The sequence below is a fragment of the Python bivittatus genome, unplaced genomic scaffold (assembly GCF_059951505.1).
Source record: "Python bivittatus isolate LINGU-HERP-01145 unplaced genomic scaffold, Pbiv_v1 ctg000440_np1212, whole genome shotgun sequence".
NCBI lineage: Eukaryota > Metazoa > Chordata > Lepidosauria > Squamata > Pythonidae > Python > Python bivittatus.
In genome coordinates, this window is record NW_028277063.1 from 3,428,550 (window position 1) to 3,500,030 (window position 71,481).

At 41.8% G+C, this 71,481-nt stretch overlaps 4 protein-coding genes across 6 annotated transcripts in view; 2 read left to right on the forward strand and 2 right to left on the reverse strand.

The window, feature by feature from the left end:
* The first annotated feature begins 1,293 nt into the window (after positions 1 to 1,293).
* Positions 1,294 to 5,606, forward strand: RPL28 (ribosomal protein L28). The gene is made up of 5 exons (XM_007426843.4): positions 1,294 to 1,419; positions 2,543 to 2,635; positions 2,855 to 2,978; positions 3,453 to 3,571; positions 5,477 to 5,606. The coding sequence occupies exons 2-5, from the start codon at positions 2,555 to 2,557 to the stop codon at positions 5,564 to 5,566; spliced, it is 414 nt and encodes a 137-aa protein (XP_007426905.1). The 5' UTR covers positions 1,294 to 1,419; positions 2,543 to 2,554; the 3' UTR covers positions 5,567 to 5,606.
* Positions 5,607 to 11,297: 5,691 nt separating this feature from the next.
* On the reverse strand, positions 11,298 to 52,133 carry UBE2S (ubiquitin conjugating enzyme E2 S). 3 transcript variants are annotated; one of them, XM_088142664.1, is made up of 6 exons: positions 51,711 to 52,130; positions 45,813 to 45,960; positions 45,389 to 45,579; positions 39,069 to 39,291; positions 26,323 to 26,404; positions 12,702 to 12,836 (listed from the first exon to the last, which is right to left on the reverse strand). In XM_088142664.1, exons 1-6 carry the CDS (start codon positions 51,711 to 51,713, stop codon positions 12,830 to 12,832), a joined length of 654 nt encoding a protein of 217 aa, XP_087998790.1. In that variant the 5' UTR covers positions 51,714 to 52,130; the 3' UTR covers positions 12,702 to 12,829. The 3 variants fall into 3 exon arrangements, with proteins under 3 accessions (XP_025021599.1, XP_087998790.1, XP_007426904.2); XM_007426842.4 differs by lacking the exons at positions 12,702 to 12,836; positions 26,323 to 26,404 and adding an exon at positions 27,091 to 28,335 and having other exon boundaries at positions 51,711 to 52,131; XM_025165831.2 differs by lacking the exons at positions 26,323 to 26,404; positions 39,069 to 39,291 and having other exon boundaries at positions 11,298 to 12,836; positions 51,711 to 52,133.
* Positions 18,187 to 32,429, forward strand: RCVRN (recoverin). The gene is made up of 3 exons (XM_007426840.3): positions 18,187 to 22,976; positions 30,138 to 30,249; positions 31,460 to 32,429. The coding sequence occupies exons 1-3, from the start codon at positions 22,596 to 22,598 to the stop codon at positions 31,546 to 31,548; spliced, it is 582 nt and encodes a 193-aa protein (XP_007426902.1). The 5' UTR covers positions 18,187 to 22,595; the 3' UTR covers positions 31,549 to 32,429.
* An 18,117-nt stretch (positions 52,134 to 70,250) lies between the features above and the next one.
* SHISA7 (shisa family member 7) overlaps positions 70,251 to 71,481 on the reverse strand; it is a 16,456-nt gene continuing 15,225 nt past the window's right edge. The window contains exon 5 of the mRNA XM_025165829.2: positions 70,251 to 70,870. Within this exon, the coding sequence (XP_025021597.2) occupies positions 70,251 to 70,870 (620 nt within the window). The remainder of the gene's footprint in view (positions 70,871 to 71,481) is intronic.

A 71,481-nucleotide genomic window follows, 5' to 3' on the forward strand; every position in this document is an offset into this window, starting at 1 on the left:
TATACCCTAATCCCATATTGACTCCCAGTAGTCTACATTAGAGGTAAAACCACAAAAACATGTAAGAAAAATACAAAGCAATCAAACAATAAATGACCACAATACAGTAGCAACAACTAATTCTCACAGGCCTTATGTTCTGTGTTCACATCCTCCTGAAATTATGACAGGGGAGGTCCCAAACAAATCTCTGGAAAGCTGCTGTTCCATAAGTGGGGGTGAAATAGAAACAGTCTCCAGCCCCCCCTCCCCTTAAGCATCCACATCAAAGATGAAGTTATTGGACAGGTTGATCCCACTTGGAGTTCTTGAAGATATTTGAGAGCCAAACAGGGCTTTGAAGGTTTAAAACAGCAGTTTGAATTGCACTGGGTTTAGCTGCTTTCTGCAGATTTCAAATTTGGGGAAGTCACGCTCTCTCAGCCCAGCCTACCTTACAGGCTTGTTGTGGAGGTGAGGAAAAACAGGCAGAAGTTCTTGAATGAAAAGCAAAATATAATTTAATATGTAAACCCAGGGAATTGCTGACCATCCTAAAAACTCGACATGGTCAAGGCAACAAAATTAAACGATTATTTTTTTTATAAAGGCCATGTTGTGGCAGGTTGGACTAAATGATCTTTTAGGTACCCCCTTCCTGCGCTAACCTGACTCAGGCACTCCCTATATTAGGAATATAATTCCCAAAATTCCCAGCCAGAATGTATTTATCCCAATGATTACTACACTTTTTAAACTATTTTTTTTTAATTCAGAATATGCTGGTCCAATGCTCAAAACTAAATACGGCCCTCCGCATCTGCACGAGGCAACAATCCCAAACAAAGGAGCGAGGGAGACAATGGGCGCTTCTCGTTATTCGAGGGGCTCGAACGGATTCGAGAACGTTCGGAAGACATTCCCGGCGGCTTCTGATTGGCCCCGACTCTTCGCTCGCGGGTCCGCTTCTCTCAAAATTTCCCAACGTTCTAATGTATGTAATGAATGAAAATAAATCCCGAACTTTTTCCTACCCACGTGACTCTCGGAGAACTCGAGTACTGTAATTATGGAGGGCCGTTTTCGACGGACAATCGAGCTCCTCCGAACCTATCGCCGAGGTAACCCGATTAGTTTCCGAGAGTCTCCGAAGCTCATCCGAAGGAGACAAAGTCAATAGCCGCGGCAATTCTCTGAGCCTTAAGTTGTTGCCACTCTACCCTTGACATCTCTATGATGCAACTGCTTTATGGCTTTACACAGGTGGCTCAGAGGGGAAAAGCCTTTCAATCGTGGGCCGGAAGTGCTGGTGATTGCATAGCGGAAGAGGCTGGGGCTCGAAGGTGGAGGAGCTGGCTTGGAAGGCGGAAGGCATATAAAATCCTCTCGCACCGGCTCAGCCCCTCCTTTTCCGTTTCCGGCCGCGGTAGCGACGAGAGGGTGAGCTCTAGGCCGCGTGCTTGTCTAAGGGGGAGACCTATGGTGGGGGAGGAAGAAATGGGTACAAATGGGGGATTAAGGACTGAGACTTCTGGGGGATTGATAGAGAGGAGGCGCCACATGGTCGAAAATATTAATCCGCCCTCCCTGTGTGCTGTGAATTCAGATGCCCAGGAACAAAAATGTATGCGTCCCCCTTAATCGCATTTATTCAAGCTCGGAATATCAGGCTGCCATGGGACATGCTGGGCGTTTACGGCAAGATCTAAACTTACTAAAAACGCATTCACTGAGTCCCAATGGATTTATGTTTAAAGAATTGTGCCTTGCGTTGAATCTTGTTTCTCTTAGGCAGGAGGACGGGGAGTGTTCGCTCGCCTCCTGATTAAAAAGATGCTCTCACGAATTTCATAACGCAGGTGGCTTTCACGTGTAGATGAGACGAAATATCTTACTGTTGGCCAGTAATCAGTACATATTAGGCGAGCTGATACCTGGTGGTCTGCCTCATTCTTTGTAAAGAAGCTTTTCTTCCGTTTTTTAAAATAAACATTGCTTTAATTTCATGACTCCTTTGGTAGAAGGGAGATGATGGGGGAAAGAGTTGCTCTTAAGTATTTACTTTCATTTACACCTCTAGTTAGCTTTGTTGCTATCTGCAGGGGAATAAAAGCTAAAGGAATAACATTCCCCTACTAGTGCTTGTTGGCAGAGACTGTACTTTAGACAAATAACTTGTCAGTCACTAAATTTTGGTTGGATTCTTCATTTTTAAAAATAACCTTCCCCAGATGTTCCAATTCTGTAGTTCTCAACTAGCAGGGACAATATATGAGAATTAGGAATCTAGCACATCTGGAGATTGGGGAAAGGTGTTTTACTACATTGTTTTACATTCCTTTGAAAGATCTAGAATAAATTTAAAATATATTGGAATAATATCAAGTAGCAAGCGTAAAATTAGAATGAAAGCAGCAATGACATTAAACTTATGTAATTGGCATTGAAATGAATAAGGCTACAGTAGAACTTTAAATAGAAATCATTCAGCACTGGGGTTTTGAAATCAAATGAACTGTATAGGACAGATATGTGAATATTTGCTCGGTCTTCCCATGCCCAGGAATTCTCCACAATGTCTGCTCATCTGCAGTGGATGATTGTACGCAACTGCTCAAGTTTCCTTATCAAAAGGAACAAGCAAACTTACAGCACAGTGAGTCACATCTCCTTCTACTTACCTCCAAACCAGCAGCCTTCCCATCAGTGCTCCTTGCTAATAATTCTAGGGTGTTATTAAGCTGTCCTGGACTTTGAAACTTCCCCCCCCACACACACATTCCTTTTTCAAATAAAAGTCTTGCCTTTACTTTCCCAAAACTTTCTGAAACCAATTTGCAAGGAATTCTAATAAAAGTTTTCTTATTCTTGAAAGGAGCCCAACAACCTTAAGGCCCGTAACTCCTTCCGTTACAATGGTCTGATACATCGCAAGACTGTAGGGGTGGAACCAGCTGCTGATGGAAAGGGTATTGTTGTAGTCCTCAAGAAACGTGCAGGTAAGTGTACTCAGGTTAAAGCAAAATCCTACTGAACAGAGAAGGTAACTCAGAAAAGGATAGAAATAATTTGGTGATTTTTGAGCCATAGATAATGCAAAGTGATGGAGGCAGTAGGCCCAAGAACAGAAGTGGCAAATATATTGCCTGTGGCTGCTTATAAAGCACTGATGAATTTATGTTTAGATCAGTCTTTTGGAACCAGAAGGAACTCTTTTACAGCTCACAATGATTCTGAGCCATTCAGAAATGCAACTAAAATGTCAAAATGCTACTAAAACAGTGCATTTAAAGTAGTTAAAAGGCCTCGATAAACAATTATATTTTGAAACTCTTCCTGTCCTGTAATAAGATATTTTAGTCTACAACATGACTATGCCATCTAAAAACCAGCATTAACTGTAAATATCAAGTGTATCTGGCAGGACCTGCAAATGGTGGTCCATTGATGATCTACCCTCCTTTTTTTCTCAGGCCAGCGAAAGCCAGCCACTTCCTATGAAAAGATCACCATCAACAAGAATGCACGGGCCACTCTCAGCAGCCTCCGCCATATTATTCGCAAGAATAATTACCGCAAGGATCTGCGCATGGTAAGACAGCCTTCTAATTTCTTACTCTTCAAGGTGGCACTTGACGGATGTTGCAGCCTCCATTAATCCAATTAGTACATAGTGGTCATTTATGATAAATCAAACTGCTCTGTCCAGCTAGAAAGGAATGCAAAATGCTACTCTTCGCACCCTAAATCCTGAACACTAGCATTTTGGAGCGAAGAACAGGTTGGTTAAGAAAGTTGCAATATTACATGTTCGAATTGTGGAGCAAACTCAAAAAACACTTCTGTAAGTTGGACCAGGGTTCAGCAATCTGAGCAGGTTAGGCACCATTGCTCAATAGTCTGGATGCCTTAAAAAATTGCTCCAAATCTTGTGTGACCTTTTTGGGGACTGTCATGGGTTCTTTTTTTTTTCCCCAATCAACCACCAATTTTGATTTACACAGACTCAAAATCACCAAAAAGCACTGGACCCTAGACACTTGGGTTTTTATGTCTCCCTATAAGGATTCGGAAAGTTTTTTATTTACAACACTATCCAAGATATAAAAGTGATATATACAAACGTGTGTGTGTGTGTGTGAGTTTTTTCTATAACTACAGTGGAACCTCGGGTTACGAATTTAATTCGTACTGTGACTCTGGTCACACCCCGAATTGGTCGCAACCCGAAGGAATTTTCTCATAAGGTTCAATGTAATTACCGTTAATCCGTTCTGGCGTGGAGGACAGGGAGGCGGCTATTGCTTGGAGGGAGAGTCCCCCTCCCTATGACCACGTGTCAGGGGCGGAAAAATGGCCGCGGACCACGTGTCAGGGGTGGAAAAATGGCCGCGGACCACGTGTCAAGGGGCGGAAAAATGGCCGCGGACCACGTGTCAAGGGGCGGAAAAATGGCCGCGGACCACGTGTCAAGGGGCGGAAAAATGGCCGCGGACCATGTGTCGGGTGGAAAAATGGCCACAGACCACGTGTCGGGTGGAAAATGGCCGCGGACCATGTGTCACGGGAGGGAAAATGGCCGCGTATCCTGCTCGTACCCCGAGGCGGAGTTCGCAAATTGAGGTAAATTTTTGCGGCCGGAGCTGGTCGTAACCCGAAAAGTTGGTTAACAGAGGCGTTCGTAACCCGAGGTTCCACTGTATTATCTTAATCTACACTCTGTTTACTAAACAATTATCTCTGTAGTATATTCTACTACTATTGCTATTACTATACACTATACTATTACTTCTACTACTGAGCTATATTTGACCACTACTGTTACTAGTATACTATTTCTGTTGCTCTTTTACTCTGACTATTACTAGTATGCAACAGTGTTGTGCTCTCACAGACCCAAGTCTCTGTATTTCTCTTCCTCTAGGATTTTTTCTTCTTTTTCTTTTAATGGCCAGCTTGTAGACCTCTTGCACCTTTTTTACATCGTGCTTTGTCTTGCTTAACTGTTACACGTCCTTTCCTCTCGTTTGGACCTTCAACACCTGTTTTCGTTTGGCTGCGGCTACTGCTTCAAAGACACACATGTCTCCTCTCTGACCTGTTCCAAGATTACAGCTTTACTGGCACCTCTGCCTGCTGACACGTTTGAGAAGGCTCAAATAGGAGGGGAGGGAGGCAGCACAGGGGCCTGCAATTCTTTCTCCACAGCCTGTTCTTCCCCAGTGACCCAGCAAGGTTTTTGCCCTTTTTAAAATGCTGAGAATGCGTGGGCATCCTGGCAGTTGTGGGCATTTTATTGCCCATATCTCAGTTAAGAGGGTGTAATCAGAATTGCTAAAGATACTGGAAAAAGGGTTAAAAGCTTGATTCAGGGCTGCTATTGAGGAATGAGAATCAGGGCATGCATCTAAACATTAGGAAATCTGGATTTGGGGAGAGAAGGGATGTATCTGGGGTTTGTTTCATTCATTTCCCTCTTTTTCTCCCTCTCGCCCAGGCTGCCTTGCGTCGGGCCAGTGCAATTCTGCGCAGCCAGAAGCCGGTGGTGGTGAAGAAGAAGAGGACTCGGGCTCCCAAGACGGCATAAAAACAGTTGTCAGATTATCCAATAAAGGAATAAAACCAGAGAGCAGATTATCTGAATGTCATCCATAAATCTCTAATAATAGGATTACTTCTCCAAGAAAATGAACTTTGCTGTTTCCATTTACTCTGAGAACAGAATAAATGTCCTCAAAAATTGCTATTTCTGTAATGGGATGGGATTTGTAAAATAGCATGGATTTGCAACTTGAGTTTTGAGTCATGTTTGATTTTAATTAATTGGGGTTGCTTTTTTAAAAAAAAATCGTTCATTTTCTTGTTCCTTGGTGAAGTGGCTCTGGAGTGTGGGAGAGGGGTGCCACACCTCCCCAGGATGCAGGACTGGGTTGTAACCTAGTTTAACAATAAATCTCTTGAGGAAGCAGTTTGGCTGTGTCTTGGCAGCTGCTCTTGGTGATGTCATGATTCTGGTATTTCTGCATCAAGAACATTCCTGCGCTCGCCATCTAACCCTATCCATGTAAGCCTTTTTGGTAAGCATCAAGCAGGATGCAATAGGAAACCAGTGTAGTTTTTTTTTCTTTATGAGGCCTTGAGCAAAATCATCAGGAAGGAGCCTTAAATGTGCCATGGAAAGGGAGGCCAACCTGTTGCCTCCTCAGTTGTTCAGATGCAGTTGAACCAGGAAAGTTGTGTAAATTTATCCTGATCGCATTGTTCGTGGCTAAATGCATGTGTGTGCTACCTTTTTTGCTAGTTGTAAACTCTTGACTTCATTGTTTGCAGTGTGGGGTTACTGTAAATAATCCCTGGTAAAGCTAACTCCCTGTGCTGCTGAAATATCTTCCTTGCTACAGAAATAGCTGTTCCTCTGGAACGGAGCAGTAAAAAAAAATAGTCTGCGTTAGGGAAAAGGCAAAAAATGAAATAGATCAAGATCTTTGTGTCATCTCTAATAGAGAAAGTGGCATTTGAGGTTTTTAATTGCTTTTGCGACCATAAGGTGGCAGTTAAGAGCTGAAGCAAATCTCCAAGGCAAGGGTTTATGTTCAGTTTTATCCTTTTGTCCTAGATTTCAAGAGGTTGGTTTTACATACCATGGTCCACTGTTGCTTCCACCAAGTAATTAATTTTGGTTGATGAGAAACAAGTTCAGGGGACACAATGAAATCTGAAGGAAACACTTCGCAGTTGATACAGCAAAACTAATTGAAGAACAGAAACCTGATGGTTTTACTCTGTATCCATAGGTGGTCTATGCATTTGGCTGTCTCATGCCATGGTGGGTCTGGATACCTGTTGGGAAATTCAACGAGAAAGATGGGCCTTCCAAGGGGTAAACCCTTCGCTTCTCTTCTGTAGCACAGGTTATGCTCTTAACAGTTGCCAAGAAGTGATGGATCAGCAATTGGAATGACTGGCCTCCAAAATTGAGCTGGCTGTAGCAGATTACCCTTGCAAGGCCAACGGAGCCAAGACTGTGATTGTATAGTCCTAGCAGAACCTAGACAGGTCTTTTCTTGAACTTAAGGGGCGTATATACTCCATCTGTTTCATGGTCTTGTTCTCTTTCCTTGATGCCACAACTGAGGGGGCAGCTAAGTTGAAAGCAAATGGTTCTGCTCTATGGTGCAGAGTCCTTCCCAGAATGCCTTCCTAGTACTTTGAGTTAAAAATGAAAAGTGTGTATATGTGTAACTATCTGAGAATGATGTCCGTGGTTCCCTTCCATTTTTTTCTTCAACCCTCTCTACCTTGGTAAGTTAGGTTAAGTTAGTTGTAGTTAACCTAACCTTAACCTGGAGGAACAAACAATGTGGCTGTTTAGCACAGGGTGTTTTTTCGGACATTGCAGGATTAAGACGCTTGACTCTGGTGCCTAAACTGGCTGGAAGGGAACCAGGCTAAAGAAATAAATCCCTTTCTGGATTTCAACCCCTTCGTCTGCTTTGGCCATGGTGATGGTCCAGTGTTCTGTCCTGAACACACTTTCTGTGCCCCCAACCCCTGGGTTTCATAGTTCCCTACTTCTTTACCCTTCCCATCCACACTGGGAAAGTAAATACCAATCACTTGATTTTCCCTGGGAGGGAAAATCTTTGAGGAATGTGGTTTCCATTATCAAATCTTCTATGAGGTCTCCCCTCCATTGACGACTCCTTGTACTTAACACCTGCCCACCTGGTATGTCCAGAGGGGACTGATAAAAAAAACAGTTTTACCATTCTTCCAGTCACTTAGGCTGGAAGGAGAAACACAGAATTCCAATTTCTGGTTTAAAAAAAAAATCTGTCAGGTCCTTCAACAGAGAAAAGCCCAGTCTTATCATTCCACTTGTTTAAAAACAAAATATTTAGCTTTTTCACCATTCCGTTGATTTTTTTTTTTTAATGTCTGGTGTTTCACCAATGAAGCAAAAGAGAAGAAAAGGTTCAGCAGAGGAGAGGGGAAGTTCTTGCCACAATGTACAGTAGCCAGTTAGACTGGAGGCGTTTGCTTACAATGGAATTAAACCCAGCAGATGAACTGGACAGCACCATTTGTACCAGCACAAGTCAGAAATCACTACTTTGGGTTCATAGCAGGAAAAGATGACCAGAAGTTTCCTTCTTGGTGACCTGGGGCAGGTAGAGGATGACTTCATGGTTCCCAGCCCTCAAGAAACCGTGGCTCATATTGACCTTGGTGCAACCTGGTGGTGCAAATGTACCTTGTGTCACCAGCATCAGCTGAATGTGTGTGCAATGAAGAATAATCTGCAAATTAGGCCCTCTGCTGTGTACTATTTAGAGTGCTGTGTTTAAGAGCAGGGAGCGAGCCAAACCCCAATAAGAAGATGCTTGAATGATACTCCGCTTGCCCTAACTTTAAAAAGAAAAGGAACCTGTAATTTTGCAAAGAATAACGGGATAAATAATGGAAATAGAATAGAGCACCTTCAGTAGCAGAAGATTCACTTAAGCCCTTAATTTCTTTTTGAAAATGGCACAATCCCAGTTTTTATTTTACAGCATCCTTCTGCCATTTTCCCCAGAAGCTCAGAATGATTTGTTTTTCTCACATCATCATAGGAAGCTTATTCATTGAGACTGCAGCTGGGGATAAGACAAGCACACTGATGCTTTGAAGAGAAGGTGGACCTCACCACTTTCCACTCACAAGACTCCCTAGTCACTTGCAGACTTTCCTTCCTCACCCCAGGCAGGAGAGGAGATGAAAATGGCAATTCTCAAAGAGTCTTGATTAGATTTGGAGGATCAAGTGATAGAAAATATTAACATATTGGTAAGCTAATTGTATCAAAATGGAAACCTATCTTGGTGATAAAAATTCACAATTTTTCAAGCCCTGCTGCACTTTTTTTTCCTTGAGGGTTGTTCTTTTTGAGAAAGGCTTTCTCTGCCTTAATAATTTATTAAGCTGCAAATGCCAAAAGATGCAGCTGCTGTTTTAAATAAGGGAGGTGAAGATTATAGAAATTGCAATGCACTTTTTTAAAGCCACACTGCTTAAAAAAAAATCCACGGTAGTCCTTAGTGGTCTGGGGTGACCAGCTTTCATATGAGATGTTTAATGAAATAATAGGAAATAATTATAAGCTGAGCTCAAGGGGACTTTTGTCCAGCTCAGGTTCTAGTATCTGATGACCTTGAGCAATGTCAGTAAAACTAAAAAGTGTTAGGCCTGGCTCTCACTTGGATGAGAAACCCTAGGGAAGACCAGGACGTGGGAAAAAATTCTAGAAGGCCACCGCCAACCTATTGTTGCCAAACAAACTACACAGATGTGTCCATCCACCAGGAATTGGGCCTGACATGAGGGAGACTTTCATCTTAATACAGCATTTTCAAGTATTTCACACTGCATTATCCCGCTGCGGTCTTCACAACAATTCTGTAAAGTAAGTTAGTTTGATTACTTCCTGTTCTGCGAGCTGAGAATGGGTTACCCGAGATCACCGCATTTCTGTAATCTTTAATTGCGCAATAATTGATTTCACAGAACATCTTTTTTTTCTCCTAGAATCCTTTCTTAAAAATAAAATATCCCTTTGAAAACATTTTTAACCATCTCCTGATTATGCAAAGAAAAACCCAAACCCAGTAATGTAAATATGTAAAAATAATGCTGCTTGGAGAAGAGATGTACAAGCCAGTCTAACTAAAGAACAGCAGACTAGGAAGTCAGGTGATGACCCCTTGGGCCATTCTAGGAAATTACTATTGCCCAGGCAAACCCCCAGTTAAGTAGCGCACACAGCAGAATCCTTCATGAGTTTACTCAGAAGTAAGAGCCTCTGAATTAAACTTTCTTCCTGGCCCTGCTCTGGAGGGTTTAATTCAGCATCCATAAACACGGGTGCACCTGCAGAAAGCCGCACATGGTCTGGGAACGCAGCTGCACCATTAATACAATGCCATGACCGAATGAACTCTGGGACTGCCTGTCAGGCTGGAGGGGCTGTCAGGAAAAAATGTGGGTGGATGTTTGTGTTTCTGATTTTCCTTCTGCCCTTCAGAGCAGGGCAACTCCTAGGCAGAGCCCCTGCCATGCCTGGAGAGCAGCGTGTCATTCATCGCCAGGAAACGGGGCCGTGCTCTCGGAACAATGCGCTGACCTGGGAGAGACTCCGTGAATGGGAGCGATAAGCTCTGACTGTTTATAAAAGGGCACCAAGATGGCAGAGATTGCGCCAACCCCAAAGGGGATTGTGTAAGGCTGTGTGCGTAGCCCAGGATTGGGAGGGGGGGGATCTTCCTGTCCCCTTGGGATCTTGTCTTCGCTGCAAGGGTCGGGCCAAATTCCTAGCACAAAGTTGAGAAGGCTCTTTTCAAAAGCACCAGCCACCGGGGTCAGCCGAGGCCTGGACGGTGCTACTTTGGATGGATGAAAGAGATTCATGGGAACAAATGCACGAACCGGTGCTTGAGTGTGTGCAAACTATCCCCTTTGGGGATAAGCAACATTGCGTCAAGGGTAGGAAGGAGGAAAGAAAGAGTAGAACAATGAAATTAAAAGGAGGAGAGGAGAGGAGAGGAGAGGAAGGACAGTTAAGGCGAGTTTACACCAACCCCTTTCACTATACAGTATTTGTCCCTACCTTTTTATCCCTGCCAATCATGTCCATACACCTCTTCACAGATTGCCTTTTGTTTTTAAACTTGTCATCTTTCTCTTTTTGAGGATGTGATCAACTCCAGCCAACCACAATGTTCTCATCTTTCCCTTCCTCTCAACCTACTCACCCTTCTTTTATATACTCTGGTGTTTCTCAACCTTGGCAACTTCAGGATGTGTGGACTTCAACTCCCAGAATTCCCCAGCCAGCCATGCTTCAATTCTGGGAGTTGAAGTCCACACATCCTGAAGTTGCCAAGGTTGAGAAACACTGATATATTCAGTCATTCTCTCTCTATGACCAAACCACTTCAGTGAACTCCTTTTGTGCAGGTCATATAAAATTTTCTATTTAATCCACATTCATTCCTGACCCTGTTTTTTCTTGTTTTTCCACACTTGCTTCTTAAGTGCCCCATTCCCTCTGAAGCCAACTTACTTTTACATTTCTCCTGACTTGCTAAACTTACAGCAGACCACATACAATCCGTTACCTTTCTACCAGCATTTTAAGGCATTTGGATATCTTGAATTTTCTCCATTTTCCCATCTTTAGTAAGCATTCTACCAAGGTATGCAAATACAGCTATTTGCTCTAGTTTTTCACCATTTCTGTATAACTTGCAATCACTCATTCCATTTTCCCTGTCAAATACAATACCTTGGTCTTTAATTCATTAATTGCCAGAGCCCCACTCTTTGTTGCATCATACAGCCTACTTAACATTTGCTGCAAATAATTTGAGTTCTTGGCCAACAACGTGGCATCATCAGCATACAAAAGTAGAGGTGCATTCACGTCCCCAACGGCACATCTTTAATAATCACAAACAGTCCTTATATCGTTATCCATAAACATCCATGAGTCTGAAGTTTATCCATTCATCTGCCTTTTCTGAGAAATAAGATCTCCATACTGTAATCTTCTAGGAACTGCAGTGGAAAATAGGGAAGATGCTCAGAAACAAGGGACAGCTTACAGAGAATGGCATGTGTACATGTGCGAGCATACGGACACATATTTGCAGTGCCTTGGAATAGAAGCTACACCAAAGGGGCCTCAACAAAATATGCACTAATATATATATATATATACACACACACATACATACATACATACATACATACATACACACACACACACACACAATGTTAAAAGAAAGACTGAGTACATTTTGCCTCATATTTACAGGTAGTCCTCATTAAGCAACCACAATTGGGACCGGCAACTTGGGCATTAAGTGAAGTGGTCTTTAAGTGAAACTGTGACTGTGCTTACAGTCTTAGTTCAACTTTCCTTTGCTTTACAGACCTGGGGAGGTCATAAATGAGAGGGTGGCATAGTTACTTTTTTGTCACCATCATAACTGCAAATGGTCGCTAAACAAGGCAGTTGCTAAACGAGGACTACTGGTATTTCATTCTGTGCTAAAAAGTTGGTTTTATAAAGTATGTTCCAGGGTGGAAGGTCCTCCTGCCCATTCGGTCTTTGGGGACTTGAAACTTGGTGGTCTCTTTAAGAGAAAAAGAAGCTGACGTTCCAGAATGCCTTTATGTTTATTTTACAGTTATTCATTTGAATGCATTTATACTCCCATTTTTTTCTTATATGCCTTTTGATTCCGTCTTCATTTCCCCCCCTGATTTTGTTGTTGCTTTTGTTTAATTTTTAAAAAAATATAGAAAAGGAAAGGTGGGAACAAATTGAGATTAGTCAATTTCTTTGAAATGAGCTGTGCCCAAGGGTTAGCTTTTATCCTGGGTTAATCTGTCCTGGGCCTGAGTCTGGATCTGGTTCTGGATCTTCAGATAACTGGTTTCTTTGCTTCCGTTTCAGCCGTCAGGAGGGTCCAGCTGCTGCACCGCTTTCTCCTCCTGTATTGCTGCCACATGCAGCTGGTGGCCGCTCCGAGAAGCCCCGTAGCCAGCAGGACGCCGCCTAAGACAGTCAGGACAGAGTCCGGGGGACCGTTGGCACAAGCTACGCTCGTGGTTGCCAGCCCAATGATGCTGGCCAGCAGCCCAAAAGGAAGTAGGCAGCTGTGGCAGGAGGCCTCTACGCCGCCGGTGGTAGTGCTCACGAGGCGGGGATCCAGCTGGGATTTGGTGCGCTCCAGACAAACCTCTTCCCGTTCCATGTTCACCGTTACGCGGTCGTAAGGCAACGTGGACGGCAGGGCCATGATGGTTACAAGCTGGGGAGGAAAACAGAAAGGAGGACTTATGCGGGTCTATGAACATAATAAAGATGCGATTGATCGACGATGAGAAAGGAGGACAGATCTTTACCAGGAGAAGGCAACAAGGAGGACGGAGGGGGGAAAGGTTGGAGCTTGGAAAACGGGCTTGGAATTAGGCTGAAGGTAGAAGAGAAGAGAAGTTTGTGTTTGCCCCTGGCCACTCCAGTAGAATTGGGAAGCGTTGCCCTCTAAAAACATGGCAGGGGTTGAAAATGACAGGTTCTGAATAAGACGGAATAATGGTTTGATTGGGTTCAGTGTAGCACCCCATGTTTTGTCTCTTAACCATTATCAGTCACGAGAGCGGAATCCAATTCCTAGGGTCCGAAAGAGTAAATCAGTTTCTGCATTATTTATTTATTTATTCATCATATTTATGTTTATATTCATCATATTTATACGGCCGCCCATCTCAAACGTGGCTAAGGACAAACATCACAGGAGGTTGTTTTTAACCTCCTGAATAAGGCAGGTGCAATAAACAAAACTCAGGGCCGTCAAGAACAGTTATTTGTAAGAAAGGACTGTGAACCCAGCTTATATGCTCAGAGGCACTCTTTTGAATCAATTCTGTTGCTGGTGGGCGGCTCTGGTTGGTGGGTTTTGGAAGCTGAATGAGAAAAAAGAGAAGCCTGAAGTTTGCCATCTTTGACCCCAAGGGATGACTTATTCCCTGAGAGCATTCGGGGGCATCTGCCAGAGGGGTCAAAAAAGTCAAGAGGGCAGCCATGGCTGCCATCTTGATTTTTTTGACACGAGCACACCTCCCATACATACATTCTTGGGAGCATTTGGATCCCTTATCATTGCCAACTGCTTGAAGACAGATCAATCATAGGGCTTTTACGACTGTCTTTATATTTTTACTGCCAAAAGAGTTCCACACTAGCGATTTATAGCACCATTTTAGCCATCATTAGAGTGATATAACACTAATGCAGGCTGGCTCTATGTCGCCATAGTGATAGCTTGGTTGACTCCATAAATCATGAGGCCCAAAGTCCTTCTAAATCAGTGTTTTACAGCCTTGGCAGCTTTAAGATGTGTGGATTTCAACTCCAAGAATTCCCCAGCCAGCATGCTGGCTGGGGAATTCTGGGAGTTGAAGTCCACGCATCCTAAAGTTGCCAAGGTGGGAAACCCTGATCTAAATAGAGTGCGATGTTCTGATGGATTTTGTGCTTTTCACTTTAGACCGGGAAAAGAAAGATAGGAAACTCATAAACAAACAAAGAAAGCTATTTACTGGGGGGACCGAAGGTTTAAGCTTTCGAGAAGCAAGCTTGAAGCTATCGACTCAGAGAGGTTTTCCTCAAACTGATTCCTGGACTACAACTCCAAGCATCCCCAGCCCAAACAGGACCACAGTGATCGTTCCACCTCTCGTTTGGGGCACAGCTAGTCCAGGCAGACCGAGATGTTTTTCTCTTCAGCCTGAAAAGAGGCAAGCGCAGCCTTGTAAAGGAGGCTGGAAGCGTCTTCAACCCACCCACTTATTGTATTTCCAGATTTTGTTTGTGTGTGTCGCGTTTGTTCTTCCAGGCTGGAGACGGTGTATTGAAAATGTTTCCGCCACACGCAGGATATATGTCCGCCTTCAGTCTGTCTAGTTAACCATCCAATGTTTGGACAAGCTGAGTGGATATGCAGAGCCTGCGTGTAGCAAGTTTGCTTGGCAAAGGGTGAGAGATAAATTATCATCAGAGGGAATTTGGGAGTGGGGAGAAGGAGGCAGGACAGAAAATTGCTTTCTTCTGCCCAGAGGGGAGCTCGAGAGGACATCACACAATAATTTTTCCAGCTGAGAGTCCAGTCCAGCCTGGGATCCATTCCCAAGGGAAAGTGTCGAGTCTTTGTTTTAAAAGAAAAGCCAGGAAGATATATTGGATGAAGTTAGGGAAGAAGGTTGACAACAGGCCAGGAGGGGGGAAAAAAAAAAAACTGGCCAGGCCCTGTGAACAGAGCTTCCTAGGTTGAAAACTGCATGCCATGTTTTTAAAAGGCAAAAGAATGAATTCGTAGCTGCCCCAGCCAAAAGGATGCTGGGAAAAAAGAGGAATACTCAGAATTCTAAGAAGTTCTGGGTTTGGAACAACCACAGTGACCACTATTAGCAGATGTTAAATTTAGATTTTGCAAATCCTCCTCAGAGGATTCCGCTTAATTCAGCACATCCCACGGTTGTGCGAGGTGAACGTTCAAGACTGCCTGCTCATTTTTACTTCTGGTCAGTTGGCAACCTAATTGTATAGGGTGGCCATCTTAAAAATAAAGGAGCCAAAAATCATTGATAGTTGTACTGCAGGCTGAGTCAGTAAGGGAAGCTTTTTGAGGCAAGTAGATGCGGTGATGCACCCTTGATTCTTCACAGAGTAGTAACTCAGTTTAAGTTTTTTTTAAAAAAAAGTATTCTCAGAGTCACTTTGGGGAAAAAAAAAAGAATCACTGTGTATTTGCATTTTTACTGTACAATCGTTATGTTGGAAACAATTGTGTGCAGTGCCTAAATACTTTCTGCATAAGTAGCTGACATATAAATCTATTTTTATTCTATTTTTACTGCATTTTATGTTGTTTTTATTGTATTTTAATTAATATTTATCATTGTTTTATTGTGAACCACCCAGAGTCACTTTTTCGTGAGATGGGTGGTATCTAAATTTGAAAAATAAAATAAAATAAATAAATAAATGAAGCAACTATCAAAACCGCACACCACCGCTGCAGAAAATCTTTAAAAATGGTCTCCTGGGTGGATCTATTTAAAAATAAGCTGAACTCGTTCAGCAAGATTTGCTTGCAGGTATGCAGCCTAGAGTATCCACTGAAACCCAAGGGAAAAAGGAAACTCAGCTGACTTCTCCAAAAAGAAAATTCTCATTTCCAGTGCCACCACCAAAGAAGCCAGTTTCTAGCACAGAAAGTAAACACAGTCTTTCCATGCTGGCATCAGAACTATAAGCCCAGTTCAACAATTGATCACATGAACCCCCACTGGATTATAACAGAAACAAACAAACAAAAATCCAAGAGGATCTAGTGGGATCATCTACTTGGTAGTAGAGGATCTGTCTGTTTCAGTGTTTCACAGTGTTACAGATACATCAGGTGTCTCTATTATTTATGTATCTTTTGGGGGGGATGCCTTCAAGTCAGTTTTAGATGCCTGGTGACTGCCTGGACTAGTCCCTGGAGTTTTCTTGGCAAGGTTTTTCAGAAGTGGTTTGCCCTTGCCTCCTTCCTAGGGCTGAGAGGGGGTGACTGGCCCAAGGTCACCCAGCTGGCTTTGTGCCTAAGGCAGGACTAGAACTCACAGTCTCCTGGTTTCTAGCCTGGTACCGTAACCGCTACACCAGACTGGCTCTATTTATGTATCTATTGCAGTATTTTTCAACCTTAGCAACTCTAAGATGTGCGGACTTCAACTCCCAGAATTCCCCAGCCAGCTTATTGGCTGGGGAATTCTGGGAGTTGAAGTCCACATATCTTAGAATTGCCAAGGTTCATAAACACTGATCTATTGTATTCATATTCTGCCTTTCCTATGAGAACTCAAGGTGTCATATATAAGGATCCCCTCTCCCCCTCATTTGTCACCACAACAATCATCCTATGATATAGGTTGCTCTGAAAGACAGTAACTGGCTCAAAGCTTCATAGTTAAGTGGCAATTTTGATCTGAAACATCCCCGTCTAGTCCAACATCTGAACAACTGCACTTCACTGGTAATTTTGCACTGGTATTTTTTGCAAAATGTTTCCCTAATTTATTGCAATTGTATATATTATTTTCCTGGTGCTATGCATTTTGTACAGGCTTTTCCTGAATACGTGTGTGTGTGTGTGTTTTAATTGTTGGCAAATTGCATCACAAAATTTGGAGACCTGGACATTTCAAACGAAGGCCATGTTTCGGTTTGAAAACGCTCAACTGGCTAAGTTTTGCTCTGAAAAACAACCTAAACAACTTTCTCTCCCATCCCTTTCACCTGCAGAGAAGTACCAAAAGCGTGATCACACCAGCACCCCACAAAGCCCTCCAACTTGGATAAGATCAAACATTTCACCCAACCCTCACACCTTTTGTAGAGTTGGCAGAAAGAGTTAAAGGGCAAAATGGGTACCATAAGCTTCATTTTACCCCTCAACAACTCTCCCCCTTGGACGCTACACCAGCCCAGTTTGGAGAGTGGTCTTTGCCGTGCTGTGCAAATCCTGGTGTGGCTCTTGAGTATATCCCTGTCCACCTGTTCCTTACTTACCTCCGCTGAGAGTTGGTATTCCTTGCAGAGAAATTATTTCCCCCCCATTCTTTCCAGAGCTTTAGCGCCTGGCCACGATCCTGCTTTCTGTCTTCTTTGGATTCTGCTCAGGTCAGTGCCCAGACAAAACTCAGTTGGTCTCGCCTCCTCTCCTGCCAGCCTGACTGCTGCTGCAGATCTTAAATTTGGTTCCTGGCTCCCCCACCCTGATTTCTCTGTCAATCACACTGGGATACGGATGATGGAATGATAAGGTGGCAATTAAGGAGTTCCTGTAACGTAGTGGCCATTGGAGAAACTTGGACACAATACATGGAGTGAGGAATGAAGCACATTGTGCACTGCAGGTACACACCCAACCAGCCAGAGAGTGCTTGTAAATAAATTGGCAGAACCCATTCAATAACCTGTAATATATAAATATAAATTGACATTCTTCTGAGGGAGCCCCTGATAAGCTTCCATGAATTCTTCAGAGCACAGGATGAAAACCAACGGCTTTAGGATACAGAGACTTGATCCAGATTTAAACCTCTCGGTGAAGAGGAGGAACAAGCGAAAAGAGTAGAAATGTGAAATAGAAAAAGAATAATAGTTAGCAGTATTATTTGAATTTCATTTTAAACTTAAAAATGGTATCGTTTTTCATTTTGGTTTGGCCTGGCCTGATCTAGGTGGGACGGGTGCTAGAAAGACAGAAACTAGAAACAGAAATCATGGGTAGAAGTCACAGCTGCCTATATTTTGTTTCAGTACAAGGAAAGCACTTTCTGATGGTAATATCTGAACAGCAAAGAAAGAGTTTTGAACTATGAAAATTGTGGTCTCTCTCTCTCTGGAGCTGTGTAATCTCCTAAGAGAAACAGAGAAGTTTTCAAGCTCACTTTGGGGACTCTGGAATAATGCTTTAGACCAGTGTTTCTGAACCTTGTCCACTTTAAGACGTGTGGACTTCAATTCCCAGAATTCCCCAGCCAGCCATGCTGGCTGGGGAATTCTGGGAGTTGAAGTCCACACGTCTTAAAGTGGACAAGGTTCAGAAACACTTCTCTGGAGGGTTATTAAAAGAGTCTGGACAGTCACTTCACAAGGTGGTTTAAAAATGTTGGATTTGGACTAGATTATCTTTGTCCCTCCCAACTCCATAATTCTATGATTGTCTACATACTTTCAAGGATTTCACTTAAAGATCAGTTGAAGTGCTTACCTGGACAAACAAGAGCAACTCTACTTGATCCAATAAAAATCAATAATTTGAACTATGACTAGTACCACTGATATTTAAAGGATGATTAAACTTGAATCCAATCTACAATTTGCCCATAATCTTGAATGGCCCAGCTAAATGTCTGTGGCACAGTAGATCTGTGATAGTAAAATAACCTGGGAGCAGTAGGGGAATTTCCATCTTCCATTCCTGGCATTTCCAATTAAAAGGGGCAGGAAACAATTTATGTGGAAGACCTCCCTCAACATGGCTTGAGAGCCAACCGTGATCTGATTCAGACATCTTTGCTAATCCAAGGTTTACAGATTAAACCACAATTTTCTGAGTTTGCACAACATGCAATCACGACTAAACTAAGTTCTGTGCAATGTGTAAACCCAGTCAATACTGGCTAGATGACTGATCAGGCATAAACCAGATTTTTACATTCCATATCAGATCTGAAATTCAATCTGATCTGAATTCTGGGACTTCATCTGCTTGATTTTGTTGCCTGTTCCCACAACCAGCAGGATAAATTACATCCTAATTTTTGTAGGATGAGGAAATGAAGTTGAATTATCTAAGATGTTTTCAAATCTAGCTTTGGATCTATGACCACGTTGGAAGAGTGTTTTGTAGAGCGTTAGACAAGGAGGTGGTTGAGCCAGCCACTAGTCAAGGACACAAAAATGCCAAAAACTGTCAACAAATGTAGAAATTCCTTAGCACATGCATTATCTGTATACAATATGGAAAGTTTCCATAAATTGGAGACTCCAATTCTAAAGTCTGGATCTTGGGTTGTCTCTGTGCTGATCAGTCAGGAGAAGATCAAGGAGCTTCAGATGGGTCCCCCAATGTTTCTCCTGCATTGTGGGAGAATTCCTGCTCACCTGTTGTAATGCAAAGGAGAGATTTACTAGGACACTGCCTACTTCCTTTCTGTACTCATAACCAACTTAGTTCCTTGAATATGTGCTAAACTACAGCGCTCAGTAGCCATCAATTCACTGGCCATCTAGCTGAATGGGTCCATCACCACTAGAGTGCAAAAAGAAAAAAAAATGGGGGAAGGAGACAGGGACTGGAAACCTTTTCTGCCCGTCTTTTCCTCTCCTTCCACAATACAAAGGAAGTTTGTCTCTACTGCATATACATGCGCGCGCACGCACGCACACAAACACAATTGAATCCTGATGGATTTCATTTGACATTAATACTGCTTTACTGACAGATCTGGAAGGGTAAAGAGGATTGAACATATGGCCAAAGGTAGCAAGGGACAGCCAAATTAGCAATGGACCAGAGCAATTAACCCCTTGGGTATGTCAAGTTTTAGCTATTTGTGAAATGTATATCCTGCTTTTCTTCCAGAAAGTTTGAAGGTAGCATACATCTAGCACTCCCTCCAGGGAGTTTTCTCACAACAACAATCCTGTGGGGCAAGTTTGCTAAAGGAGAGTGACTGGCCCAAAGTCATCCAAATGAGCATCTGTGGCTGAGAGTGACTTGAACCCAGGTCTCCCAGAGCCTCTCCCAACTCCTTACCCACTACACCAAACTACCTTACCATCAGAGTCTGTGCATCAGCATGAAAAGGAATGTCTTAACTGAGAAACTGAGGTGGGGAGTTTGGCAGTGAATCCCAGATGGAAGAGCCAGCGAAATGTGGGTTGTGATTTCACTACAAGAGGAACAGTGAGGCAAGAGCTCCTGCTGGCAGTTTTTCAGAAGAGGCATACTAGAAAGGAGTGTAAGGAATGAGAGGAACATCCTGGATCCCAGCATGAGAGTCCGTAAGCCTCTCGGATTTATTGCCTGCATTCTAATGAGATTCAATCCTAAAGGGGTTTTATTCCATTTATACCTCCCCTTCCTCCCTATGCAAACTAACATATGCAGTTCTTCTCCCTACATCATTTTATCTTCACATCAAATCTGCAAGGCTGTGTGACGATGGCTAGTTCACAGTCAGCTAAAGAGGTCTGTCATGGAGCGGGAATCGGAACCCAAGTCTCTTCGATCCTAGCCTGAAACTCAACCCAATCTATCAGCCATCCTTTTGGCTACACTTTGCCTCCTCTTTATGTTCACATATTCTACCACTTGAAAACACTCACTCCTGTTTATGATGCTGTTAGATATATGTTGTTGTTGTTGTTGTTCAGTCGTTAAGTCATGTCCGACTCTTCGTGACCCCATGAACCATATCGCGCCAGGCCTTCCTGTCCTTCACTGCCTCCCTGAGGTAGCTCAGTTTCATGGACATTGCTTCAGTGATGCTATCTAACCATCTCATCCTCTGCCGTCCCCTTCTCCTTTTGCCTTCAATCTTTCCCAGCATCAGGGTCTTTTCCAAAGAGTCCTCTCTTCGCATTAGGTGACCAAAGTATCTGAGCTTGAGCTTCATGATCAATCCTTCCAATGAGCAGTCAGGGTTGATTTCCTTTAAGATTGACTGGTTTTATTCAGGAACTCAAGGCGGCATACATAGCACTCCTTCTTCCTACTTTTCCCCACAACAACCCTGTAAGGTAGGTGAGGCTGAAAGAAGGACTGGCCCAAAGTCACCCGAAGTCCAACTCCTAAGCTATTCTATACAGACCCATTTTTATCCAGTGGAGGGGTTGACATCTCATATAACAAACAGTTCAGTTTCCTCCAAATGCACGACTTGCATAGAATAGAATAAAGCTATGCCCTATATGATTAATGTTAAAACCCACCGACTCTCAGTAAATAAACTAAATTAGCCATGATAGCTTCCTCCAACAAGCTTCTGTCCATACAGCCACACTCTCTCCTTGTTTTCTATAAATTCACTGATGGCAGTTCTAGGCTGACTTCAGTTTAAAAGGAAAAAGAAATCAACCTCCAGCAGAGTTTTTTTTTTGACACAGAGGGGGTGTCAAAAAGTCAATATGGCACTCTCAAATGCACGATCAGATCACATCGTCATGGTCGCCATTTTAACTTTTTTGACTCCCCCACCACCACCACGGACACTCTTGACTTGTAGCGCCCGTTTTCAGAGAAGGCTTTGAAATGACAATGATGAAAACCAACAGGCTGAGATTCTAAAGCCATCATCCGACATCTACACATAGCAATTAAAAATAATAATAGAGGCAGCTATCTAAACCATGGTCCAAGAAACCGACTTTGTAAAGGGACAGAAATATTCACACCTGCTCTTGGAGGGCCATGTGAGATGATGTCACGTACATCATTTTACCAGGAGGCGTCTGCGGCTTTGTTCCCAGTGAAGAAAAAAATTAGTACTGGGGACAGAGTCTCAACAGCTTGGGGGGAAATCAAGTCTGAGATGGGGCAGGGGAGGCACTATCACTCCCCCCAAGATGGTCAGAACACAGGTGTGACATCATACAACGTAGGTCGTTACATTATGCGTGGTACACATTCATCATAAAACCAATAAAGCTTTATTTTGTTCCTTGAGTAGCCATGCATATAACTGCAATCGTGTCTACTGAATTACACCTCTGCCCTTATGCAGTTACTGCGAGTGTATAGCATTGCTTTGATGAAAACAGTACCTATTTCTCCAGATGAAAAACTATTAACTTCATTTGAAAATGTAGAAAATGAGATATTTCTTAATTAAGACAATTAGTTGCTAAGATTTCTTCCATATGGGTCAAACAGGATGGAAGGAGACAATTTAATTTGGTGTATCCCTCCCTCTCTCCCTCCTTCCTTCCTTGAATTGAGTTAGAATTAAATCCTAAATTACTACTTGAAATATAGTTCACTGGCTTTTTAATGGCCAACACATCAATGCCTAAGGCTGCCCATCCATCCATCTGTCCATCTGTCCTCATTCATATTTTAGTTCCTTCCAGCACCCACCCATACCTTGGGATTGGCACGGTCTGAAACGGAGCTGGGCTGTTAAAGAAAGGGAGGCTAGGGGATGAGGGGGTGGGAGACAGAAAGACCGGTGATGCCTAAAGCCGATTTCCTTTGTGCTAAAGAGCTTGGAGCAACTGTGATCAGCACAACCAAAATAGTGTCTCCCTTTGTGTGTGTGATATCTGGGTTTGGGCATTCATGACCATCAGGGAGGCAAGGAGCAGGTTCTGAGGCCCATCCCAAGCAGTCTATATAAGAAGGTATCCTGGCCACCTGCCCGTCCACTAGCTCAGCTGAGGCAAGACAGCACAGGCTAGCTCTAGGAGCATTGGTGAAGCATTGTTGGGGAGGTGAGCGTCCAACCAAACAATGGGGAATAAGAAGAGCGGGATGCTCTCCAAGGAGATCCTTGAAGATCTGAAACTGAACACAAAGTACTCAGAGGATGAGCTGTGCAAATGGTATGAAAGCTTCCAGAAACAATGCCCCGATGGGCGCATCGGTCGGTCTGAGTTTGAAAAGATCTATGCCAATTTCTTCCCCAACTCTGACCCCAAGGTGTATGCTCGGCATGTCTTCCGAAGCTTTGACACCAATGACGATGGGACCCTTGATTTCCGGGAGTACATTGTCGCTCTGCATCTGACCTCATCTGGCAAAACCAACCTCAAGCTGGAGTGGGCTTTCTCACTTTTCGATGTGGACCGCAATGGAGAGATCAGCAAGAACGAAGTTCTCGAGATTATTGCAGTGAGTGCAGAGGACGTTCTGTGGGGTAGAGGTGGGGCTCTGTGGCAGGGACATGGAGGTGGGGGATTCAGGAAAGCTCTTAAGGGTTGGACATTTACCAATGTGTGACGAAAAAGTCTTCTTGCGCAATAGTACAGTGATAATTACTGCATATATTTATTCTTAATGGTTTTGGAAAGGAAGAAGAGAAAGCTTGTGGAAAAAGCTTGGACTCAGTTCTTCCTTGTTACTGCCTTGATCCCTCTGAAACTTGGATCATATGGGGACCATCTTCCCTTGCATCACATCTTCATATGGTTAGAATAAGCCTCCCCTGGTAGATGGAAACTTGTGAGATCCAGTCCTTCCCATTCAAGTATGTGGTCCTGTCCAACTTAACTGGGTCTCAGGTCTCATCCTCCCTGGACCAGCTCAAGCCATAGAAACGGCCATTCTTATGAGAGGCTAGGTCACTTGCCAAAATCAAGACAGTTGTAATCAGTGGGAGGGAATAATGGGTAATGGCTGTGTGACTTTCTCAACCCACCTCTAGATAATGGGAAGTTAATGGATTATGTTGGCTGATATTATCTCCTGTGCCCAAATGGAATTAGCCTTTCCCAGATGGGGGGAGGCAAAATTGTTTATGCTTTGACACAATTGCGCTCATCCCATTAGTTACAATAGAAGTAGTTCTAAATCCCCTCCTAATTTTCTCTCATTGGTGTCAACCAACTTCTACCCATTCCTTTCTGAGAGTAAAGGTCTATCTTTTAAAGAAAAAGGATGCCATTTTAATTTAAGAGCTGAGTTGGCTCCAAAAGTAAAGAACTCAATCTCTCTCTATATATCTCAACTAATCTAAACTGATTCAAGCATGTTTAACCATTGTAGGTTTCCCCAAAGATGTTCTACCAAGTTCTACAAGATGTTACCAAGATGAAATCTGGTTCACGCATCATGCTAAAGTCATACATGGTTGAACAAACCATGGTAGGCTGGCTTTGTGCATTGCAATACGACATGCCCCATTAATCAGTCAGAGCAAAATGGCTGAATTTGCACAACATGTGCCAAACCAATGACAAATCACAATACGGTTTAGTGTGATGCATGAACCAGTCCCGACACAGAATCCAAGAGTTGGAAAATTCCTTCTCAGATTATAATCCAAGACATTGAACATTTTGGGATTCATAAAAGTGACAGCACTGAACAGCTGGAAGTTTAGATGACTATATACATGTGACCTTTTCTTGCATCTCTATAGATTTAATAGTGCAGGATGCTGTTGCCAATTTTCTTCTGCCTTCCCAACTTCTAGATTCCCCTCCCAATGTGTGCACCACAAACCACAAACAGGCAGAAATTAATATTGGATTAGGTGAGGCTAAGGCTCTGACTCTCTCAGTAGAGTATTTGTGAAGTGCTTTCAACTTTGTTATTCCAGCCAGAGGAGTAAATTCCTCTGATCTTCAGAAGGTAAAGATATGAAAATAAGTAGAAAATCTGTTTTGGTGTTTAAGATCCAGGCACAGACCTACCTATCTTTATTATTATTTTTAATAGAGAGGAGAAAGGAAGAGCTGGGTGAATTAAAAAATAAATCAACATATGCAAAAGATGCTATACAGGTAGTCCTCATTTAGCAACCACAATTGGGACCAGCAAGTCCAGCTTCTTCCAAGTTCTGAGAGTTTTCTACTTCAAGGAAAATGTTTTGTATTCCTTCAGAGTGTGTCTAGCTGTGGTCCCCAGTCTTAAACTAAAATACAAGGCCTTAGTCAATCTTCTAGTGGCCTTTCCCATCTGAGGTCACAATACCAAACCCATTGATTTAGGGCACAGAGCAAATTCCCAGTGTCAGTGCTGAAACTATTTCGACCCTTTGTTTCATCTCCTTCTGTCAAAGTACGGCTGCAGCCTGATGCAGAAGTGATCCTGAAACAAGATTCTCCAAGATAACACTAGATCCTTTTGTTATCCTTTGTGTGTGTGTTGGTCTTCAAGTCCATCTTGACTCTGGCGACTGCCCAGACCAGCCCATGGAGTTTTCTTGGCAACATTTTTCACAAGTGGTTTACCCCTGCCTTGTTCTTCCTAGAGCTGAGAGTGAGTGCCTGGCCTCAAGACCCCAGCTAGCTTTGTGCCTAAGGCAGGACAAGAACTCATGGTCTCCTGGTTGCCCAGTGCTTTTAATCATGACCCCAAACTGGCCCTCAAAATATTTGCTAGTTCTCATAACAAATGATATTTGTGGACAGACCTGTTCTTCTATCCATTAGCAGCACAGGACATCTCAGACACATTCTGCAAGAACAATTCTGTTTTCATTCAGACGTCCCTGTATTTACTTACTTTATAGCAAACTTTTTACTTTCTGTAGATGTCTTTAAACTGAAGGGAACATGCTCTCCAAAACAAAGAGTGTGCAAAATGTAGCTTTTAGAGTGGGTTGCCTTTTTTCCTCTCAGCTTAGCCAGAGGTTTTCTATCACAACGATTATACCCAATTGGTAGACACATGGGACTCCAGATTAACAACAAACTAAATTGCCTGTTTTGTTCCTCCATCCAGAATCTTTTTCGTGCACGTTTGCATGCTTACACACACACATTTTAGGCTACATTTGTTTTTATCAGCTCTTAGGTGGGTTACAAGGTAGAGCAAAACCTTTTTTTAAAGAATAAACATTAAACCATAATCCATAAAAATGCTAAAACAATGACATTAAAATACCTGAGAAAACAAGTAAGCTTTGAGACCCCTTCTAAAGTACATTAAGGAGGACACTCGTTTTGACTCAAGAGCAATTTATTCAGCCGTGGAAAAAGCCAAATTAGTTGCCACAAGGTTAAACGAATCTGTTGCAGGATCTGCAAAAGGTGCCCCATGAATGCTCTAAGGGTGCGGCGGAGCAGAGCAGACTGGGAAATCGTGGTTCTGTAACTACCTTTCCTCTCCTTTTTTTCAATGCAAACAAGTAGGTTGAATCAATCACTTCTTGCAAAAATTCTTCAGTGAAAAAGCAAGTCCGTTAGTGGCTCCCAAAGGTTAGTCACTATTGCACTTACTGCCTTATGGTTTTTGAAAATGTTTTTTATTGGCTTTTATGTTTTTATATTATAAACTACCAGGAGTCATTTTTGTTGCATCTGGTGGTATATAAATGCAATAAATAAAATACAATAAATATTAAGCCCAAATTGGCTTCTTGCTAATACTAAGATGATAGATAGATAGATAGATAGATAGATAGATAGATAGATAGATAGATAGATAGATAGATAGATAGATAGATAGATAGATAGAAGAAATGAAGAATGTGCAGTTGGAAAGAGGATCAGTTGTGCAATGTACAGGATACCTGGAATGGAAGGTTGGGGAGAGCAGTAAAATCTTGGAGGCACCTCTGTCCAGTATTTTCTGCTTCTCAGCCTTCAGCATGCCTGAAACATTTTCAAGAAATGGCTTACATGAAAACAGGGAGAAGGGGGAGGTTAAACACTAGGAAAGGAACCAAAGAATTTCACAATAGGGTATGTATTTGTTATATATCTGCCTCTCAGTCTAGCAAAAGACCCCAAAGCAGATCCTAACTAAGAATAAAGTATTCTCTTAAGATACACTGCTTTTAAGATAGGCCTAAATTGCTCCCATTTTATAGATGGAACAATTAGGCTGGGCAGTAGTCAGTCTCCAGAACTCCACACATTTATCACCTGCTTGACTGAACCTAAGTTTTGTTTAATTTTAATGCAACATCAGCTTCATCCTGTACATTAGTTTATTAATATGGTGGGAAGGAGTGGGTGCATGAATATTGCACTTTAAAAATCCCAAATTTTCTAAACCCAAAGTCCACATTATGAAACCACAACAAAACCAGTTTTTATCAATTAGGCATCTTTTTCTTGGTAGGATTTGCAAATTTTGGATCTGATTATGAACTGATGAATGTCACCCATCAGTGGAAATTGTTGACATATCTTCAGCTGGTCCCCTCAAAACTCACAAGCACTAGGAACTTGGCTTTGAAAAGCGAAGATGAAATTCATAGCCCTTAGCCACTCTTAATTAGAAGCGTATTGTCTCCTTGGTGTTAGAAGGAATGAATTCTATACAGAGTCTGTGGTTTATAACAATCCAAATAAGTTTATAAGTCCTAGAGGTTTATGGCACAGTACATATAGGATCTGTATACGTATATAGAACACCTCAAGCAATGAAGACTGTTCAGGAAAGAACATAATTGCACGCATTTTAGTTACACGATGCCCAATTAGCAACTAGGAATTCTAATTCTCCCTCAGGCAAAGAAACCAAATAGGTGACTTTGGCCCGGCCTCTTTCTCTCTCAGCCCAACCCACCTCACAGGGTTGTTGTTGGAGGGAAGACTGATGTTAGCCCCTCTAGGTAGACCAGACCATGAAATCAACTCCACAGGAAGGCTGAAACGACTTATTGAGAATGGCTACAATAACAGAATCTTGCAAGTCCGATTATGTTTTACCCCCTCCTACTACGTATAGTCCAGTGAATTAGGGAGGTGTCTGTCTGAACCTCTTCCAAATATTATCTGTTTGTTGTGGACTTAAAAGAAGTTTTGCCCCTCGTCGCCTTGGCAATGGAACTGGCATAACTCCGTCAACTCGGTCAAGGTCATCTTCCTTACTCTCTACAAGTGGTGAGCTTCGTTGACACTTACCTGTTTCTGTTCCTGTGCCTTTATCAGCAGGCATTTAATATCCAGAAATAAAAGGCTTAACGGCATAGAAATGTGTGAAGGAAACAACCTGATCTGCTTAATTTGTATGTGTCAGGCTGTAATTCAAAGCGTAGAAAGGAAGGCAAATAAAAAGTTTAAAAATTAGCAACTCTATCAGAACAAATGAGAGGCAGAGAAAGAAGGGCAGGGGTGCGTGTGTGTAAATGTGGAAAAACCTATTTATTTTTTGTATGATAAGACCGCTTCATCAAAAACACAGGATTAGATCCAATAGTCTTTACAAACACCAGAGCAAATACATAAGCAGCCCAGCAGATTTTGTGTTGGCAATGCCAGCCGGGGAATTCTAAAAAGATGCAGTATTTTTCAGGGAGATTGAAGGTCGGGGATCTTAAATCTCCATCAGAGAAGGGTTTATACGCTCAATCTGGGATAAACGGAAATAAGATTTGATATGAACTTGGGTGACCTTAGCGTTCAGATGTGCAGCCCAGTAGTAGGATATTATCAGCGTCTTGCTTTTGCTCATGACAATTGGCCTTCAATGCTCTCCTGATGTGTTCCAAGTAAATCCAGAGAATTTCCAGAACCAGCATGGTCAGATGGACATTTCAAGAACTCTGTTTCCAATGTACTTGGAGGGTGACCAGCTATGGAAGGCAAGAATAAAGTTCACAAGATGAATCCTTCTTAACACTTAGGTTCTTACGTTACCAGCCACTTAGAGGGACCCCATGCTAAACAGCCCCCAGCCCTTCCAGTGAGACATAACTAAGAGGCAACAAACCCAAGATCCTAAATAGATATGCTCCACCTCTTGATAACCTTGACGTGGTCTTATGGATGAATAGCAGAAAAACAGGGGGCATCACAGAGTGGATGGGCCTCCAGATTCTAAAATTCTACCTCCTACCAGGAGATAGATGAATGATGATGGGAGGTGTAGGCCAACACTTGAAGGACCACACCTGCCTATCATGACTGTATCATACAAGAACCAATTATTGGTAATTGGCTGCAAGGGAAAAGTTTCAGTGAGCCAGCCCTAGCTGATCAGCCTACTTCAGCATCTAGATACAGTTTGCAGGAAGAAAAAGGCCTTGCTGAACAGGCTGAACCAAATCAACCTTCTCTTCCAAATGCACCAGACATCATTCCAGGATTCTATGGGCTTCAGCACAGAGATAATTAGCAGAAGTAATAGCCATGATGTAACTATAGAGCTGGCCATCTTGCTGGCTGGGAATTATGAGAATTGCATTCCCACACATTTGAAGGATACCAGGTTGAAGAGGCCTGCTGTAAGTCAAAATACACAGATATGTTCCTATGGATTCATTGATGCTCTTCTACTTTAAGCATATCATATCTGGACTATTTGCCGTCTAGTGAACATCTGGATTTTTGCAGCCCAGATATGGTACACTTGCTAAAGCTCCTATCAGTCCACTCACATGAAGCTGGTTTCATTACTAAATAAGCAGGACTACTAGATATAGTCGTGCTAAAGTGAGAGGTGGGGAACCTAAGGTTCTCCAGATGTTGACCATACTCGCTGGATCTGATGAGAACTCTAGGCCAATACTTCCATAGTCACAGGTTCCCTAACTCAACTATAAACTAGTATACCTTCTCTAGGTATTTATTTGAATGGGTGACCAACCAAGAAGTCACAAAGCTACCCTGGGAACTCAACATACCAGAATAAGGCAATGGCAAACCACTTCCATAATGGTGCCCTGGAAACCACAAGTCATGCCAATGAAGTCACCAGAAACCACGCCTGACTCAAAGGCATCTGCTTCTGAACAGTCTGGTATGGTAATTATACTAAATTTGAGTGAAGACAATCCCAGTTTGAATCCATACTCAGCCAGGAATCTCACTGCAGTTGCCGGGAATTCTTACTCATGCAAGACGACTACACAGGGGTACAAAGCAAGCACTTCCTTCCCTGAGTTTGCTGTGTCTGCGCTGCAAACACGGGGATATAAATGTGATTTTAAAAATTCCCTCCTTTGCACTTTTCTATGTTTGTAAAGTGTCCAACCATTATTTTCCTATAGTGAGCCACCCAGTCTCCCCTCCTTTTTCCACACTTGCCTTTTACCTTCTGTTCCTCTCCAATTTACTTGTCCTTTTAGATGATTCCCCAAGCTTTACAGTCCCTGAATAAGGCAGCTATTTGCAAACCGAACACTCTGATTACATCCAGACATCTTATCCATGGGGACCGTAGATGTTTAGAGAATATGGGCCAATGTAGGACCAGGAGCTATGGATTAGATGCTGAGGACAGGATTCCTGGTGCTTCCAAAACTCTGGTAGGAGACCATCCATTACAGCTGAGAATCCATTGCTCCAGGTATTCTATGCAGTGACTTGGAATATCAAAAAGCTTTGCTGCGTAGAAAGAATGACTATATTTTTTTGTTTCCATTTATTCTGCCAGGCAATATTTAAGATGATCCCTCCAGAGGAACAGAAGGTCTTGCCTGAGGATGAAAACACCCCCCAGAAACGGGCTGACAAGTTGTGGGCATATTTTAACAAGGGAGATACTGGTAAATTTGCCTTTCATCTCCCACCCCTACTATTTATTGTTACTGATTATAGAATTTATACATATAAAATATATAATGTATACGTATTCTATAACAGCTCAAGGCAAGTTACTTTGGGGGTCAGGGTCTTCCCAGCCCTAATCCAACACCTACATTACACCAATCCTACAATGTTGTAGCCGTACATAAAGCAAGACATTAGTGTTCTCTATCTTGCAAGATCAAAAAAGACACACTGGATCTCTCTCACCTTGCCATAAATTTCTAGGGTTGTACAATAAAAACCTATTCTGGCCTATCTAGTCCTGTTGAAATCATGGACAGTCAATGATTAGTTCTCATATTGTATGTAACAACTTGGTTTCTTAACCATGGTTAAACCACAGTTGGCTGGTTAAGCTATAGAGTATGGTTAACAAACTAGAGGAGCTGGCTTCATGCAATTCACTACTCCAAATCAAAGGGATCATATTATAATTTCGTGTAATGTGTGAACCCCACCAGTATATTTTCAGTCAAATTAGTCTGAATGTCATCCACTGTTACTAATTCTTCCAAAAATATTTACAGAACTAGCTTCAACCATTTTTTAAAATAGGCCTACTTCTGAGTTACATGTAACATTTGTGTAATATGGAATGGAAAAGTGGGGAAGAGTTCTCCATCTTGAAAGGTTACCTATTTTTACACCTTTTCTCATTGCCTTTCTCCAATACAGCAACAATGATCAGGGCTACCTTAACTGGGGTGCAGGAATCTGAAGGACCAGTAGATAGCAGCAAAGAGATGCAGAAAACGCTAATGCTTTGCTGCCATCTAGTGGCTGCCTGAAAGTTTGCAGCCCAGGTATGGTAGCCCTAGTTTCATAACCTCCCAAATGTTCACAAATTAATACAGGAATGTGTTTGTAACATCCAGTCCAAGAGATATTGTCAGAACTCTACCACCTTCCTGCTGCCCATTTTGCCATCCCTTGTTCTGTACTGATTTAAAATTCAGGAGGACATATTTTTTTTAAAAATTAAAGATAAAATAGGAAAGGATAATCTGGGCCATAAAGTATTTAAATGACTTGCATTACGTATCTCCTAACTTCTGCTTGTTACCAATTAACCCTAATTGTTCCTCTTCTCAACTGATTCCTTCCTCATATCTCACACTATCTAAATATTCATTTCATTGTACACCTTGGGTTGTTTTGTTTTTGCAGATAAAATTGCTGAAAAGGAGTTTATTGACGGAGTGATGAAGAATGAAGCAATAATGAACCTCATTCAGTACAACCCCAAGGAAAAATAGGGGCTTCCAAGTTGGGCAGGAAGCAAAAAAACCAGAGATGTGAAAAGGTGGCATCCATGATGGATGAACAGGCAGGGAGAATAGTGTGTGTCTCTGTGTGTTGTGTACCATGCGAAAGACAAAATACAACTCTAAAACAGTGTTCCTTATTTTCTCCAAGTCCCTCTACTTGTTCCGTTAGCAGTAGCGGCCAACCCATTTTTATCTTATGGTTTTCTAGAATTCTTCCATGAGGGATGGAACGAAGTTTTGGAAACTGTCACCTGAGTGGTATTATTTGTAGAAAGAAAATAGCAATATGATAAACTGCAGGACTGAGCTCTGTTCATTCCAGAAATGACCTGCATAGCCCAGTAGGCAAGTTGAACTCTTCCCTACTGCGATACACGAATAGCATTCATTAGCTAAAGACCCCAAGCATTATGTATTGGCGCTCCGCTCTCCATTTCTCACAACTGAAGCGCCAACCCTTACCAATGAAATCCTCAGCAGCCACTTTTCTAACAGCCAACGCAGAAGCATACAGGCACATCTGCAGGATAGTGGAGGATTCTCAGCGTCTTGCCAGTTATTCCCAAGAGCCTTTATAGGGAAAGGATGTCAGTTTATACGAACTAGGCAAGGAGATGGTATTGATCCACCCTTAGCTGCTACCAGTCCTGACTTAAGATGCTCAGAGGTCTCCCTGTGCAGCTAAGTTGCAAAACATGTTTACCCAGAAGTAAGTGGCATTCAGACCAACGGGCTTGCCTTCTACTAATTCCTGATAGATTTCTTTCGATCAATATTTCTGCACGTGTGAAAGATTAGCACTTATCAGCATAGGCAACCTTTTCTGTTAAAGATCAATCTTCTTCTCCCCACCCTTCCCAATAGTGCGTTTAAAGCGCACATTGACAATCCCCCCCCCCCCCCCCAGCTTGGCTTATTTTGCAGAACAGGTGGGCTGGATATCCCCATCATCCTAAGGATATTTATGCATTTCTGTGTCTTCTCTTCATTTATCACGTTCGCATTATTTCTTGTTTATTTCAGAAATGGGTTACTGTTCAAGGGTGGGTGTGGGTGGGTTTAATTTAATAAAACAGGACACAACCAAAATCGAACTGTGTTTTTCCATAAAGGCGGCTGAGTTTAAGGGAATGTTCACCGGGGAGAATATTCACAAATCAAACGACAGTGGATATTTGGTAACAACAAGGTTACCGCAACAGTGGGCTGCATATCACGGAATATTTAATAGTGCTATCCCAAGCTCACATCTAGAGAATGCAAATTATTTTATTATAGAATCACCCTATAACAGTCTTTCTCAACCTCAGCAACGTTAAGATGCTTGGACTTCAACTCCCAGGATTCCCCAGCCAGCAAGGCTGGCTGGGGAATCCTGGGAGTTGAAGTCCACGCATCTTAACATTGTTGAGGTTGAGAAACACTGCCCTATAATTTTGTTAATAAAATATGGTGGTTTCTGAGGACAGCTTGCCTCAAGTGAGTGCCCTCTAGATATCTTGGCTGAAGGTAAAGGACTCCTCGTACCAAACATCTGGAAAGCAGCCAGCTGAGGAAAAATGACTTAGGCCCTTTTCCCACTTTAATCTCACCATGGCACAAACATAACGTGGCAGTGCCTTTTTTCTGCCGTGTGCCCAGGACATTGCCTCCTTCTTGTCCCTTGTCCAAGAGTGAGATGACTCCACTTAGTTGTCCTGGTGTTAATGCACTATTTCCCCCTTATTCCACCATGGATTTGTCCAAGGGCAGCATCAAGGGGGTAAAATCTGTTAGGCCCTGTCACCCCTTACCTTGGGGGGAAGCCAGGGGGATGTACTGATTGCAAACAGAGGTTAGACAGGGATTACAGCTGGGGGGGAATGGCCCCACACCAACGCTGAAGGGCCTAATGCAGTGTTTCTCAACCTTGGCAACTTTAAGACGTGTGGACTTCAACTCCCAGAATTCTCCAGCCACAAGCTGGCTGGAGAATTCTGGGAGTTGAAGTCCACACGTCTTAAAGTTGCCAAGGTTGAGTAACACTGGCCTAATGCAACATTTTTCAGCTGCGACTGCAGACATCTGGTTGAAATCATTCCCTCAGAACATAAACATCCATTTTGATTACGGGTGTCCCTCACCCAGCTCAGGAGCTTCTCTGCTTTAAAACCGGCTGTCCGATCATCCCAAATCACTACAAATGGCCTGCAGCTTCCATTCTTCATCTGCAAGGAGCCCAAGAGCCTCGATCTTCTGCATCTCCTGGCTTTAAATTCCTTTCGCTCACACTCAAACATCCGTGATCCCTCAAGAATATTACTTTCCCCGAATCCTGCTGGATCACCCATGCACGCAATCTGAGTTTGAGCTGCCTTCGTTCTGCTTTAGGAGCATGAGAACTGACCAACATTTAAGCAGGCAAAGCTTTTCAGACAGAAAGAAGTTAAGGAGAGTTTCGCCATATGTTCACCAGCTTAACTCACGGGTGTCTCCCTGCAGTTACCAATTCCAGAGCAGGGCAGTTAATTTTTTTTAAAGTTTCTTCCAGCCACACATAAAGAATTAAATAAAACTTTCAGCAAGCTGGGGAACGGCCTCTTTTATTTATTTATTTTTTTCTCCCTTTGACCTTCAAGCGATTAAAGGCACCAAGCTTATGCTGTTTGCTAACCTAATTTGGCTCCTTTCAAAGCTTTATGTTGACATCCAACAAGGAAGATATCATAGAGAAGGCAGTGATTATATAACCAGGCTGGTCCCATCCTCCTCCACTGAGTTTTAACCACAAGCGAGTTAGCTGATCCGTGCTAATCCCCTTGTGCATAGTAAGTATGGCTGTAAGGAGCTTGTTGTGATCAGGTGGGACACTACAACAAGGTGGAGAGGAAAGGCACAGCCGTCCCTTTCCACTCTGAAATTCTACTTGATCACCACTCCTCCCAGCCTCTTCCTCCATCTTGCATATGCCCAACCAAAGGACAGCAAAGACATTTCTTAAAGAGGACAAAGAATTAATACAAAAAACCAGACTCCCTCTTCATTCCTTACTTTGACCATCAGCGCCACCTGGTGGAGAGAGTAAAAATGGAACGCAACCACTTACCCTAGAAGAGAGCTCAGACAAGGGCTGCTTCGTTTCCAAAACACAGCAAACGAGATTCAAATCTACCCAGAACTCATTCCAATTTACCCTAAATTTCCTTTCTTCTGGCCTCAGAGATGCATGAATGAATATCTAAGGGGATGTTCCAGGACCAAAACACCTTCCACTGAAATTGAGTTAAATCTGTGGAGTTCAGCAATTAAAAATCTAGAATGAGGACTGGAGAGAAATGTGTTCAACTACCACTCAAGTCATGAAACTCACTAGGTGATCTTGGGTAAGCTTAACCTTCTTTGCAGAGTTAGTAGATAGTAGTATGAACATTGTAGGGCCATGCAAAAGGTTTGGGTTTGCACATCACTAGTACAGGCCTTGAGTGCCTCGGAAGGCAGGACAAAAATTTTAAAAAGTTGCTTTTAATAAAAAAAAAGGAATGGGGAGAGAAGCACTAACAATTTTAGCAAGCCTCAAGTTCCAAGTTCCCTAAGGAGGGAAAAAAGAAGAGATATTCTGTTAAAGTGGGAGAGGTGCAAAAAGAAATATTCAGATTCAGAACTCAAGATTTAGGGGCTTGGTTTTGGTAGTCAAGACAAAGGGCATAATAGCAAGGAGCTAAGATTGAAGGGAAGAACATTTGAACCAGAGCAAGCAAATTGCGGTCCTTGGCCTAAAGGTCACCCTGCACTGACAAGCCGTCTGCAAGCAGTTTCAGACCTAGCACCTTCCTGGGAAGCTCAGCAAAGGAGTGGAGTGTTTGGCAGATGCTGGAGAAAGAAACAAGGGTTTCTTGCCATGTGCTTCTGCTGCTAGTGCAGCCTTGACTGGCTCTGGCCTCCAAAAGATGACCTCCTAGGGAATTGCAGAAAGGAAGATGACCTTATTGGAAATATGCAAGAAACGTTAGCTGGCAAAAGGGGCTGAAATGTTTTTTAAGCTCAGAATTGCAGTAACGTTCAGAAGTGAATCAGGGAGATGCCTCCCTAATTGACTGAACTATGAGGAGGAGGAGGAGGAGGAGGAGGAGGAGGTCTAGCACCATCAGACTTGGAAGACTTTATTATTATAGCCAATAAAAGCAGTTTTAGCCTTGTGGAGTTGGTTTCCTGGTCTGGTCCATCTAGTGGGGCTAACAGGAATGTGAGCCTCCAAGGTAAAGAATTCCAATTCCTAATGTACGTTCATAATATTTTTATGGTCTCTCAACATCTCCTCCCTCCCTCCCCCCCTCCCCTATTGATTCACTCAAGTAGAACTGCTGCTCTGAACACACGCAGTAGGACAGGCTATGTGTGTGCATGCATGTCCGTGTGTGGGTGAGAGGCCCATGGAGAGAAGGGTGAGAGGGGTCTCGGACCGGTTACCGTCTAATATTTTCCATCTACAGTAGTAGGAGCCAGATGCAGGCCTGCTGATACTGGATTCTGACCCAGGCCTAAACCCCATCTGTGCCCCCCTTGCACAAGGGAAACTGGGCTGTCTTTAAAACTCAGCCCCCAGTCTATGAAACAGCAATGTACTCATTTGGCTAAGAGTCTCTTGGTGTTTCCAACCCCTTTTCTGTCCTACCCAGCAAGGTTTGTGGGACAAATACTGAATATTCCAAAACAGAGCCAAAACAGGAGGTGCTCAAGGAATGCCATAGTTCCCACTGCTTTGCTGCAGCAGGGAAGGCCTACATCTCTAGTTGCCTCAAAATGTGTAATATTGGACTGACCACCACACACAAACACACAAAATGCAGCAGTGCCCTCTGCTGGCCTCTGGGAAGCCCCACAATCAGTCTCTCTTGCAGGTGTTTCTCCAGCAACAGGTAGAGATGTCCAAATTTTTGGATCTGGCAATTGCCCAGAGCCACTGCTACTTTTCCCTTTTAGGCCTCTCCTCCAAGTTGGAGAACACAACATGCAGCTCAAGCTTTTGGGAACTCCAGAGCCCTCTGTGGTTGCTGAACCAGTGCCGTTTTGAAACAGGAACCCCACAGAACACAAGCCCTAAAAAAGACAGTCATAAATGATTCCCCGCCCACTACCAAAAAACTTTTATGGGGCGGGGAGGAAAAGCCAAGTCTCACCATGATATGGCTCCCCTCACTTTGCATCATCACCCTTCCCACACTCACCCCTGGTTTCCACCCCCAAAATGCTTGGGGCCAAATCTCACATGCTCAATTTAAAATTTAACCCAGCATCCATCATTACACTTTGCATGGAAGCATTTACTACTGCAAGTATCTTAAGTTGTCTGCTCTCCGTCTTCATTGGATGACCTGCGTTTGACTGCTTGAGAAAAAGCTCGTTTTTTTTCAAAACCCAACACTATTGATCAGTGGCTCCTGCTTCTGGATCACTTTAGCTTCCCCATTTCTGCCCCTGGCCCTGAGCTGCAATGTCCCTATGGAGAAGCAGTGCAAACTGGATGGCAAAAGTAACTTTCGCTGTTATGTATCACCGTAAACTGTGGTGAGAAATCTTTTCTCTATTTTGATTACTTGATATGCTTCAATAGTTTCCATGCAGACGAGCCTGTCCAAGGGAACGTGTGTTCCTCAAGTTGGAAAAGAACCCAGCTTGATTTGGCAAGGCACGCATTTCTTGATACCTCACAGCACTTACAGTGTGCTGCGCAAATTTCTCTGTAGCCTGGGCTGCAGGACAGTGGCTCACTTGAAGAGGTCCCAGTGGGCAAATTAGGAATCAGCTCAACTTTCCATACAAAATTGGATCTGAAGCCAAATCCCTACAAGGACTATATCAATTCTCACTGAGAAACACCAACTTCCCATCTGATACTGATGATCAGACTCAAGAGTCCTCCTCCTTCTACTGTTGATGCATGAAGATGGAAGTGGAAATGAAGAGAAGTATTTCCAGGAATGGCACCAGGAGTCTAGTAAGCCTTCCCTCAGATCTGCTGAGCTCCACTACCATCATCAGCCTGTGGTCTTCCTTCTTTCAAAGACCGTTCCATTTCAAAAGAATCAGCATCCTAAACCTGCACACTGTTTTATTTTTGAATAAATGGTACTGAAATTCTAATTTTATTGATTTGTTTACGTTTATACGTGTTATTTATTTCAGAAAGTAGGAGGTTAAAAAAAATCTTTGATGGACTTGCCACTTTGGGAAAACCCCACAAAATAGTTATATAAAAGTTTTTAAGCATCCATAAAAATTAGATAATAAAATGATAAAGACAAGGGCAAGCAGATTTTGAGTCGCTCTGTGGTGGCAGTTGCAGGTGATGATTAAGGGTCCAGATTGTTCAGTACTAAAGGAACATAGAAATACTGTACAAATAAACTAAGTGTAATAAATAGTAGATTTCAGAGCTGAACACAGGGAAGACAGGAATGCTGATTGTGGGACAGAAGGCCTATTTGCTGATTTTGCCCTGAACTTCTGGTACAGAAATGCATCTATGTGGCCAGCAAGTTCTCACATTCTCCTATCACTGCAAGTTAATGTTTAAGTATGAAATTCTGGCCAGCCATTTCTCAAAAAGCCCATCCGAGGGCTATCATAAAATCACCTGCACTAAACCATCTTTTTTGCTTATGACACCCATGTTTTAACTGTGTGAACTTCCCCGGAACAAAGTGAGATCACTCAGTTCTATCAAGCTGCCGCATAGCCAAGCAGATGTTCCCAGAACAGCCACTCCAGCCTCCCCCCACCTGAACATCTGGTAGATCTATATAACCCCTAAACATAGTCTCATTTTGACCTGTGTTGCTAAGATACACAGATTCTCCCTTCTATAAAGATACCTGCCCTCACATCCATTTCTGCATCTCATGACAATGAACTCCTGAATCAGGTATTAGCTGAAGAAACATTTTCTTTATGCTATATGAAGCAATTTCACAAACTGACCCTGAAATCTAAGAAATCATCATACCTTGCTCCAGTTTATAGTTTCATAAACCCATACCTAATCCCCTCCTCAATGTTTTCTCCCTTAAACTGAAAACAGCAGCTTTTTCAATCTTCTTCAAAAAAGTAGAGGTACCTCTTCCCAAATCATCTGAATTCTGTAAGTTTGGGCTCCTAGAAGATCCTCATTTTAAGGAGAGGGGCCAGGTATTTTCAATTGGTCCTCACCCCCGCTTTATATGATGGCACAACCATACATTAAGAGCCTTCCTTAGAAAACAAAGGCATTTAATAGATTTTTCTGCTTTTATAATTTAAATAACTTAAAGACTGAAAAGAAGAAAAATCCGACAAGGGCAAGACAAAGTTGGACTGCAGTCTCATAGTGAAGGTGGCAGAGGAAGAGAGGAGAAACTGAGAATGTACTATGGAACCCCCAATGCCCACAACCCACCTGTGTTTCGGACCCTCACCCCCCACCCCCTAAAGCCGCCGGAGAGCTCGCTTCTTGTCAGTCTTCTTCTTGGAAGCCAGTTTCTTGTCTCTGTCACCTGCGTGTTTCTTGGCCATGGGACCCTCCCCGGAGGCACCTGCCGAAGAGGAGCAAGGCTCAGCAGGGTTCTTGGTATGCAAGCCAGAGGAGGGCTGGGCGTGGATCTCGGTCAGGAGCCGAGCTCGGGAAGCATACTCCTCATAGTTCTCCAGCAGGAGGCGCCCTGCCTCCTCATTCAGGGCAGACTCCGGATTGGGGTGGATCAGCAAACACTTGATGGTCTGGAGCAGGAGCAAGGTAAGGAAGGCAGAGTTAGAAGAGGGAGGAAACATCAGACAAGACCCCAGACATACAGGGCCAGTGGAAGAAAGACACTGGCAGGTCTCCCCATTCCCTCTTCCACCCTTGATGAGTTTGTTTCCTTCTGTCTCCCCAACAAAGAGGTTATCTTCAGACTCCTGAAGGAATGGAAGAGACACAGGCTTTGGTCACTGACCGGAGAACATAAAACTCCAGATACTGGGGAAGTGCAATGTAGCTTTATACAGGGCAGGAGATGTGCAAACCACATTTTCTCTCTTTCAACAAGTCATAGGGACTCTAATGAAGTTAAAGTTTCCAATGTATTTCTACATAAATAGATATGGAATGCTTATGATGACATTTAGAGGTGTACTGGTTGGGGGTGTGGATGTACGTGTGCTTTTGTATGCAGACGATGCCACATGGCTGGCTAAGAACAATTGATCTGCAGCAAACGCTAGAAAGCCGTATGACACCACAAGGAGTATGATCTGAAAATCAATGCATCAAAGATCAAGACAGTTATGTCTGACAAGAAAAAATGGAGTGAATTCTTAAATGGTAAAAAAAAACCAAGCAAGTAGGTGAATTTGTCTAGAATGTTTACTGAAGATGAGGAAATGGCTGGAGAAATGTTAAAGCTTGTGAATGCTGGTAGTAAAGTAATGGATAGTAGGTGGCCAGTTGCCAGGAATGAAGGTTTGATGAAAGAAGTGAAAATGATGGCTTAGAGAGTGTTTCTGCCCATTTTTATTGCATGGAGGTGCGAGGAAAAATGAGGGTCAAGAATGAATGGGTGTTGAATGAATGTGGACTGACTACAAAAGGGAGCGATCAGTAAGAATGAAGTATATTGAACGGGTTTAGTGATACAGGAGGAATGAAAGAAGATCAAATCATAAAACAAGTACATGAAGAAGGTCTGATTGAGTTGAGAGGAAGGGAAAGACTAAAGAAGTCATGGTTGGAAGGAGTTGGTAAGAGCTCTAAAAAGACAGAGCTGAGAAGTTTAAAACACAAAAGGCAATACATGAAGCGCTGTATGGATACGGTGGAGCAAGGATGGTTTGCAAGGATAAAATGGTATGGATATGTACAGTGAAAGATCCTGGTGTGAACTAGATTTAGTTGTATTTTTTTTTCTCTACCTCATGTCTTTATTTCCTTGGCTTACTATTTGTTACTCCTTTTTTGCTCTTGGAACAACAGAATTTATCTCAAAACAGAGTCATGTAATATGATCTGGAGGATTGTTCAACTTTTTTTTTTTTAAAAAAGGGTAGAAAAAATTACATTTAAAAAAATGTTTCTATTCCCCCCTGTAAAACAATTTCCCCCATAAAAATAACAACATAAATAGCTAAAAAGATACAACATTCAACATTTTGGCTCTCATTGTCTTTTGGTCTCAAACCTGACACCCAATGCAGAATAAAAACTGGAATTAGGAACAAGACAGTGCAGACTTCTACAACGCTACTATTTCTGATACTGGGATCTGAACCCAAGCCAAAGCAAGCATTTGGTGGTCACGCATTCCCCCTTTGCAGACAGTGGCACCATGCCAAGCCCCCCATGCCACCTTTTAGTTTCAGCTTTGAGTCTTTAAAACTGACATCTCAGGAATTGGAAAGGTGTGCTGGAAGAAGGAGAGAAGTTGGACGACGGCAAGACACAGTTTTTTTTAATTCCCCCTCTTGCTGCATGCAGGCAGCAGGAAAAATGAGGAATTAAGCTTTGCGAGCTGTGTCAGCTATTCTTAATTGAGTTCACCAATGACTATTGATTTTTCTTTATTTATTACATTTGTATACCATCGAATCTGCAGGGATGCCTGGCAGTTTACAAATGACTTGCAAATTTATAGTTGATTATTCACGTGCCTTTTAAGTGCTCAATTAAATGCAAATATGTCTACAAATTACCAAACCTCGGAGGCGCCATTTTGAGATGCCTAAGACCATTTACTCTTCTTCATTCCTAAAGACAAGGTTGCACCAGACCAGCATCAAAATTAACCAGAATTCATCTTATAAATTAATCCAACAATAGTTTCCTAGTTATAACTCTTCCAGAATGATTTAAAACGCTTCTTTCTGCATGTAACCCTATCCTCCTTTTTTATTTCTTCCACATAGCTGTGTGTAATGTAACTCCTCAAATACTGAACAGCCATTCTCTGCTTTTTCATCTGGAAATTAAGTGAGCAAAACAGAATGTCATTTCTGCCTTCTGAAACTTCTCAGATGAAAAAGGAATGAATTTACATATTTTTGAAAAAAATGAACAGCTTTGGAAATTGCTTCAATAGCCTATTCCAAATCTTTGCATGAACTATTTTGAAGAAAGTGGCGCACGCACACACACACAGTGGTACTTAAAAGTTTGTGAACCCCTTTGAATTTTCAATATTTCTGCATAAATATGACCTAAAACGTGATCTGTTCTCCACAGAAATCCTAAAAATAGATAGATAAATCCCAATTAAACTAATGAGTCTAAAACTTTATACTTGTTCATTTATTTATTGAGGAAAATGATCCAAAGCTACATATTTGTGCATGGCAAAAGTGTGTGAACCTTTGCTTTCAGTAACCGGTGTGCCCCACTTGCGCAGCACTCACTGCAGCTAAACGTTTCCGATAACTGTTGATCAATCCTGCACATCAGCTTGGAGGAATTTTAGCCCATCCCTCTTTTCAGAACAGCTTCAACTCAGGGATGTTGGTGGGCTTCCTCGCATGAACTGCCTAGTTCAGGTCCTTCCACAGCATTTCCATAGGATTACATTTTTTATATTTTTAATCATTGGTTATATTTTACTTTGTTTCTATTTGTTTTAATTGTTAGCCGCCCAAAGTCATGTATATGAGATGGGTGGCCATATAAATTTAATAAATAAAGGCAGGACTTTGACTTGGCCATTCCAACACATTAACTTTCTTCCTCTTTAACCATTCTTTGACTGTATGGGTTGTGTGTTTTGGGTCACTGTCTTGCCGCATGACCCACTTTCTCTTGAGCAGACAGAGTCATGGACATTTTCCTGTAGAATTTGTTAGTACACTGAGAGCATCATCAATGATGGCATGCTGTCCTGATCTAGAGGCAGCAAAGTAGGCCCAAAACATGATACTGCCACCACGTTCACATATGTGATAAGGTTCTTATGTTGGAATCCAGTGTTTGCCTTTTGCCAAATATAGTTTTATTTTGGTCTCATCTGTCCACAGAACATTCTTCCAACAACCTTCTGGCTTAGCCACATGGTCTTTTGCAAACTGTAGATTGGCAGCAATGCTCTTTTTGGAGAGTAGAGGCTTTCTCCTTGCAACCTTGACATGCATGGCGTTGTTGTTCAGCGTTCTCCTGATAGTGGTCTCATGAACAATAGCATTTGGCAATGCAAGAAAGGCCGTTAGTTCCTTAGACATTACCCTGGGGTTCTTTGAGACCTCCCAGAGTATTATACACCTTGCTCTTGGTGTGATCTTGGTTGGTTGACCACACCTAAGGAGGGTAACAGTAGTGCTGAATTGCCTCCATTTGTAGACAATCTACCTGACAGTGGACTGGTGGAGTCCAAACATTTTGGAAATAGTTTTGTAACCTTTTCCAGCCTGGTGAGCATCAACAACTGTTTTTTGGAGGTCCTCAGAAATCTCCTTTGTTCGAGCCATGACACATTTCCACATACCTGTGTTGTGAAGATCAGACTTTGATACTGAATACCCAGAGTTTTCTTCTCTTCTTTAAATAAGGCAGGATGCCGCGCACCCACATCTGATTATCATCCCATTCACTGAAACACCTGATTTCCCCTTCAAATGAACTGTTAATCCTGGAGGTATGCATACTTTGGTCACACACAAATATGTAGCTCTGGATCATTTTCCTCAATGAATAAATGAACAAGTATAATGTTTTTGACTCATTTGTTTAACTGGGTTCTCTATATCTATTTTAAGGACTTGTGGAGAACAGATCACATTTTAGGTCATATTTATGCAGAAATATTGAAAATTCAAAGGGGTTCACAAACATTTAAGCACCAAAAATTCTAACTACCTGCTATCGCTGCAGTTTCAGACTGCATAATTGGCTTCCTGGTTCTAATGCCTGTTTGTAGCTTAATGTTACAGTGTTACTTTCATTTCATTTTTAATTTCATTATTACAGATCCTTAGGTTTTTTCTCATTTTTTTGCTTCTAAAAATGGTTTTCTTTTTCCTTTTTTTGAATGTGTAGATCTTATATTCAGGGGATTATTTTAAATATATATATATATTTTTTTACAAGCCCCCCCCCAAAAGCCTGAAAAAAGATTAGTCTCTACAAGGCTTAAGGCCTGGATTTCACTCTTTAGCCCTTGCCCCCCAAAAGAGGCAACATTTGGGGGGCTGCAACATTTATGCTAGGACTGCCTGCAGGTGTATGGCCATTTCAGAAGAGGGAAAAAACATAAAATTGTACTTTAAATCTAAATCCAGAACTTCGGCTATTGCACTCTTGCCTAACCCAATGGCCACTGCTAAAAATTCTGGGAAAGTCCACACACATAGGTGTCTAAATCAGGGAACGCTGTCCTATTACATAGTGAGAAAGGTTTTAAGAAGGTGATAAGGGGAGAAAAAGATGTCCTTTATCCTGAGCTAGTTTTTATTTACTACTTTTCAACACACTTAATGGTAAATTGCCTTGGATTTTTAAACAAATATTTGCCTCTCATTCTTATAGTTCTGAATGTTGGAAGGTGGTTTGTCAAAATTCAGTTTCCCTTCTAGATGTCTTCAGTGCATTTGAGGGTGTTTTCATAATTCTATTTAAATAGCCAAACAATTTCTTTCCAAAAACATTTTTAGCTTCTAAGATCAAGTCTCCCCTTCAGAACTGAAGGCTGTGTTATCTCCATTTGCTGCAGAGTCAAGGAGCATTTCTTTCTTGCAGAGGTAGTTCAACAATCTGAAACTTCTCAACAGGTTTCTAACCTACCAACACATTAACTTGTGCATTGGTTACTATCTCCATCAGAAGCCATTCTTCAAATGACCTTTAAAAAGTTGGGTGAAATCTGGGGTCAGGACTTTTCAATAGTGGTATCCTAGTCATTCTTGCTTTCTCCTTTGTTCCCTTATAGCATCAGCTGACTTTCCCAAGTTTATAAAGGATTCATTTCATTTCTGGGCTATCCTTGCCTTCATTTTTGTTTCTACTTGAATACTGATGCTTTTTGTTGTTAAAAGCTACCTTAGAAAACACAATAGAAATCTTTTAAACCAATAGTAAGGAACATGTGATTTTTCAGTTGTCATAATTCATAGCATCCCCAGCCAGCATAGCCATACAGGATATGGGAAGCTTATGGAAGAGACCATCACAACATATTACACAGCCTATTATGGAACTTCTTGGCATCAAACACAGAGAAGAGCCCTAGGAGTTATCTATTTTCTGCATCAATTCCCAGAATCTCCAGTTAAAAGGATTCACAAAGCAAAGTATGGGAAAGACCTCTGCCTAAGATCCTAGAAAACACACCAGTCAGAAGGACTATGCTGGGTGAGGGATCTGACCAGAAGTACAGGTAGTCCTCGACTTACGGCCACAATTGGGACCAGAACTTCCATTGCTAAGCGATGTTGTTAAGTGAGTAATGCCCAATTTTACACCTTTTTTGCTGCAGTCATTAAGGGAATCACTGCAGTCACTAAGTGAAACTGGCTTCTCCTATTGACTTTGCTTACTGGAAGCCCCCTGGGAAGGTTGCAAATAGTGATCATGTGATCCTGGGACACTGCAACTGTCGTAAATAAATGCTGATTGCCAAGCACCTGAATGTTGAACATGTGACCATGGGGACGCTGCAACGGTCATAAGTGTGAGGACTGGTCGTAAGTTGCTTTTTTCAGTGTCGTCATAACTTTGAACAGTTGTTAAACAAATGGTCTTAAGTTGAGGACTATCTGTAGGTCACTCTCCTAGTTTCTGCACCTGCCTAAGAACAATAATAAAATAACCAGTTTGGGGCCCCCTGTCTGCCATCCTGGGGTGTACCCGGTTAAAAACACTACCTACCAGCAGGACATGTCGGATGCCCAGTTCTGCTTTCCAGTCTTTTTTGAGGACGTTGACACAGATCTCACCATTGGCACCCACATTGGGGTGAAAGATTTTGGTCAGGAAGTAGCCTTTTGGTGGACTGGCAGGGAAGTCTTTGCCGAGAATCAGCTTCATGCGGAAGAGGCCACCAGAATAAGGAGTACCTTCTACAAAGGGAAGAAAAGAAAAAGAGGGGTCTTATCACTATGAGGAATATCTTCTTGAGTAAGGCTCAAGTTTCCAACAGCCAACTTTTTCTTTCCTACTGCCCAAGAATTCAAGATGGGCTGCCTTCTCCTGTATGATTCTTTGACTAGAGCTATATAGTCACTACAATCTTGTGATGCAAGACTTAAAAAAAAGCCCCAAAGTGAACTCCCTTCAAGTACCCCTCTCTTACCAGGTCCCTCAATGGTGACCTGCACATCTGTAATGTCCTCCTCATTGGGGAACACCTTGATGCCCTCGGGTGGATCTGATGTTAGAATGGAGACTTCCTTGTAGACCAGCCGGATCACATGTGGAGGCAAGTTTTCAACATTGGAATTCTGAAGGAGAGAGATTGGGAGGGATGGGAGAATAAAAGAAAGAATGTGCCTCTCATCTGAAAGAACACCTTACTGGATGTGGCAAGGGTCAAAATGCTCCAAACAGCACTGACCAAAACATACCCCAAAGAAAGACCACTTTATACGACATTGTGACATCTTTACTCTGAGCTTAATAGGTTTTGGGCAGCAAGTGTCTTCTTCAAAGAATACTTACAGAAGCAAAGCTTGTACAGATTTTTTTTAAAATCTACATTTTAATAATTCAAACATATTGTCTGTTTGATCTAAATGATCAAAGCATACTTTAAAAATATCTTTTCAAGTAATTGTTTCATTTTATCTTTATTCATATGTACCCTCTAAGAATAATTCTTTTAGGGTGTGGATTTGTCCAATATCACATTTGAAGGAGTTAAGGCCGACTCATGAGTAAAAAGGAAAAATATCGAGTGAGACCAACAGATTAAAGAGCCTCCACCTCTAGATGAGAGAAGGAAGAACCCATTTAAATACAAATAACAGTCACTTATGACCACAGATACCCGGAACTACTTGGCTCCTGAGTTCCTTGTCTATCTAGGATAGGAATAGGCAACCTGCAACCTTACAGCCTAAATTCAGAAACTAACTGTTCAAATCTCTGGCAAGAGTAAACTGTCTCAACTCCAGCTGTCCACTAGGTATGAAAGAAATAGGAAATGGAACCAGAGAGAAAGATGCAGAAAAGAGAGAGTGAAAGAGGTAGCTCCAGTTCAGCATCACCTCCTCCTCAATCAGAAGACCACTTTCTCACCTTATTTATTTATATTTCAAATTTGTCACTGCCCATCTCACTGCAGATCGACTCTGGGTGGTTCTATGTGGCAGTTCTTATCCTAGAGATGCATCTCTTTAAGTATGTTAGGAAAAAGGTTGCCTCCTGCAAGTTTGTCACTTTGGATTAAGTATCAGAGTGCTTCACCCTTGGAATTCCTAGCCAGCCCATCCAAGCAGCAAACTGGACAGCCATTTCTCAAGTTTATTTGGGTTTCTCATCTAGTAGTTCCAAACAACTCATGAAAGGTGGACTATGGGACATCAATTTCCAATATGCACTTTTTCCTATCAACACTTAGCACCAATTGGCCTGATATGTGGAAGGCAAGAATTATGATCATCTTATTTTTAAACTATTGTCACATCTGACCCCCAGAGAGCCCTTCTTGCCTATTAAATCATACAGCACATCTTGTGAGACATGTACACACCCACATGCAACCTTAAACAAACTTCTACTTATAAGACTCACTTGGTCATTCCAGTAAGTGAAAACTAGTAGCCTTTGTAAATTGGAAGCCCTTGTTTCAGTACAATTAACAAGAGAGCTATGCATGAACTGGGGAGCAAGTATATTTTAGACAGAGTTTTCTTTTCATTACGACAGAATGAAGAGTTTAAAGGAACACTGATACAAAAGGGAGTTATACCCCATTTTAAATAGCAAATAAGTGTCTAATTACATGAAGAGAATGGAAAAGAATTCACATTGCCAAGAATCAGTATTTTCCACCAATTTTACATCCTTGATATTTGTAATCCATGAAATCACAGAAAAGTCCACCCAAACTTCAAACCCAGATGAAATAGAATAGTGAAGGAAAGCCAGTTCATGGTCAGAGTGTTGGATAAGAATCAGGGCAAAGCAGTTTCAAGTTCCTCCTTGTACCAATCACTCATTCTCAACCTAATCTACTCCACAGGATCTTACTAATCAATGATCACAAACAATTTCATTCATTATTCCCCTCTCAGGATGTCCATAAGGATAAAGGATGTGTGGGGGAAATGGCAAATACAGTAATATGCAAAATGTTTTGAATCTGGAACACCCTATTATGCATAATAGTTGTTTAATATTTGAAACAGGCAGACTATCATTTTGGAAATATTTTTGAGCTCATTTGGAATGCAAAATGGCTGTTTCAAACTCCGAACAGGGCATTTTAAACTTCAAATATTTTGCACACCCCTGAAGAGATTCTCCCTTCAAACAAATACAGAATATCCATAATCAGCAACCTTTTCAGGCACCAGACCTCATCACTTGATTTTGCATGAAGTTTAAAAAATGTCCAAAATCTCCACTTCCAAGAGTGTGTAAAACTTTTAAAAAAACTTTTGTTAAAATAAAAACTTGAAAGGCTGTATTGCAAGGTTCCACAAGCACCATCTGAAAGTGTTGCAGAAGTTAAGGCATCCATGTGTCACACTGCCAACTATGCAAAACTGAACTGCTGTGTTGGAGGGAAGGAAAATCATCTTGCATTCCCCTTCACCTTGCACTGAAAAGTGGTCAGGTTTCAATAACATCTAGAGAAATTTCACTGGTTGCTAGCTTTTGGACACTTGTCAAGTATAGATACAGGTAGTCCCGGGGTTAAGAACGCCCCATTTAAGGACAACCCACAATTAAGAACGAAGCCCATTGTAGCAAAATACACAATGATTTGAGTTAAATACACAATAGTTCAAGTTAATTACACAATACTACTTATACAAGTATTATACAATATTACTGTTCCAGGTTATGTACAAATTCAACTTAAGGACAGACCTTGGGAATGGAACTCGTTCTTAAACTGGGGACTGCCTGTACTCACAAGAACATCACAAAGAATTCAATGAACTGCACAGGCTGCAAACACTGACAACAGTTACTAAGGGAAACTTCCTGTACTTTGTGACATCAGGTTACAGAAATTCCTCAGTTCTTATATATGTACTTATACTATATGTATTTCCAGTTGTACTTTTTTTTCTAGATTTTTTATCCCATCTTTATTATTTTTTTTATAAATAACTCAAGATGGTGAACGTACCTAATACTCCTTCCTCCTATTTTCTCCACAACAACAACTCTGTGAGGTGAGTTGGGCTGAGAGAGAGTGACTGGCCCAGTCACCCAGCCAGCTTTCATGCCTAAGGTGGGGCTAGAACTCAGTCTCCTGCTTTCTAGCCTGGTGCCTTAACCACGAGACCAAACTGGCTCTATAATTTCCAGAATCTCAAATAAGTATTACAGAAATTGGCATTTTTAACCTTTCAGACAAATCAAGATGAATTACATATTTTTGACATCTGAAAATAGTACTGCATTTCTCTTGTAAAATAACGTTTGATGGCAAGCCACTTTGAGAAAGTTTAGTTCTGAAAATTAGTTTTTTCAAAAATAAAACAAAATAGGGAAAGGAGTAGGGCCTTCTGCACTATGACTTTTCTGCCTTCCCTGAAAGAGTTGGCTACTTCCATTTCAAGCCAACAAGTTACTCAGCCCCTGCCATGCTTAATCTCTCTCACAGGCCTCCCTTTCTACATCTTTCTTTAATTCCACATTAATTCATTATCATATGCCACAAAAACGATTAGGTTTGGTGGTGGAACTGGGGAGAAACCTTGGCTACAATATAACAACTGTGGGTGGTACATCAAAATGCCCCTTTGCTGAAGTGCAGATAGAGCTGCACACATTTTTGGGACCTTAAATTAAGCTAATGAAAAGCATTACCCTAATTCAGATTTTGGCATTTGAAAAGGATTCTCCACAAAACTACTGTTGATGCCTGAGCAATAGTACAGTAGTCTTTATTACTTATTTTCCTTAGGATCCTTTTGTGCCCACAAAATCTGATGGTTTTTAGAGACGTCTATAAAAAAAAGTTACAACACCCTACCACCAATGATGGTAGAAGTGACTGCTCCTAAATAATAAACAGAAGCAGAATAAATTTGGCTGTTACAAGGATGTGTCTGCCATCTCTTTGGAGCAAAGGCAAAACAAGAATACTATACACTCAGATCCAGCAAGGAGAGAGAATAACACAAAGCATTCAGGCAAGAGTGTTATGATTTCCTATCCCTACACCTCAGTTTGTCTACACAGGCAAAGAAAACTTTTTCAGTTACAGCTAGTCCTCGTTCACCGACTGCCTCATTTAGCCGCAGTTTGCAGTTACGATGGTGATGAAAAAATAATTTTACAACCAATCCTCACATTTACAACCTTCTCAGGTCTGTAAAGCAAAGGAAAGCTGAAATAAGTTTGTAAGCACAGTTGCGGCTTCACTTAGCAACCACTTCACTTAATGACCAAGTTCTTGGTCCCAATTGTGATAGCTAAATGAGGACTATCTGTACAAGAAAAGTGCTTGATTCTCCCAATTTTTTTTGGTACACAACTTTAAAAAAACACCCAATAAAATGGGAATGCTCAGGAAATTAAGTTAGTAGGGAATCTCAGTTCTGTCCTGCATCCTCAGCCACCTTCAAAATCCCCCTCCACCCACATATACTGAATAATCTAATAGTCTAACCTCTTGAGAAAAGCCCAAATATTAAATACACCTGAAAGCATGCGAAAGACCAGAGGCTGTGCAGATCCCAATACTGAGAGAAAATATTTTAAGATACATGGAGCAGTGCACTCAGACATATCTGTGCACTGAAGGGAGCTAAAGGCCTACATGGACAAAATCAGGGCAAAAGACTTTTAAAAGGCTAACGCTGGCTTACAGATCTTAAAACAGTATTGTTATGAAACAACTAAGTTCACAGCTTTGATTACTGTGACCCACATTTACAATGCTAATGAGTGAAAGAGTTGACAAATATGGAATATTCTGCTTGGAGAAAAGGGACATCTGGCAGGAAGAAAATACACAGCTACCTAGATGCCTGCCAAACTGAAAGAAAAATGCACACTACTTTCGCATTCATAAATCCAGTTGATACTCTGTATCAATACTATAAATATGATTTTGCTCCAAAGAGATGTCAGAAACTGTACTTCCATTAGCATTACATTCCAGAAAAATCAAGCATATTTATGTTGTTAGTGGTTAGAATCTATTTTCCTTTCAGTGGTTAGAAACCTATTTTCCTATATAAGTATTTGTGTGAGTTTTTTTAAATGTCATCCCCTGGTCTCCAGAAAATGTTTTACATAAGAACTAACCATAAGATATGCTACACTTCATGCTTCAAGGGAAGAGGATGGAGGGGGCAATAAAGTTAGAACAAAGGAATCAAGGGGCAAAGTAATTTCAAACATTTGTTTGAAATGTGACATATTTTATGGACAGCCAATAGCGTCTAAACCAAACTGTAACCTTCCTCAAACTATTATTTAAGATGCAAAGAGATCTGAATTTTTAAATAGGCATTCAGAAAGACTGAAGGCCCTGCCACATTTCAAAAGCAGTATTTGTGTCTCTTTCCTCCAATATGTATTTCCTCCAATATTTATGTCCTGCCCCAAAATCATTTATTCAGTTTAACATCCAATGTAGATCTGGGAAGTGCTCTCTACCTGATACTGAAAGATATCATCCTGTCCCAAAGTAAAACTTTAATAATTGTTCACACATTCTCAGTGTATAAATTCTAATGCTCATCCGTAGCGCAAAGACCACATTCCAAGAAAATCTTGCTTCCCAGCCAGTAGCAGCAAAGACTCAGGCACACAGAAAAACAAAACACTCACTCCATGCTACTGGATTTTTGCACTTACACGTGTGCCTGCACAACACACCACGCAAGCTCTCCAGATTCTGCTATTGGGACAGAGCTCAAGTTCGCCGATCCTTAAGGTTTACCCAAATCCCGAAAGTAAACCATCCAAACCCACCCAAGTTCTGGAGAGTCCCACAGACAGGGCAGAAACTTCAAACAGGTGGGCAAGGCAAGGACACGCAGCACTCAAAGCCACTCACCATTGTGTTGGGTCTGCACGGAGGTTGTAATGTAGCGCGATTTACCCTGATCTTTGGAGGGCTCACATACGCGCCTTAATCGATACTTAAATCCCTTTTGATCAGGAACCTATCCCTAACTGACTTGGGGGCTCAGACAGCCCCTACTGAGTGGAGGCTAGATCTTCTCGTTTAGGAAGTTTGTAAATGTATATTTATAAGGTATTCTTCCCGTCACCCTCCTTCTGCTTTCCCTCCGTGATACCCCCAACTTTGCCACCCTCACTTTAATGAGGGTGGCCGGTGCCCAACAAACGATTTTATAACCCTCGGCCAAGGCCAGCCACACCCCTTTAGAACCCCGGCTGCCCAATCAGGCCCGTTAGAACGGAGGGAGTCCGTTCCTCCCCCCTCCCTTCTTGGGTCCTCTCCTCGCTGAGAACCGTTGACAACCAATGTCCGCGACAGTCGGCAGCCAATGGGGATAGGCGTAGTGGAGAGGCGGAGCCATGGAGCTTGATTGGAGGAATTTGAATATGAACGCTTAGGCAAAGTGGCGTTTAAAGGGAAGGTGGTTTATCTACTAACGGTTGTAAGAAGGAACTAGACGGGGGGCGGGTTTCAAAATGTTCGATTGATGGGAAGCTTTGCCAATAGAATACAAGGGTGGCCGAAAGGCGCTCGTGTGAGAAATCACAATTGACGTGGCTTTGCAGCCAATGGACGACGACAAAGTGGCCAACAAGGAAAGCCTTTTTAATCCTCCTCTTTCTTATTCAAACAAAGCGGGCAGGGTCCTAATTGGTTAGAGAAGAAAAATGATCCCTCCCACCAGATTGAAGAAGCATCTAATTAAAACTGAGAACGAAACATTAATGTGTTGACTGATAAAAATGCACAGGGCAGGCGATACTAGGAGGATTTAACAGGAAAAAACACTGCTCAGGCAACCAATTGGAGTTACCACCCCTCTCCCGTCTCGAAAAGGATTCATGACATACGATTCGATAATATTTATGTCAGAACTTTCTTCAACCTATGTGCTGAGACTACAACTCCCAGAATCCTCAGCGCTTGGAAATGGTGTGGGTTGAATTTCAAAATATCTGAAGGGCAGCAGATTGGGGAAAACGAATAAAGTTGAAAAGTCATATATCTGCTATCCTGAGGAGCTTGTCCCCAGCTTTTAATTCCCCACAGCAACACAGCTTATTATACTAAGGCAAGACTTGAAGTCACCTATCCATTGCACCATTTTTGAAGTTGCTTTGGCCAACTCGGAAGTACCTTTCTATTGTGTGTATTGAAGGAATATATAACTAAACTTACAGTTCACTACCTATTCATTTGGGATCCTCAGATCCTCTTTCCCAGTGCAGTTTCCTTTGTCCGGCACACTTATGCTATATTTTGGAAGTGAACAGAGAAATTTAGCACACCAGACGTGATAAATGAAATGCACTTAAGAGTGATGTGGATTTAGGTCCTCAAGGAACTCCTGAAAACCTGGTACCACATTTGTGTGTAGAGCAAAGGACAAGGTGCCATTGAAGGCCAATGCTGTGAATTTAATGGGAACAAAAACAGAAGTGATGTGCCTCTGAACAGTTATGATCTAAACCCTCTTGGGAATGTGCCATGAATTTCACAGCTTTCAAGAATTATTCGTAACATTTCCATAGATTCCATAGATTTTCTCCATTCCAGGTCATGGAGATAATCCTCCACCTCATTTTAGCAATAATACAGTCAATTTGATTTCTATGTACTCCATCTAGTAATGTACAGGTATAGAGGTGTCATTTCAGTTGTCTGAAGTCAATGTTAGCTATGAAGAAATCATTGGAGTGGGAGAAATTGTTCAGTCATTCTACTACTTCATTTTGGTTTTCCTAACCTAACCCATATAATTTAACTAAATTTTCTCTTTTCATATTTCCAGCTTTGGCATTCCAGATTCCAACCACAAGCAGCACATCTTGCTTGCCTGTTCTATTGATTTCAGATTGAACTTGATCAGTGGCTGGAGCATATAACTTGGATGATTGTCATAGTAAAGGGTTGTCCACAAAGTCTAACTGATGTTATTCAATCAGGGATTGCACTGTAGCCAAGTACTGTTCTTGCTATGCTCTTCCTATCTACAGTATAAAAGCAACTGTTCATTCTTCATTTTTCATGTCCTGAATAATAAATAGTGTGATCTTCTGACTGAAAGTGTCCAATCCCAGTCCATCTCAATTCGTGGACGCCTAAGATGTCAATTTGTAGTTGTTTCATTTCATCTTTCTCTGTGCTGAGATTTCCCTGTTCATGAATCTTACGTTCCATGTTCCCACTGTAATTCTGTCTTTGCAGATGCTCTTTTCCTGTACAGGTAGTCCTGACCACTCATTCAGTGACCAAAGTTACAACGGGGCTAAAAAAAACCTGTACAGCCAATTTTCACCCTCACAGCATCCCTCAATCATGTGATTGCCATTACAGTCAGTACACATTGTCCTATGCCTGACCTGTGTTTTTTTCTTTTCTTCCCCCCTTGCAGAACAGACAGATTGGAGAGGAAGGGATTGCAAGAGAGTAAGCTGTTGCTCTTCTACACATCGAAAGCAGTGCAATCCTGCCAGCAGCCTGGGGCTGGGAGATGTGGGTGTGCTACGCGCTCTCTTGAAATCCCTTCTCCCATCTCTCAGCTCTGCAGTGGGGGGCAGGGGGGAGAAAAAAAGCAAGCGATTTCTGTAGGCAATCTTTCCTTTGCCTGGCCCTCCCCCCCTACCCCCACAGAGTAGAGAGATGGGAGAGCGATTTCAAGAGAGCAAGCTGCTTGCTCTTCTACACATCAAAAGGAATGCAATTGCCTTGTGGGAAAGGGTCTGGCAAAGGAGAAATTGCCTACAGAAATTGTTTGCTTTTTTCTCTCCCCCTCCCCCCCGCAGAGCAGAGAGATTGGAGAGGAAGAGATTTCAAGAGAGTACTGTAAGCTGTTTGCGTAGTACACCTATGGCTCCCAGCCCCGGGCTGCTGGGCTGCTTTCGATGTGTACAAGACAGTAAACAGGCACTCAAGCATTCCAGGGGTGGGGGGAGTGGTTAGGAGGCAAACAAAAGCCAAGGTGTGAAACTGACTAGTCTTGTCTCTTTCCAGCCAGAAAGCATAGTCATGGTCACGTGATTTCCCACTTAGCGACCACTTTGCTTAGCGGCAGAGTTGCCAGTCTCAATTAGGGTCGTTAAGCAAGAACTACCTGTATGGCAATATCAGCAACTAGATATCCCAAAGTCTTTAATCTACCCATGTCATAAGCACCATTAATACTCCAAAAGATCTTCAGCTCCTCCTCAGTAGCATGTTGCATGCCATCCGACCTGAGGGGCCTATCATCTGGCACTATATCGCCAATCATTTTATATTTTCTATCCATATGGTTTTCTGGTAAAAATACAGGAGTGGTTTACCACTGCCCTCTCCTGCACAGTATGAATTGATGCCTTTGCCATTGTCACAAAAGTGATCATCTGTTTCCAGCATCTTCCTATATTGCTGCTGCCCAATATACAGTAGGTACCTGCTTGCTTTAGCTGGGCAGCTGAGATGACCTTCACACTTTGGGTGACCCTGCTAGGAATATACACTCTTGGCATACACTCCTGATGCTCTTTACTTATTCCCCGCAGGAACACCCCCATCACCATGATGCAGCAGCACAGCAGGATTTGGAGGGGGGGGCATTGGGGTTAGCATTCCAAAATTGGGGGGCTACCACTAAAGACCCACTTCTGGGTAGCCACTTAGCACACCTCGGCATGAGAGGGCACCTGGCAAAAGTTTTCCAGAGAAGAGCTTGCGTTTATGAGTAGGAACAAATGGGAAGAAGTGTTTCTACAGATACTATGGTCCCAAGCCATGATGGATTTTCTAAGTTAACAAACAGCATATTGAATTGGCACTGGAAATCAGTGGGGAGTGAGTTCTAGTCAGTACTCTTGCCACAGCAGAAGTTTTTGAAATTTCTGAACTGGCTTCAAAAGCAGGCTCACGTATAGCACACCACAGTAATATTTTTAGGGAATGTTGTTGGGAGGCTCTCCAAATAGGGCCACAGCTGGGGCACCAGCCAAAGATGTGAAAGGTCCTTATTCCACTGAGGCCAATTGTACCTCTATTATCACAGATGAATTCAGAAACATGCTCAGGTTAGAAGTGTAACATCTTAAGGGCAGTGCAGTACCATTAGAAACAACTTAAACCATTCACTTGGCCAGATGAACCATGTACTAATGGCATCTCCCATAAACTGAAGGTCAGTTGGCCCTTATCCAGTCTATTACCACAGTTAGCCACTGATTCAGCTACTCCCCTACCTTACCTGGATTTAGTGAAAAGGAGAGAGAGAACTGAATGTTTAGTCTAAATCTGTGAATGATTTCCCTCAGAGTAGTTTCATGGAGACATTGAACACCATGGGGAATAAATTGGATACTTCCACAGTGAAAACATGGTGGGATCATGAAGAAATCTCATAGCAGCACTTTCTCAAGATGCCCATCTAGGTATAAGCTTTAAGCTTGTTCCTCCCACCCTTAGCTTGAACCAACTTTCTGGAAGGATACTATAGTTGATGGTATCAAAGCTGCTGAGAGGTACAAGAGAATCAACAAAGCTAGACCCCTTGGTCTCTTTCTTGGCAAAGACCATCCAACAGGCTGGCCAAGTAGTTTCGGTGCCCAAACCAGGCCTAAACCCAATGGATATGGAAAATCCATTTTTTCCTAGAATGATTAGACATGATAGGCCACCATACACTCAAAGACCTTGTGCAATGAGCAGATGTAGGCTATTGGCCTACAGTTTTGTTTTGGTTTTTTTAGATCTTCTGGACCCACTTAGGCTTTTTTTCCAAGTCATGGTCTAAATAATGCCTTGTTTAAAGAAGTTGGGGCCACATCTTCTTGTAAGGAGGAATTTATAACCTGCTAGACCCAGCTGAGTACTCTGTTCCTTCTAGATGTCATAAGGCATGAGGAGCAAGGGTAAGCAAACCTGTAGTTGATCAAAACTGTTCCAGTGCCTCGTCTACATCCTCAGGCCTTAAAAACTCATCCAAGAAAATCTGACCAGACAGGACCCTGCATACTTCTACAGATTGAAGTGCTAGCAATGTAGCTTAAATTCTGATGAAGTTGATTAATTTTGCTCTCACAATATCTAGCCAACATGTTACAGCAACTTACCATGAATTCTGCAAGATCTGTAGGTGAGCCAGATCCCCAAAGGCTTGAAAATCCTCAAAAGAGCTTTACTGGACCACACTGAGAAGATGCAAAAATACGGAAGTAAAACTGCTTTTTTGCTTCTAACACCACCACAAACTACATATTTGACCTGGTTCAAGTCTTCCTCCACCTGTGCTCTTCCCATCTCCCAACCTGCTTCATTTCCTTCAGCTGAGATATGTAGCAAGGGACAGTTCTTTGGGGCTCTTCCCACACTGCAGCTGACTAGCCACCATAGTGCCTAGGTACTCTCACATTGAGATTCAGAGTAGTGGTCAGCTAACAAAGGTGTTATTGTTATTATTATCTTGCTATGAACACAAGCATGAGATGCAAGGCCAGGGACAGATCAGCAGGATCACTCAATGTCCATAGGAAGGGAATGCTGGTCAGCTTTGAAAATACCCATAATGGCTGCAGGGGGGATAATGGCAGGCCCTCCCAAGACTGTATCTGAGGCTTTGGAGGAGGGAAATGGTGGCCATGTAAAATGTCTTGTATGTATGTATATATTTCACCATTCCTAATTTCCCACAATGCCCCTGACTTAGCATTGCTCAGTGCATTATGGGAAATGGAAAGCTTGGCTAGACTAGCTACTCAATATTGCTAGGAGTCTTGGCACTACAGCAGGTAAGCTCACCAGGACTTCCTAACAGCGCAGGGCTATGCTTAACCTCCTCAAAAGTAGAACAGCCAACACTAGGCCCAACTGGAGCAATTGTGTCCAGTCACAAACACACTTACTAGCTACAACAGACTTTGCTGCAGTCGATCAAGTAACCAGCAGTACTGTATTGCTGTACAGCTGTGGACAAGTATTTTTTTTTTTTTTTACAGAATTCCACCTTAATTCAATGCCATTTCTCCTCCCCATGACAAATCAATCACCTCTAGAGGTTCGTGAGAGGGGTAGATTAATTTGGACCACCTCCATCTGGAAACATCTTGATACTTACCTGAAGTTGTTGGGTGTGTGGATTGCAAATGGTCAGAGAGCAGTTCTGGAGCACCATTAGGTGCAGTGAGGGGAGATGGGTATGGGGAAAACTGAGAAGAAATTAAGATCTTGATTATAGGTACAGGCTCAGTCATGGCTGGAGCCTTCAGCAAGTTTTTCACTTAAATACGCAGGTTCTGCTTAGTAGTCATTAAACACAATTGAGGGAAAAAAGAATCAGATGTTGATGCCCGGGGCACCAGCCTTTCTTTCTCTGCCAACCGTTCCCTCGCTCAGCTTCTGATTCTGTAAATGGCTGTATCAGATGGAGTATCAAAGGGTGCTAGAGGCTGCACAGGAAATCTTGAGGGACTTAATCAGACCCCTAGGGTTTTACGTTTGACAGCTCGCTAAAGGCAAGCTTGAATATTAATGAATTAAGGAAGAGGGTGGCAGGGAGAGTGATCTCAAGTGCAGCCCCAACTGAGCCAAACTGTTGAAGAAAATTAATAAGATGATGGACGCAAATTGCTGGCTCAGAGAGATAATCGTGCATGTTAATGAGAAATGGAGATGGATATTAGTGGAACCTGCCCTATTTGAATTAAAAAAGAGATCATCTTAAATATGAATATTTCATAAAGGTCCAGTCATTTGCCTGAGCTGAATATACATGCAGCGGTGATGGCTATTTTGTCGTCTGTGACTTTTTTTTCCTTCAAAGGATGACTGATGAAGAGAGAAAAATGTGCCCTGTCACCTAGGATTACACTGTATATTATATGGCTGTCAATATCTGTTAAGCATGGAACAGATCTACAAAAAAGAGCTAAACTCTTTCCCATCTTCCTTGAACCTATGCAATAAATACAGCCTGAAGCATAAATGTGGCATCTCCATCTTCATTTTTTATGCCTACATCTTTACATTACAATATGTGATGTAGTCAGAAAATTTTGTAACTGGCAGACATCCAACACCTTTGAGGTTCATGAAAGTGCAGAGATGGGGGAAAAATGCCCCTTTTGAATTTTGGCTGTCTTGTGGATTTTAAAGTCACAAAGTCTCTATCAGGAAGAAATAGAACAATTCTAATATAATCTGAACTCTGACGTGTTTACTTCATAAGATAGGAAGCCTTGGAATAGTATTATGGAAAGATTTGAGAATTAGGTTTTTGCCAATGGCCACTTCCAAGTTCTGTAAAACATTTAATGTTAATGCCAGATGCAAGCTGCGTAGTACCCAGAAGATGAAGAAGTTATGTGTGACCTTGCTGCAACAGAAAGATAACAACTGCCTGGCTAATTCTGGAATGTTTGCCATCATGGACTTCCACAGGGTGCTGGAGCAATTAAGAAAGTCTGCCCAGGTCCCTGATGAAAATGAACAGTTTCTAGAAAGGCCTTGGGAAATTGCCGGCTTTGACAACTGGAAGAACTTTCAAAGCTCTGATTGATCTGTGTAATTTGCAAATGGTCTCAGCTAGCCAGCACGACCTTGGGTAAGAATTCTAGGAGTTGAAGTCCACACATTTGGAAAATTCCCAGGTGGTGGAAGGATAATCTGGATATTGGGGAATGTGTTCCATTCATCATAAGTAATGTCAGTTATTTATTTGCTTGCTGGTTCATTAGATTTATATCCTGTCTTTCTTGATCTGGACTCCAAGGTGGTGACAGGTTAAATAGTTGTCATGATGACTGCTTTTCAAATTGTGTTGGATTATTTGGGGGATGTAGATCTTGAGGATATTGTTAGGTATCTGGAAGAACAAGGACAACCCCTTCCACTGGACCCTTATCCCTCCTAGCTGTTTAAATACTGAATTTCAATTTACATGGCTACCCTCTCACAAAGTGCAGGCATAGGACATACTGTTTTCATGATTCAAGGGGTCTGACTGATGCTTTTTATAGGAAATATTTTCCTGTTGGCTAAAAGAAGTCAGATGTAAAATGTTTGAAGAACCTTCTATTGACTCAGTCGAATTGGTAATGGTGAGAAAAGTTCAAATGTTACATTTCTGATCAAGCTGATTGAGAAGGTTGCAACTGTAGACACTTCCTGGCATTCAGACTTTAGGCTTACTGGTGAGGAGACACACATTTTGTTTGAACAGCTTTTAAACATCTATTAGTACTTTCCTTCCCTAATATCAAGCGTTGTTTTAGCATAATTCATTTTGATTGGACTGATGGCTTATTGCTTTTTTTTTTTATCAAGATTTTATCGACATGCCATTTCAATGGCAAGTAGTCATTTGTTAAAAAAATAAAATTAACGTTAATGTGGCTTAAAGATCTGAAGATGTTTATCTATTATAATTCCATTTCTATTCCATTTACACAACAAATGGAAGTAAAGGTGAGGAACAGTCTGATCTTTAAAGAGATACTAGTAGTTATAAATATACAGTCATCTAAAAGATTCCTCTCTAACACAAGATCATTAATACAAGATCTAAAATTACTTAGCTGCACTACAGATGAAAATGCATATCAATCCATAATTCCATCACCATATATCTGTTTATGGCCTATATTAAAAGCAAATTATCAGCCATTCTTTTTCATTAGCTTAAACTAAAATTATACTTTAGGTCTAAATGCAAAGATACAAACACAGATTGCTCTTAAATGTGTATAAGTGCATTGATTGTCAATTTCCTGATCTTTAATGGTGTCTCAAAAATCTCTCCTTCAAAACAGAACCAGGTATGTGTTACAGCAATACAGAAATATAACACTTAGCGCAAGATAAAGTGAGGACTATGAACAACAACCCATTATCTAAGTAACATTTAGTTACTTAGTCCAAAAACATATGAATTTTAGCAGTGTTGACCACCAGTAGGGAAAAAAAACTCCACAAGAAGTAGCTGGAAACATTAGTTTATTGAAAACAAAATTACACCAATTCAAGAGGAACTTGTTAACAAATGGATCTAGTCCTTAAACAACATCAACTTTTGGGCCCAGGGAAAATAAACCCAGATATTGAGGAGTTTTGCTTGCAACTCCAACAGCTGATTCAATTCAATTTTTGTATTCATGTCTACATAGGTTTGCTTTTAAAAGCATTTAGTTTTACCCAGTTATGGCTGTGGGCCTATATTTGCACTCCTCAAGGAGTAAGCCTCACCAGAGCTTGTGAGAGTTACTTCTGAGTGAAATGTGTAGAGGATTGCACTGTGAATCGGGCACCCAGAACACTGTATGCAACACCTTGTCACCTGGGGAGGATGAAGGGGGATGGCAAGACTTCATCTATGTGTGAATCTAAGCAACTGACATGGGGTAGGCAGCTCTGTGATTCTTCTTCCTCTTGTTTGGTTCAGCGCCAAGCAGGCCTACAGGCCATGATTGAGGGAAGAAGCTGTTTCATGTTATCGTTCTTGGTTTCCCCCCCCCCCCAAAACTGTATTTCTATACATGCCCCATTACTTTCCAGTGAAGGAAGCTCATTTTTTTTCTCTCAGGCTGAGGAAGAAGGCAGCCTTTTGAATAAATCAACGCAGGGCCATCTGCATGGGGGGAATAAACAAAGTCAAAATGGTGCCCATGACATGATCAAAGCTTTGCCCCATTTTTATATATACTGCGATAGGTGGGACTTCAATCACATGGTTGTGGTCACCATCTGGTCTTTGTTGATGCCCCTGTAGGCACCCCTCAACCGATGGCAGGAAGAAAAGGGGTAAACAGCTGTCTCACTCCAGCAATCCATTTTCAATGGAAAGTAGCCAAAAAAGATTGGGATTTTAGTGTTTTGTGGATATTTTCCATTTAAAATCCAAAAAGAAGAACTAATGCTTGTGATACATTATTTGACCCAAGGAGGCTAGATCACACCTAATTTTGTTTCTGTCCCCACAGGTTGCTGTGGTTGCCATCAAAAGCTTCTCCAGGAGCAGGCAGGATGGGGCAGAGCTCAGGTGGTTTCAGCAAGAGGGTTCCTGCTGCATCACTGAAAAATGTTTCCCGGTGAAAGTGCCATAAAATGAAGTTTGTGCATAGGAGGGGGGAGGGAGATACTCAGGAAAATATATGAACATTAGCCAAAAGTAAATCAGGGAATTCAGTGGGAAATATTCAAATGTTAGAACTTGGAATAAATATTGTGAAAACAGATTGAACAACATCTGCTCCAAGCACGTGGGCAGCCTTCTAGCCAATTGGTTCATGCTAGCCTTTAAGACCCCATATTGTTCTAAAGACATCCCGTTCTAATGCTATTTGCTAATGCTCAATGGCTTTGCAGAAATGAGATACTTCTAGACAAGGCTTTGAACATGCATCTTGCCCTGCTCCATTTACAGGAACTCCAGTGGACAACATTTTCCCATCTTTTCCCACTGCTTCTTTCAATCTTTTTTAAAAATTTTATTTATCGAATTTGTCACCGCCCATCTCGTTGAACGACTCTTTCTTTCTTTATACACATATACCCATGCACACAGACACAAGTGCAGACCCTCTCTCATCAAATAGGAGTAGATGAAAGGGCTGCCTAACATTTCTTGACTAGTAGCACTAGAAGCTGTCCATCTTGAAGAGCATTCTCATCTGCCCAAAATTTTGGAGTTAACAGATCTGCCACAATGCCTTTTGTGGTTGTAAACGGTCATTGTGAGCTCATTTCTCTATGGTCACTATCTACTGTAAAGTAATCTCTATGCCATATTGTTAGAAACACAACAGAAATTATTTGCACACTGAATACACTGATTTGAGCAGCCACTGTATATGCCAGCACACTTTGGTTCACCCATTATTTCACCTTTCCTGGACAGACATTACCTTCAGGAAGGCAAAAAGTAAAGTGGAGAGTAACTCCATTCCTCATTTTAGAGTTTGGGAGTTGAAAAGAGTGCTGAAGAAAGATTAACATCCATGTATGGAATCACAAGCTTATTGGCCTCACCAATACACCTCCCAGCCCTCTGTATGGTTATGTCTACTTCACCCTAACTCCCCAGTCTGGTTTACTGGTATGACCATGTGTATGGCTTATTTTAGTCCTTTATCAAACGATGTACAAGCAAAAGAGACACTGATGGCTCTCAGTTGCTGTTCAATACATATATAATACATGGTTCTTCTTTTTCATCTATAAAAACCCCAACCCTAATAAAAACAATAAATTTAATCAAAATCACAGCTATTGATTATGCATGCCAGTAGTGTTGGAGAATTTTTTACCTTCCTCAGACTGCCATTGAAAGTAGTTGGAAGAATATATTTTGATCCCATGCTAAAGAGAAGAAAATCAACCCAGAAGGAGGAACTGTTAGAGGTTTTATTCACTGCAGGTAACTTTCAAAGAAGTTTATTTATTAGATTTTCATCCTGCCGTTGTTTTTTGCTGAACTATAGGTAACATACATACCTAATGCTCAAATCTGCTGTTTTCCCCAAAATCAGAACGCTGGGGGATGAGGTGGCTGAGAGAGCGACTAAGTCACCCAACCATCTCCCCTACCTAAGGGAGGACTGGAACTCACTGCCTCCCAGTTTGTAGCCCAGCACCTTAGCTACTGCACCAGACTGGTTCTCAGTTGCCCAGTTCCATTCCAGTGGGAGGAAGTACCCATTTCTAGAAGGATGAAATTAAAATGCCATCCCAATTTTATAACAATGGACTCATTTCTAGAAGGAGGAAGGGTCAAAATGGCCGGTTATATACATGAAGAAACCCACATGTCTCTACAGAATTTCCAACCCATTTGCAGAAAGCTCAGAAAGGGAACGAGTTGAGTAATCAGCTTTAAAAGAAATGTTAGGTTAACTCTGAAAGAAAGAAAAAATGCCTTTAATGAAGTAGTCTCAAAAGGATAACAGATTCAACAGCATGTAATCCCAACTACCGTGGGTGTTCTCTAGAATATATTTCTGACTTCGCAATCAAGCAATGAAATAATGCTAGAAGCCATGGAAGGACTGAGATTGAGGTTAGTTTTGGGCACAAACAATCCCTGCTCCATACAACCAGCACCAAAAGAATATTTGCTAGTAAGTTATTCCTCTCTCATCCATAACAGAAGATACAATATGACCTCTTTTACAAATTTCCCTCACATGTTCCCCAAAGAGAAAAAGGAACTTTTCTCCATACATTCCCATAACAAAACTAGTCACCCTATTTCACACATTCATTTTTTCTGATAATAACTGCTATCCAACAGACATATTCTAACCAAAACCCACATTTTCTCTCACACACAAGAATTTTTCTCCCCATCATTTCTCTCTTCCATATTATTTTTGGGAACTGCAATTCTGCAAATGGTCTCTTAACAGAATATCCGTATCCAAACAAAGCTAGAATTCAAAGGATGGATTTAAGCAGAGATGCTATCAGAAAGGATCCATTAAAATGCAGTTTAAGTCAGTCGTTCAAATATGGCCCTGGTGATGCATGAGAAATTGAGGAAGTCATTTTTTACAAACTCTGGAAACAAAACACTGAGGAAAACTTTGATTTAAGAACTTTTGGGATGCTATGACCCAATTCACTCATACATATGTTCTTTTAAAAGCTGCTGTCTTATTCTCTCACACATACCTATTTGTTTCTATACTTTCTGCCTCCTGCTACTGATATGCTACTCCATCCCCTTTCTTTTGGCGAGGCACAGAATATGGCTTCTTAGATTGGCAAATACTCTCCCTTCATGCCCTTATCAGTTGGCAAAAGGGAATTTCCATGGTTTAAGCCCTCCTGACTGACACCTATTACTTCATGATGATTTTATTGTGCCAATTTCTAGTGCCCTGTCTCTCTCAGTCTGAAGCCAGTCTTCCTTTCTATCTATCCCACCACACTGAAAACAGTGTTATGATATCTGAAGCTCTGTAGGAGAAGAGAAAGAAGCCAGCAGATGGGATGATCTGAGTTCCCACCAAAGCGAGAAAGGACCACACTAAAATACTACAGACCTACAGCTGTTCTAGGGAAAAAAAAATTCTGGTACAGCTTCAAATAGACTGAGGCTGAGCCAGCAATAAATCACTTCTGTTCCTGGACACATAATATTGTAAGACTAGAGAGCTACAAAGCTCCTTTTTGGAAGCTTCTTCAGTAGACATTGAGCCCTTCCATACAATAACCCATCAGGGACAAAAGGTGGCCCTTCTTCTGCATCTGTCTCACAGTGTCCTCAACTTGCAATCCATATTCTGAGGAGGTGGTGTGGGTGGCAGAGGTCAGCCTCCCAACAGAAAAACAAAGGGCAAAAGATCAGTATGCAAATATGCATTCCTCCCAAAATAAAGTAAAAGTATTCCTTTGTGTCAGTCAGAGATTGGGGTTGCTTTCAATGAGCTGCTGTCAGACTGCAGCTAGATGGCCTGAGAGGGCCAAATTGCAATGAATGATAAACCAACCCTCTTCCTGTGTGAACTGTACTCACTTACTGAGATGGAAGTCCAACTTTGAGCCCCTGCCCAAATTAAAGTTTAAAGTATCCCAGATCAAGGAACCTTAAATAATCGTCCCCCTCTTCCTGAAAGCTCCCATTATTTGGATAAGGAGAAAAGAACATTGTAGACATCCTCTCATCATCATTTTAGCTTCACAAAAACTGAAGAGGTAGGTTAGGCTAAACAACAGTGACTAGCTCAAGGTTACTTAGTGAATTTCATGACTGACTGGGGATTTGAACCTGGGCCTCCTTAATCCTAATTCAACAGTTTAATTATTTTTTCACATTGGCAGGTCCAAACTTCATCCTAGAACAACAGTTCAGCTATATTCACAACATGCTAACCCATGAATTATTCCAGAGGTGTGGGTCTGTAGGACACATCAAACGACAACCTCACCAGTTGAGCTTACATGACAGATAAACTGGTTTAAATAAGAGTGAAGACAAATCTGAAGATCTGAGTTAATGGTTTTGAAACTAGGATTCATCAGACATTTATGTGAGGTTTTAAATACTGGTTTCCTCTCATTATTATCTGGTTTTCTTTATTTTTTTAAAAGAGAAATAAGGGCAGTTCAATCCAAAAACAACGAGAGGAAATCAATAATTAAAGGCATTTTTGTCCCTTCAGACATGCACTGTACAAACACAGAAAGGAACTAACACTGAGCTATTAAGACAAGCTATTCAAGAGAAAATTAATGGACTATTCATTCCTAATCCCTTAACAGCATTTTCAGGAAGCAATAAGACAGGCTGAAGTAAACAAGAAAGTTTTAATTGACATTGTTGAGTATCTCTCCAGTCTAAAACTTTCTTATGAGTAAAGAAGAACCTTGGCCAGTGATAATATAGCACTATACTAAATACTTGAGATTGTTTTAATTCTAAATGTTGGAAAGCAGAGCAAACTGGCCCTGGGATCAAAGCAGTTCTGCATATCTGTCTAAAGCAGTGTTTCTGAGCCTTGTCATGTTTAAGATGTGTGGACTTCAACTCCCGGAATTCCCCAGCCAGCATCTTAAAGTTGACAAGGTTCAGAAACACTGGTGTAAAGCATTATTTTAGAGTCCCCAAAGCTGAGTTTGAAAATGTCTCTGTTTCTCTTAGGAGATTACGTCCTCTATTGCTCCCTCAAGGTTTTGCATTAAGAAATTAAGAAATGAAAAATGCAATATCCCACCAGCCCCCCAAAAGAAAGGGGTGAAAGTGGGGGTCATTAGCCCTTGGTATGACTTTGGGGAGCGGAAAGGTGGAGCGTGGGATTGGGAAGGAAAGGAATGAAGCAGGAATGAGCCCAAGATGGCTTTAAACTACAAGTTCATAATCTGGCCCCTCTGAGGAAAAACAGAGGGTAAATTGAAGCACCCCATATTATAGGCTGATCCTGCTGTATGTACAGTTGTACAAAATCCATCAGGGAAGCGGGGGGGGAAGACAGATCACCAGTGTAGATTATTCTGAAATGGACAAGGACCCCTAACCTTGTCCTGTTACAAGAGACAGTATTAAAATACTATCAAAGATTGAAGACATATTGGTGCAGATAATAAAGTGATAAAAATGAAGTCTTGGAACAGACAAACAAAATCCACTTAAGAAATGGATGAACCATGAAATGGTGATGTTTTCCAGTCCTTCAAGATTGCTTTTGTTTCAAGTCCTGACCATGTTCTGGACTTATTTATTTTGGACCCAATTTTATCAGCAAAATTGTTTTCCCACTGAAGCTCCAAAGCCAAAGGTTGAGGGGTGCACAGGTATAAATATAAATCAATATATCAATGTTGATTTCTTCTAATGCAGTGATCTCCCCCTCTTGGTTTGGCAGTCTTAATCAAGATTAAGAAAAACAGTGGTTTTGAAAAAACATTTTTACATGGGAAAAAAAATCATTCTCCCTCAAACCAGACTTATACATTTAAAAATATTTTCCAACATTTTAAACAAACCATGTTTATACTGTGAACTCATTCCTTTCACAAAGGTGGGGAAATGAGAAGATTTAAACGATGACTGCATACACCATAACATTACACCAACATGTAGCACTGTGAGGAAAAGACAAGTAATGTTCTCTCTTCTGTTCCATTGCCTCTATCTTTCTCTTCATTTGGCAAAGTGAATTACACAGTTTGTCTGCTTCATACATAATTATGTCGTTTGGCCACTCCTGACTTAGTGTTATGTATGAATTATGCCATTATCATAGCTAACAATTAAGTGCAAATATAACTACTGTAATTTAGTATGCCATCCAAGCATTAAATTCTAGTGAGTGAAAATAAAGATAATAAACCATGGTCTAAAGCTGGCTTGTCTGCAATAAATGTAGTAGGAACCACAATTTGTCTCAGCTTTGAAAATAACGGCAAACTGTGGTTAATCTAAAAGAGAAACAAACAAGTCTGAAATTATTCTAGCAGCTGCTCTGAAGGGAAAGAGTGGGATGGAAGAGAGGTTGATAGCCCAAAAGCCATGTGGGCTCATATTGCTGAAATATGGTTCAGTGTTACATCTGAAGTAGCCCACATTTTCAATAAGGGAAAAGAAGAGTCATTCCCAACACTGGACAGTGATCAATCTACAAACCCTTGTGTATCTTTCTCCTGCATTAGAAATGCATATGAGAAGAACAATGATGATTAAACTATAAATTAAAATTAAACTATAAATTAAAATTAAACTATAAATTTAAATTAAAATTGTGATCTCAGTGTCTGCCCAAGATCTGCTTAGGGAAAGCTTGACTATGAACGTTTAAACTAATGAGAGTAGTGGCTGAAAATAAAACTTCAACCAAGCTACAATTCTTTCAGCTAAATTATCCACAAAGTAAAATATATATTCCAAAGGGCTAATTTAAGGCTGGGGGAGGATTCTATTTTTAAAAATCATTTTTATCTTCCACATTTTCATTCTTAAAGAAACACAGTGACCCACTGAACGTTTGCCATACTTTTTATGTCTCTTTGTTGCTTAAAAAAGAACTGATCTTTCAAAGAATATAATATAGAGTGGATTTTTTAAGCATCCTGAGCATCACAGAGGATGGAGGGTTGGAGAGAAAGCAGGTAGGGCTTGGATGGAGGAAGTGTATTTGTAATGATTGCGTTTGAAATATCAGAGAATTTAAAAACTGCACTCACAGAATCAATATGGACGGATATCCCCTGTAATGGGAAGGTAAATAAAAAGCACTAGAAAAATTGATGGAATGCGAGCAATATATAAAGATATGTACAGCAGAATGGAGTGGACTTGATTGTGCCCTAGGTCCTTATCATCAGAGTTATGGACACATCATAAAGTAGGGATCGAATGTGAGTGGCAAAGGGCTGTGTATTATATAATACTCCAGTTCCTCCACCTTCAGCACTGACCAAACTTGTTACTGGAGGCAACAAGGTAAGATGGCCACCATTCCCATTTTGAAGCACATCTGGAAGGAAGGGGAAGGGAGGGGTCTCATCTATTCACTTTACCGCTGTATGAGCAAAGTGATGGTTAAGTCATCAGAAGATCATAATAATCTTCATCTGTGCACCACTAAGGACAGATGTTTCCAACAAAGGTGCTGATTTGAACCAGGTCCAAGATGTTAACCAGCCCCAAAAGATGAAGCCCCATAGAGATGGCTTCATGCAAAGTGGATGAGCTCAAAACAGTCAGTGATGTCAACAATGATGAGTGAGGTGTACAGTGATGAAATCACCAAAAGTCAACATCATTGCCAAATCTGGCTACTTTGAAATCTGTAGCTATTGGCTGAGTCCATTGTGCTGAAATCATCAAAATGTGACAGGCACAGGAACCTTGATAGCATTCTTATTTATCAAGATTGGCAGTACGATCATGAAATGTTGACATGGCCTCTTCCAACATCAACATGACTGATTTTGCCCATCACCATACAATACCTACATAACTGACTTTATCAGTCCATGTGATGCCCTACAGTGTTTTATCACAACCAGTATACTGACAAACCTTTCTCTCCATTGACAACATCTACCACTGACAAGTCAGCGTTGATGTCATCAAAAGTCCACAGTGTTGATACCATCAAAGGCTGATGGTGAGGGCATCAAAGGTCAACAAGACCCACAGCGCTTATATGAACTGCAGCTGACAGAATCCACAGTGTTGACACCATTGATGGTGTCGATGGTGTCAGTTGGTCAATGGAGCGTCCACAAAGATTGGCAATGCTCACAGCGCTTAGAGTAATAAGAGGCAAAGGGTGCCAACCTCATAATAAATCCACAAGTGATGTCTTCAGTCTTCAAAAGTCTGAGACAAGGCCCAGAGCAATGATGCCATCAAATGTTGATGGACAAAACTAGTATTGTTATCAAAGGTTGATGGGGCCTGGTAACTGATCTTATGCAAAGCTATCACCAAGGCTTTGGAAGGATCCATAGGCCTGATCACTGAAAATCAATTCAGCCTCGATGTCACCAAATCTGGATAGCAATAATGTCAACAGACACAGGAAGAGATAGTAGCAGCATTAATTGTATGAACCCGACTAATTTTGCCATCTTCAAAATTTGACTAATACTGCACAATTGATGCCCTCTAAGAAACCAAGCAGGTCTTGATATAATCACATCTTGTTATGAGCCACAATGCTGATATCATTAAATATCAGCAGCCAGTATCATCATCAAAGATTGTCAGGACCTGGCAGGTCAAATGGACATAATCAAAAGTCAGTGAAGACTGTGATAGTACCATTAGCAAAGACCAGGCTAGGACTTGACATCAACCAAGATGGAGGCCATAGGACTAAAAATAGGGGGGAAAGCCCCAAGAAAAGATAGTGAGCACCAAATAAAGGGTGGGTGGATCAGAAAAGGGGAGAGAATTATGGCCTTGGAAAGTCCAATCAACCTGAGTTGGGGAATAGGGACAACTCACACCGTGACCTCATTCTTGCTGCCAGTAGGAAGGTGTTGGGTTGGGTGATGCCCCGGGATGAACTGAACTTGATCAATGGTGCTTTGCCTCTTGGATGCAAAGCCTTGGCGCCGGGTGGCGGCAGCCTGGTTACTACTGGCCTCCCAAGGAGCAGTTGCCTTGGGGGAATTGTTGGAGGTGGGGTGAGAGTTTTTCATCATCATGTGATGGTGGTCAAGCATGGGGGTGCTGCTGGCACAGACATTGGTCTGAGAAAGAGCCTTCTGATGGCCCAGGTGCATCTCCTGGAAGGGACCCGTGTGTTGATGGAGACGCTCTGGAGAAAGCAAGTGCTCCTGAGAATGCAAGTTTTCCCGGGAGAGGAGGTGCTCGTGAGATATGACACGCTCTCGTGGAATGGTGTAGTCGTAATGGGATGGGCGGTAGCTTCCCCCTCCACTTCCACCGTCTGAAAGGATGTGTTCTTGTGACATGACACGCCGTGGATTGTGTGATTTCTCAGAGTAGCCATCCCTATCATAGTTCATCTTCATGGCGTGTAAGGGCAGCGTCCCTCGGGTCAGCTCAGCAAGGTGCCTCCGCTTGGCATAGAATTCATCCAAGTCCTTCTCAGCTGCTGAGCAACAGGGAGAAAAATCGAGATGTCAGTGGATGACGGGGAGGCGGACAGGTGAGATTAACAAACAGGAGAAAGGAACATTAGGGAAATCGATGGATGGGCCCAGGTGGCTTTGCACTGTATATTTAGTGCAGAACTACCACATCCCCCAGCATGCATTTTAAGGAGCACGAACACAATCCCACATCCAATCAATGGCATTCTTTCAGTGTTTCTATTCTTTCTCAGATTGCAGTAGTTGCCTTCTTTCAGAAGGAACAATCTCAGAGATATAGATCCCTTTAGAGAGCAGGAGGGTGCAACGTCTTCTTGGCTGAAGGCCCCACTTGGCTTTTGAATGCTGTGCCAGAAGCTACCGTGCAGAAAGCAGTGGCTAGATCAAACCTGATTTGATTTCATTTCATAGTAAAACAAAATTAAAATGGAATAATTTAATGATTTCTACTGTCTGTCACATTAATTACAATTCGATAACAGTTGCCGGAGATCTCTGGGGATTGCATCTAAGATTTTCTGGAGCTGCTTGTAGTTCTGGAGCCTTACGCTGTACTCTAATGCTTTAGGATTATCCTTCCATCCTACAGCTTAGATCTGAAACAGATCATACT

Coding starts and splice junctions, on each gene's coding strand:
- RCVRN (XM_007426840.3), top strand. CDS start 22,596: ATGGGGAATAAGAAGAGCGGGATGCTCTCCAAGGAGATCCTTGAAGAT. Junction 22,977..30,137: donor AAGTTCTCGAGATTATTGCA/GTGAGTGCAGAG, acceptor TTATTCTGCCAG/GCAATATTTAAGATGATCCC. Junction 30,250..31,459: donor TTTTAACAAGGGAGATACTG/GTAAATTTGCCT, acceptor TTGTTTTTGCAG/ATAAAATTGCTGAAAAGGAG.
- UBE2S (XM_025165831.2), bottom strand. Junction 45,580..45,812: donor GGTCACCATTGAGGGACCTG/GTAAGAGAGGGG, acceptor TTCCCTTTGTAG/AAGGTACTCCTTATTCTGGT. Junction 12,837..45,388: donor GCATCCGACATGTCCTGCTG/GTAGGTAGTGTT, acceptor TTTCCTCCCCAG/CTTGTAACCATCATGGCCCT.
- RPL28 (XM_007426843.4), top strand. CDS start 2,555: ATGTCTGCTCATCTGCAGTGGATGATTGTACGCAACTGCTCAAGTTTC. Junction 2,636..2,854: donor ACAAGCAAACTTACAGCACA/GTGAGTCACATC, acceptor TATTCTTGAAAG/GAGCCCAACAACCTTAAGGC. Junction 3,572..5,476: donor ACCGCAAGGATCTGCGCATG/GTAAGACAGCCT, acceptor CCTCTCGCCCAG/GCTGCCTTGCGTCGGGCCAG.